General features: G+C 31.8%; 2 protein-coding genes across 7 annotated transcripts; one reads left to right on the top strand and one right to left on the bottom strand.

The window, feature by feature from the left end:
* The first annotated feature begins 14151 nt into the window (after window positions 1–14151).
* LOC134251492 (acetylcholine receptor subunit alpha-like) lies at window positions 14152–20733 on the top strand. Of its 3 annotated transcripts, XM_062733911.1 has the most exons (7): window positions 14152–14211; window positions 14457–14605; window positions 15538–15582; window positions 15788–15897; window positions 16070–16594; window positions 17278–17480; window positions 20400–20733. In XM_062733911.1, the coding sequence occupies exons 5-7, from the start codon at window positions 16432–16434 to the stop codon at window positions 20712–20714; spliced, it is 681 nt and encodes a 226-aa protein (XP_062589895.1). In that variant the 5' UTR covers window positions 14152–14211; window positions 14457–14605; window positions 15538–15582; window positions 15788–15897; window positions 16070–16431; the 3' UTR covers window positions 20715–20733. The 3 variants fall into 3 exon arrangements, with proteins under 3 accessions (XP_062589895.1, XP_062589897.1, XP_062589896.1); XM_062733913.1 differs by lacking the exon at window positions 20400–20733 and having other exon boundaries at window positions 14158–14211; window positions 17278–17402; XM_062733912.1 differs by lacking the exon at window positions 14457–14605 and having other exon boundaries at window positions 14170–14211.
* A 9570-nt stretch (window positions 20734–30303) lies between these two features.
* On the bottom strand, window positions 30304–54931 carry LOC134251491 (uncharacterized). Of its 4 annotated transcripts, none has more exons than XM_062733908.1 (13): window positions 54835–54931; window positions 51288–51704; window positions 50860–50993; window positions 47369–47594; window positions 46249–46665; window positions 45816–45949; window positions 43394–43619; window positions 40081–40491; window positions 39308–39441; window positions 38467–38522; window positions 37463–37688; window positions 32174–32209; window positions 31914–32005 (listed from the first exon to the last, which is right to left on the bottom strand). In XM_062733908.1, coding segments are annotated over exons 1-11 (2232 nt in total). In that variant the 5' UTR covers window positions 54911–54931; the 3' UTR covers window positions 31914–32005; window positions 32174–32209; window positions 37463–37687. The 4 variants fall into 4 exon arrangements, with proteins under 4 accessions (XP_062589894.1, XP_062589892.1, XP_062589891.1 ...); XM_062733907.1 differs by having other exon boundaries at window positions 31917–32005; window positions 32174–32218; XM_062733909.1 differs by lacking the exon at window positions 38467–38522 and having other exon boundaries at window positions 31988–32005; window positions 32168–32218.
* Between the last annotated feature and the right edge of the window lie 17158 nt (window positions 54932–72089).

Raw genomic sequence — 72089 nt, 5'->3', positions numbered from 1 at the left:
TTGAAAATACGCTGATGTCTATACGATTTATTGCTATGCTTATCAATCAGTGCAATGCTGTACATTTGGAATGTTACAGCATCTGGAACAGTGTCAAACACAAATGAGACGTCTTTTTTCCCCGGAAAGAAAGCGACAGCTATCGTGGACTTCCATAAATATGGATGATACACTGAAATAAATAAAATATATATTTTTAGAGGAAAACAAGACCTGTTGACGAGAATCGTTGACGAGAATTCTTCAAATGATCAACTGCTCCCTACTTTTTTAGATCCCAGTTGTTTGTTTATCATACGATTTTACATCCTTGTATTTTTTACAAGATTTTTGCAATCAAATGCTGTCCTTTCTGATTGACTATATATTTTTTTATACATGTTCCACATAATTTGTTTTCTAACTACTTTCTCTATGATAATGGTTTGGCATTAAAATGTGAATTTCGCCAAGTGAGTGGTCAGGTTCTTTATGTTAATCTCTAACTGTCACTGTGTATATAACGTTATGTACCAGGGACTTTGAAAGTTTACCTGTTCTTCTGTATATCAAATTTTCGTATAAATTTCGAAACAACATTTTAGGTGAAAGGACTGCATTTTTACTTACTTGATAAGAGAATTTTTAGAGCACAAAGCAACAGATCTTGTACAGTGGTAAAACGCCATTCTTGAGAAGTTTTGTAGCTATAATGCAATCAAAGTGATGATTTTCTCCTAAGCCTTACTCAATTTAATATCACCACCGGAAAGATAAATACAGGACCCAAAATGTTTAACTTGTTTCAAGATCTGAGGATTCAATTCATTCTTTGGTGTTTGGTTTCAAAATTAGAGTATTGTACATTGTACATCCTTGAAATACTTATTCACGAAAAGGGTGATGTCTTAGAAACGGTGTTTGAAAGACTTCAAGTAAGGGTTTTGGAAAGATAATTATTTAAAAATCACCGATTTTATAATAAAGAGAATTCAATTTAACTTTACTTATGTTTATTCAATTGAGTCGCCCGCGATGCGCAGTGGTTAGAGCGTCTGCTCTAGAGTCGCGAAGTAAGGAGTCAATCCTTACGTCGCGGGTTCGAATCCCACTGCGGGACGTGGAGACTGGTCCTTCGGATGAGACCGCATAAACCGAGGCCCCGTGTCGCAGTAGGTGCTGGCACGAAAAAGATCCCTCACTGCACAAAGGCCCTGAGTGCCGAGCATAGGACAAAATTTGTAGCCCTCCACCGGCAAGTGGTGGCGTCTCCATATGAGTGAAAAATTCTCCAGAGGTACGTTAAACAACATTCAATCAGTCAATCAATCAATCAAATAGATATACATACCATAAAAGTTATATACTGTGATATTGTAAGTAAGTTCTGAAAACGCTGTTTCTTGCAGATTTGTCTTAATATTGGAAAAGGATTTGATGGAAACAGAGTACACTTTGTATTCTTCAGACTGGCACGGTTCATGTTGGAATCCAATTAAACACGGGAAAGTCAAATTTCTCTGTAAAGGACATGAATAATCCTGGTAAAGTTGTTCTCATCAATTTTAAAAGGAAACTGGGAATTTTTTACCGTTTGTACACTGTTTGCCATCTTAGACTGAAGTGACATTATACATGGATCTTAATTGGAGAACCATGCAAAACACTTCTTCCTAGAGCTCACAACAATGAAATGTTGCGAAAAATGCTAACCCAGCGGATTGAAGAAACAATGAATAGGCGGGAAAATATCCCTTTAACAAAAATCAGAATTGAATAAATTGGGCAAAGCTTGATATAAATATCTGTCAACAAAAAAGCATGACTAAAGAAATAAAACATTAACAATAATTTACCTGATTATTTTCATCACTATCAGGACTGGAATAAATGTACTTAGAAAAGTCAAACAGTCTATAACGTGTTTCAAACTCATAATCATCGGCCATCGATTGGTTGTTACTGCTAAACGTCAAGGAAATTCCACCTGGATCTGAAAATGGAATTGTATACCATGAAGGTTAATCATCTTTTCCCTTTCCTTGCATAAATAATGACTTTTTATATTATTTATTACAGATGAGTTGAGGATTACATAATCATGTAAATCTTTCTTTTTTTCGGAAATGAAGGCTATAATTCTACTGACAGATTTTTCGTCTTTGATCTGTGTTCAAGAGTAGAGAAAAACAAAGTACTAGTATCGCGGGTATGTTAAGGAAGCATATAAGTAATTTCTCGGGAAATTTAGACTTTTTGAAGAAAATTTAGTTTAATAAATTACCAAAACCACTGATAAATGTAAACTTGTTTACTATTGTATTCAGCTAAAAGCTGTCTAATGCAAAGACGTGCATCACCGACACGGCATCACGCGACTTCTATTAATAGCGAAATTTTCCTTGATAAAAAGGCTTACAGAACAACAATATCCCAGAGTTTGATAATTTCTTTGAGTATGTAATATAGCTGAAAAACATCTATTTTGTCTAAAAAGTACTGCTAGAATCCCACTATCTTTTCCATAAAATATTTATTCCACACATTCGCACGAAACCTTACCCTTTGTTTTAAATTTTTATACATATGAATCGAGATTTTTCGTACAACCATGCTTAACTCGGGATTCTAGCAGCACTTTCCAAGTTTGTCAAAACGCAAACTTTAAATCTGTACAAATCTTATGTTTTGAAATATCCAGCTTATTGTTGTTCTGTTGCATTTTTTGGTCAAGAATGACTGACCGGGATACGTAATATAGCTGACTGTCTTCGAAATCATAAATATAATCGATGAAAATAAATTAGCATACCTGTTAAATTAATTAAACTCCATATGAATTTAACACAATATTTCCGATATTTCCTCTTAAACTCCATTTTACGTATCTTTGAACATGCCGTCTTAGCCAATTATCTTTACACGACATGATCAAATTCCAAGTTACTTGATGTACACATATGACGTCATCGGTGGTAGATTTCAATCATAATGACTGTTACAGCATAACAAAATAAAAACATTTTATTTTTGTTAATGTTTACATGTTTCTAATCATTTTCAAGAGTTAAATTGCATCGCTAAATACCAATATTACGAAAACCTTGATTTCTAAAATTGGCGTCATCTTGCCAACTATGACGTCATAATGCAGCACTGATTTAGCCAAGGTAGAATATTTTGTATGCTTCCTTATTCCCCCTCCGATCTCATGATACAAAATAATACATTAAATAAGTTTATACGCAAAACTAGCAAAATCTAATTGTATACGTACAAAATGATCTGCTAGGTGAAGGCTTTGGTACTGTAAAGTTAAGCTGGATGGTTGGATACGAGTATTTCTCATCAAGGTAGTCCCTCTGGGATATTCTGACAACTCGTAATGACGTCAGCTTAGAGGGTTCACACGTAGAGCAGTGTACAGGATTCAGAATTGTTTTCATGTACTCTTCCCAACCTGCAGTACAATGGTTTGTCTATCACTTTTTTCAGTTAAAAAAAACTAAGGTAAGATTGGAAATAAAGGTACATGTACATTTGTAAATGAGAAGACTTGTTCAAAAGTCTAGTAAAGAAGATAGAAAATTGATCTTCTTAATAAATTATACTATACTAGTGTACAAGTTTTTTTTTTCAGAATACTACCAACACCGCAGATGATTTTTTTTAAAAAGTGTATTAATGATTTTTTTCTTTGTTTCTTTTTTTCATGTTCTGGATATTGTGTTTCCATCTTTCTTCATTTTCTCATTGTTTACAGTCTTCATTAGGAAGGTCTGGATGATTTCCAAATATGGAAGTCAAGAACGATAATTCCGTCATCAACCTTTATATTTTAATCACAATAAAGAATTTAAAATATATCACTCCATTTAGAAATGTAACTGTGTAACAATTAAAATATCACAAACAAAAAATTATTTTTAAAAATGACTGTAGTTAACGATAGTTTACTATAGTTAACGTTAGTGAAAACTTTGATACATTTACTTTGAAACTTTCCTCGATCACTTTTTTTTTTAAAATTTCCAAGTTTTTAATTGTTTGAATTCAATAAAAGTGAAATAAAATTATATATGAATATACAACTACTACATCCAATTAATATAAAAATGTACATGTATTAATCGACAAAAAATATAACAATTAGAAATTTTAAAAAAAAAGTTGTCAATAACATTTTTACAAATATTGCAAGTTTTAAAAAATAGCCTTATAGCATAACTATATTATTACGGGGTTTTTAAATATGTAACATGTACCTTAGTTATTGAAATGTAAAAAAAATATCGATAAGGTACACATAATCCATAAACCAAGACCCAAGTACCTGAGGACAAGCAAAAAAAAAAAAACAAAACAAAAAAAAAAAAAAAAAAAAAAAAAAAAAAACAAAAAAAAAAAAAAAAAAAAAAAAAAAACAACAGGGAAACATAAAGGACAACAGATAAATTACGATCATATTTTGACCAGAAATTGTTATTGAAATATCGTTATTGCCTGGGTATGGGGGCAATATATGATTTGGTGAACTTGCTTATTAATTGCCTATGTAAACTGACTAAGGTCGATGGATACTTTACCTCTCTGTCTTTTGATTTTGCATTCAAGTGTAGTATCTCCCTCTATATGTTTCCTCGGCTAAAAAAGAAAAAAGTTAATTTTAAATTGCCGTAGATTTTTGTATGTTTATTTTTTTTTTCATTTTTCTAGTAGGAGAATTAAGGTCAAGATCTATTAAATGAAAGGTACCTGCAGATATATCAATTTAAAAACATAAATTACTTCAATGATGCTTTATAACTTTAGCCTGGTCAAATGATGTGTTTATAGGCACAATATTTAGGTAAACAAGATGAAAAAAAATATTTTAAACTGTTATTTCCAATGAAAAATTAAGAAACCAGTTATGATTATGGGAGTTTCCATATTATAAATGGAAAATGTATCAAGATTGCCTACAGTCTTTCAGAAAACGGCAATATTTATGTTTTTGTGATAATTACTTCATAATGGACCTAGAACAAAAAAAGTCCAAAGACATTTACTATATCTAGACCTTAATATTATTTTTAAGACATAAAAAATTGACGTAAGATACTTATTGTTCAATAGTTATGAACGTGGGTAAAAACATTTAAAAAATAGACTAACTAGACAGCCCAAGCATGTTTGTACCCAAAAGAAATTTGCTATAAGAAAAACTCAATTGAATTCTGAAAGCTTCCACAAATTAAAGTTTTGGGTAAGGTTAAAGTTTTTTTCCCTTACAAACAGAATATCAGACAGAGAGAAATACATGGCAAAAATATACATGAATGCCCCCAAAGTTTCAATTATGGGGCCATAAAATATGTCGATAAAATGCAAGACCCAAGAAAGGACATTTATCATGTTTTTGGACCTGTGAATTTCTGAAAAAATCAGAAATGCTCAGTGTTGGTTGACAATCCAGTATTTATCACTTGGTTACTTGGTGACTGTGTATCTATTCAACATGACGTAATTTTCTCTCCAGACAATGTATTATGACGTCATGAAATGCGTCAAAGTTTTCACATATCCGGTAAATTTCTGGCCAAAAGATGATGTTTTGTTTCAATATTTCATATAGTACTCAACCTCTTATCCAAAATATGCAATTTCATAAAGAAAAAATAGAAATGATAGAAATCATAAATTTTCAATATGTTTTTATTTTGGAATATATGGCTGTGCTCATACATATTTTATTTCATTGCTGAAGGTTGTCAAATACACCTGTTTTCTGCAAAATTCGAGACCATTGCATTTTCACAAAATACATGCATTCCAAAAAAGAAATTTTGCCATAGGAAAAGGGAATGAAAAATCCGAGTCTCTTTTATTTATTTTATTTTGATATATGCATTTGGACAGGTGATGATAGTCAATTAATTGATATAAGAAAAGGGTTATTCTAGACATCGTGTAAACATAGCTGATATATATATATATATATATATATATATATATATATATATATATATATATATATATATATATATATATATATATATATATATATATATATATACTTACGCCAACGCTGCAGTTGAAATTGTGCAAAGTTTTCTCACAGTAGTCGCCCAGTCCTTCTCCGCCAAACACCGGAAGGGTGTGCATATTTTTACAGACTCCCTCAGACAGGTTTGTCAAGGTCATAAGTTGTAAAATAAAACATAGGTAACATCTCCAGGCAGTTCTATGCATCATTTGATATCTATAAAACGCAATTTACAGCAAGTTCTGTTAACAACCATTTCCTTAAAGATAAATAACCTAAATATTTCATTTGCTCAAATCACACAGATAAGAGTATTGATCTCATATACCTTCCGAAAAACATATTTAAAAAATAAAATTTCTTCAGATAAAACTTATTTAACATGAAATATGAAATAAAATCGTAAAATCAGCTTTAAAAAATAAAGTGAGTCTCTTTGATCAACTCGTGCAGATCGCCTGACTGGTGATCTTTGTGTAACGATCAAAAGGTGTAATAAATCGTTGTAATGAAACAAATCTATACTTTAAATTAAATTAAAATGCATTTTTAACCTTGTGATTGAAAAAGATAAGAACAAATATTACCTTATAAAACATTAGTTTTTGTTTTTATTTTTCATATGCTTTTCACCAAATGAACCCCTCCACCTCTTTGTGCAGTTCAAGTAACACAATGCAAACAATCTTTTTAAAAGGTTTTGTTCAAGATTTATTGCACATTTATTACACGGCTTGCTTTAGTTAAGAAAAAGGCTACACCCAACGACATTCACTTGCAGCAAATATGCAATGATTACTACATACTGAAAGTAAACTGAAAATTATATGAATATTAAATAAAGTTATTTAACAACACCGTATAATTGACATTAAATAATTGCATTTCTTACCTGTACTTTCTTTTCTTGAATTTGGTAACATATCTTATAATCTGATTTATTTTTAGATCCTTGTCATATTTTGTCCAGATTTAAATGGCTGTACTCGGGTATGCAGGGTCCACCTTGTACACCCAAATAATCGTCTGCTTGGTCGACCTGTTGAAAATACATGTGACTAAAATAGTGTTGTGAAACATTCGTCAAAGGACCACAATGCTGTTTTTTTATTAATACAAAGCATTTACATACCATGATACTAAATGAATAAATGTCTATCTCTATTTTAGTATAATTCAAAGTGGATAACATTTTTATGTTATCATGCATATTTTGGTTGCGTTGGAATACGAAACAGTATTGATACTCTAATGCAGTAAATAAAATGAATAAAATTAAAAAAAAATATCTATTTTAAAGAATGGAAAGGATAAGATTCATTTGACAATTTAAATACCATCTGAAAGTTTCAATAGTCAATTTAAAGTGTGAGAGGTGACACATGCAAAGAGAGGTACGAAATCCTAATACCCACGTATTCATTGCTATAAAAAGTTTGATCGGTTATGGTTTAAAAAATGGTTTTGAAAATTTAAAGAAAACCACAGTTGAATACGTTATTATGAAACTTTTAGAAAAGATAACCTTGGAAGGTAATAAGGTTGATTTGTTCGAAATTAAATGTTAAGCTTTTTTATACTAGATTTGCCTCTGCAATGTGTCCTTGATAATTCAGAGGGGTCACGGCGAGTGAGGTCACAAGGGATGCTAAATCCTCGTAGGTATTAGGCCCTCCTCTGGAATTTCTAAGGACCCATTTTTTCTCTCTTCAAAGATTTGTATTGATTTATAGCTTTTCTTTTTTAATAATCAATGCCTTTTTCATGTTCATGACCATCTTTATTAAATCAAAACTAGTTTGTTCGAATATTCTTTTAAAAATGAATCTAAGAGGGAAGACACAAAAGTAGAAATATAGTTTTTTAATTAACATTAATCATCATAATTATAAACATATAGAAAATTATTTCGTGTTCTAGAATGCAATAAAAAAAAATCCAGTAATATTTACATTTCCAATAAATTTCCCCTATGATTAATGCAGTTTATTTTCTCATGAGCTATATCACAAACATGTATACCTGTACCACAAATAAGCATAAATATCTTCATTGTTACGTCATAATGCCGCACTTGGCGTCAAAAATATAGTGCACACTGTTTTGCTTAAAAAATGACAGTTGAATGGCGTAAATTTATGACAAGGCATCAGAAAAATAATGTAAATGAAGGATATGGAATACGAACACTATTCAATCTCAAAGTCCATTAAACAATATACAAAATTAGAGCAGAGCAAACACGGACCTCCGAAACAACAGAGGTGGGATCAGGTGCCATGGAGGAGTGAGCATCCCCTGCCGACCGGTCACACCCGCCGTGTGCTCGTTGTCATGATCAGGAAATAACGGAAAAATCCGTCGTCAATTCAGTGTATAAATAATGGACTTACAAGTGGTATAAGAAACGCCAGTCAGCATTTGACTCAATGATAAATTGTATTTGCTGACAAGATCACTGTATCGACCATAGAACTTACAAAATGATGACTTTAAACGAGACTGCTGATACTCTTGTAAATATAAGAAATGAATTTAATTTTAGAAGATTCATGAGGTATATGAACTACAACGCTTCACGAAGGCATATTTATCATGAAGCGCTAAATATGCCGGCGAGAAGCGTCGTAGTTCATAACCTCATGAATCTTCAAAAATTTTATTCATTTCTTTATATATATTTGACTTTCTTTTTTCATGACTGACAATAATATATATCTAAGTTGGTAGTTTTTATATATTTATGATAACGCTTAATGTTTTTCATTTAAAAATAATTTGGAGTTGAAAAACTTTCCAATAGTTTGCTCCAATGGTTCCAGCTCCTTGACAGATTCTTTAATGATATAAAACGAAGTGAATTTTTTTGTCATTATTAACGAGTTTTATTGCTTGTTTACGAGAAACTTGCCTCTCCAGAATTTTTCACTCATAGTGAGACCCCATCACTTGCCGATGGAGAGCTGCAAGTTTTGTCCTATACTAGACACTGATAACCATTGTTTGTATTTCTTTCAATACGAGAGAATTTTTTTTGTGCTAATGTTATCTATTTAACCAAAAAGACGTTGCCATCAACAAGGCTTTATAACATTATATGTATCTACTCATTTTTATGTAATGCACAATAAATTTTGATGTGAAACTGAATTTTTTAGACAATAAATACGTTCATTTGTTCAGCTGTAACATATTCAATTGTTGTTTACATAGCAAATTCCAGGTATCGACAGTAGTAATATTTTAATAACGTTAGATCTTACTCATCAACTGTGTGCTAGACTTTGCAAAAATTCCTCTGCTAAGGGTAAGTACAGCCATTTCATAAAGTTACGAATTTCTTTATATATGTCGCCTTTATCATTTAAATTCATGTATATGTTATTTAAACGTTATGACAAAATTGAATGTTATTCCTTTTAATATCACGTGCAATATTGATTGAAAGATTTTTGCCTTTGAGAAAATTTGAAAGATAAAATTCAGTATCCGAAATATATGCGGTAATAAAATATCTAATAATCAAATAAAAGGCATCATAGGATAATAATGATTTTAACTTTTATAAACATGTTTTATGATATCTGCTGGCATTATATATATGTCAGTTAAAATCTGGTGAGTGCTCAACATATGTCTAAGGACGATAAATTAAAGTCCTATATCATTGTATAATTATACAGAATAGCAGTATATATTAAAAAAAAAAACTATTGCAAACTTTTGTTGATTGCGTTTTGAGGCATGCTCCAACTTAAATCGCTTTGATTAAAAACAACTATGAATGAACTAATTAGATAAGGAACGGTAATCATGCCCCAAAAATATACAAATCAAACACTTTTGTATGACAACGCGATCATTTCTTCTGAAAAATGATCGAACGAGGTGCCATGGAGGAATAATCATCCCCTGTTGACCGGTTGCACTCATTGTGTGCCCCTATATGACTGGTTACACAAACAATATTGGATGGTACATTTTAAAGATTGATTGAATGTTGTTTTACGTCACATTCTAGAATTTTTGTTCATATAGAGAAGTCACCTTATACCGGTGAAGGGCTTCTCGGCTGATACATTCTCATCCAAAGGACCGGTCTCCACGTCGCATAATATGACTCGAACCCGCGACTTAAGGGTCAACCCCTTACTTCGCGACGACTCTAAATCAGACGCTTTAACCACTGTGTCGGCATTATATAAATGGTGCCTGTTTTGGAGGGTAACAGTATACTTTTATCCACTGGTTGTGAGTGGGATAGATCTTTTATCAAACCCGCGACAGGGAATAGTTCCTGTCAAGGGTTTGATAAAAGAGCTATCCCACTCACAACCAGTGGATAAGCGTTTTATTATACTGATGTATAATATAATTTCTGAGGTATGAATTTTTTTGGAGTAAGATAATACTGCAAGAATAATCTGAAATTCTGATGACGTCACAATGCTACTGAAGTCATCATGACATCATCAGTCTATAGATTCATCGCTGGGAATCAAAATTGGCGGCAAAAATTGCATGAAAATTTTCCGAGAGTGGATAGCAAAAAACTATACCCCGGGGTATAGCTTTGCTATGCGTGGACTATGAAAGATAGTCATTTTACCTTCTGAACTTTGACGTATAGGAAACATTTTAACAGAAGTATAATAAATGAAATTGACACCCCAATGAAAATCATTGTCAACCGACGCGTCAGCTGAGGTTGACAATGGTTTTCCGAGGGGTGTCAATTTTAACTGTTACCCTCTAAAACAGGCACCATTTATTTTATCATACCGAACGTCTTCTTGATTTACTATGTCAGCAATACAAATCGTCGATCGCCTTTTCGTTCATGTTTAGAAAGCTTTCAAACTCCCCGCTACTTCGAAAAAGATTTACTGAGGCCAAAATAAAAAAAAAACCTTTGTTTCCCCTAACGCGACCGACCCAATTAAATTCCGCCAACTGAAACGATTTTTTTAATACGATGATTCAATTTTTTTTATTGTCAACCAAGTTTTAAAAAATACAATTTCACCAAAATAAGTTTTTATTAGAACGGCCAACATTGTTCTACTGTGATTTTCAAGCATTTTATGGAAACAAAACAGTGCCCACATGTGATTACATAGAAGAAGTTCTTCATAAAACAACGGCGATGTCTCAATCTTATGCTTTTAGCTAACTGGAATTCTTCACTTAAAAAACATTTCGATTATAAAATTTACCATGACTACTTAAGAGTGTTTCGGACGTATCTTGGCGTCTCCATGTGAGTGAATAAATTTTCGAAAGGGACGGTAAACAACAAACAAACAAACAAGCCTATCTTTGAATATAAGGTACGTAATACGTGGAAAGGCCAGCCTCATGAGCAGATGAGGGGCCCGCCTATTGAACACATCATTCAATTTCACTGCATTTTATTTAATTTGACTTTTGATCTAATAAACAATTCATCTACGGTATGTTCCTATGTTTACTATATGCCATTATGAAATCGTAGAAGTTGTTGTAAATATGTCTGTCTATTCATCCTGATAAATATAATTCAATTGTATTTTTTTAACTTCGTGACTATGACATCGTTTTATATCTAGCATTTTTTCATTTGTAGATTCGGTTTGGTTCATTTAAATAATAAATACTCTTTCCAAATGGTTTTGAAATCATAATTCAGCTTCCTGAGACGTCCAGTGTAGTTTTCTTTAATAAGACCCTTAAAGATTGGTTGTTTCTTTGCTTTTAATCCCTTCGAGATTTGTTGGGACATTTGAACAATTCCCTATTGCTCCAAATTTAGACATACTACGCACTTTTTTGCCATTAAGCAGTGGGGATCTTTTTTAAGACAGCATCTTCGGCGACACTGGACATAAGTTTTTATGGTCCCTTTTGAAGGACCGTTTTCAACGTTCCTCATTGGTATTTGAACCTGTGACTTAAAATTAGACTCTTACTTCTTAACTCCAAAGCAAAATGCTCTAGAATCACTGCAAATCTCATGGCCCTCAAAAAAGTACATTGACTGTCTATGTCCAGTCTTTGCGTATTTCAGAATCTTGTCTTTTTTTATTCGATTTATATAAATGTTCTCCGGTGTGAGATATTACACAAATTCATCTAAATTACAGTTGTGAATTAATTAATCAGGAATTTTACTTTTAAACGGCATATGTATGATACTTAGCATTTTGTTCACAAATCAATTTCTTTTGTACTTTTCTTATTTATAAATGTAATTTTCCATTAAATTTTAGAATGAGTTTTCAAAGCTGCTGTCAGAAAATAAAATTGTTAACCTACCTACCAACCCAACTTGAAAATTTAGGGGCGGGTTAGGGGAAACAAAGATGTTTTTAATTCCGGCCTGACCTCTTTATTGTTTATTTGATGCTCTACGAGTCCTGTATCATCTAAAGTTTCGTTATTTCTGCACTCGCAAGCATGTTTCGTCTGTCGTTTGTTGTTTTCAAGTAAGCTACATCAGACAGAAGCTTTTATTGACGTCAAGCTTATTCCGGTTCTTTCAAACATCTAAACCAATCAGATTTTAGTATTTAACATGAAAGTATAATAATATTAATTAATTGTTAATAGAATTGTAACAGACTTGTGACTTGTAATGGTGTCAGATTTTATAAGAACAACAAGGCTGTTGGTTCGAGTTTTGACAAGACGAATCTCTTTTTTACGATAGAGTACTAAGATCAAAACCCTATAATGAAATAACAAATTATAAATGTTTAGCATAGAAACTATAAGCTATTAATCAATATGCATGTACAATCAATATATTATATAGCTTTATCAAAATCAAGGGAGATAATCCAATTACATGTATATGAAAATTACACAATAAAATCGCCCACTGCTTTAATCAATGTATAATAAAACCTTTACAATAATGATCATTTCAATGTATATGCACTTTATAAATTATTGTTTGGTACTGTATAAGTGGAAACTTTAGCGAGACGCAAATTTAGCGTTTTGTCCTTAAAAACTGGTAATTTATTTTTAGCGAGATGTTATTTTAGCGATTTTAAAATGCATATTAAAGAAGCTTTTACAAATAAAACGCAACTAGTTTTTAGCGATATTCAATTTTAGCGATCACGGCACCCTTGCTATTATTGCCAAAATTAAATCCTCTCCAAAAAATCTACTTATACGGTATAAAAACAATGAACATGCATAACATTCAATGGGAATGGGTCATTTACTAAACATCAAATAGATGCATACACATTACAGCTATACATGTAGGACAATATCTAAAAATCAACAATAAACAACTTTGTAGTTATCTAGACTAATCATAAAATAAAGTTTACGCTAAAAAATATGAAAAAGTGAGACAGCAATGTATTTACTAATTTACATGTAATTTTATATACCTAAGGTCTCACTCTCACTATATGTTTACTCTAGAAAACGTGGTTTAAGAAATTAAGTGCAAAAATTACAGATTTCACATTTAATATAATTAGAATCTTATTACTCATTAGTATGAAAGAATTACCTACAATGTAATAGGAAATTTTGGTCTCTATATCAAATATCTGATAATAAAAAGTAGAAAACTCAATGACAAAACACTTCCGTCTCATATGGCAACCAAGCAAGAACTGACCAAAATCACAAAAAAAATTGGAGGAAAACACAAAAACCAATCAAAAAGCATAAGACAATATTAAAAAACCAATGAAACTAAAAGATACAAAATGACAATGGACGAAAATAATTAGAGCTCTGGGGCTAACTCTGGACATCTCTGGAAAAGAATAATTTAAAAATCAATACACTTAATTACAGGTTAATAAGAGGGTTTAAACCAATACAATACTTGAAAAAAACTTGTGATTGCCCTTCAGATGAGATTGTCTAAACCAAGGTTTAGACAGCACATACATTTGTATATTAAAAAATTAATTATTTTGGATCAATAGTTTGATACAAAGTCTTTCGTCTAGGGTAATCTTTTTTCAATTTAGATCAATTACTGTTTATTATTTTTACCTTATCAAAAGGTGTGGATTTCTTTTATTCAAAGCAAAGATTTTCTCAGAGAGTGATACTTTTCATTTAAGACCTGGCATCAAACAATTCCTTTTTTGTTCCAAAGGTCACACTCTAGGATTTTTAGTGATTATTGTCTTTTTCTCTTTTTAAGGGGAACATGCTGTTTCTTCATATCTTCTTTTCCACCATAAGTAAGTCAAACTTTTGGATTTTTGGCTACATAATCTAGTATATCTTGATTTTGGCTTCATTACCTAGCATAATTTCATACGTGCAACATTCTTCTAGCATACTTTCATAAGTGCAACATTCTGTTAGGAATATAAAGGAAAGAAAAGATCATATTGCGACTAAAAATATATTCCTTATCCATACAATTATAATATCATCTTAGATATATAAATAATTATGTTATCACATCAATTTTCATGTACAGTTGTCACATTTGTTTCTTGTGATGAAAATGAAATACGGTTAGAGCAAGATCTAATGAGAAACTACAGCAAAAGCATCCGACCGTCCCAAAACCATAGAGATCGTCTAGACGTTTTGCTGGCAGTGTATTTAGTCGGTATTGTTCACGTGGTAAGTTAAATACATAATAAGGATACTACAGAAATACGGTAACTTACTAATTGAAAAAAGCTAACACAGAATTAAGGTAAATACAGCATTTAGGTAACTGCAGAGCTACAATGGTTACTACATGACCTATGGACAATGTAACTGTAGAATTAAAGTAACAGCAAAATACATATACTATACTGTTGTTCATAAATCGGAGAAGTTGTATCTTTTTAGGGCCATTTTAGAGATGGATTAATGTTTCAAGCATCAAATACAGATATTTTTTAGCATTACATTTTTTTTTCAAGAGAAGAAATATTTCGAAGAAAAATAACTCCTCTTCATAGATGTAGTTTTTTTTCTTACAACCACATACAACGTATTATTAATCTATACATCTAATAATTTAAATCTTATGTTGTGATAATTAATTGTTATTTTTTCTGTTCTCTGTGTTCAATTTCCCCATATAATGATTTGGCATAAAAATCATTTGAAAAAAAAATAAGCAACACTGCATACTTCAAACTATTTTCCATGTGACACTAATGTTAGTGTTGTTCATAAAATACAAGTTTAGAAATTTTAAATTTTTTAGTGAAATTTATAGCAGAGGTTCGGGACCTTTTGAATGACTAAAATCATACATTTTTCCTCTGTTTTTTTATTTCCATTCAAATCAAGCTTCGATACAGACTGATCTTCAATTCCTTATATTTTTTGTTATTTCTATATACCTTTTTTGTAGACTTTGAGATCTATTATATACTTTATTGAGCGAGAGACTGTAAGCTAAATTAGAGAGAAAGCTAGACAAATAAACATGCAAGCAAGTGGGAACAATCATGCACTTTACCGGTTTATACTCCCAATAATAAAATTCAATAAAAATAGAAATTCGATCACTTCATCTATATGTAACCTTATTATCTTTTTTTATTTTCACATAGGACGAACGTGATCAGGTGCTAACGTTCAGCTGCTGGTTTCAGATGGTAAGTACTACATGCGTTATCAGGAATGTGTTTAGTTATACTGTGCACATAAAGTATATGTAGGTTGTAGTAAGACATGGGGTAAAATTATTTGCATTTACCTTTTTCTTTCACAGTCTACACCATAGAATTTTTTTTTTAAAAGTTGTGCTACACATCAATGGTTGTTATAATTTGAAATTAACATTCGTTTGTTTTTTAACAGAAGTGGACAGATATTAATCTAAGTTGGAATCCCGAAGAATACGATGACGTAAAAGTTATCCATTTTAATCATGATCAGATCTGGAAGCCGGATATCATTATGTATAACTCGTAAGTCTACAACAACCATATTCTGTTACGGATATTTTAATGAAGACTCAACATGCAAGCCATTGTTTAAACATTTAGTGTTTCAATTTTTTTTTTACATTTTATGTTTTTGTAATGATTTTTTTATGCATAAACTTCAATGCAAAACACACGAAAACCTATATTTTTTCAGGATTGAATCAAGCACGGGATCTTCAAGCAGTACAAATATTCCGGTTGATTATAAGGGACAAGCAATATGGTGGTCACGGTGGATATTTAAAAGCACGTGTTTGATGGATATTCGATATTTTCCTTTCGATGTACAAGAATGTTTCCTAGTTTTCGGATCTTGGTCATTTGACAATACTGACATATATGTTATTCCTGACAACCCAGACACGGGCCTAAGTCAATATCACCCAAATTCGGAGTTTGATCTCATAAAATATACTTTTGATAATTACACATGCCGAATGGACGAATCCGTTTCTTTACATAAAATACACGATAGTTTTAAAGCGTAAACCTCTTTACTATTTGTTCAATATTTTGATGCCGACAGTTTTACTTATTATCATATCGCTTATTGGGTTCTTCGTCCACGGATCGGATGAGAAAATATCAACTGGACTAACTACGTTATTGTCTATGGTTGTTTTACAAATGGTTGTGGCCAATAGCCTCCCTCCAGTGTCAGATGCAATTCCTCTCATAAGTAAGTATGAACAGGGAATATTTGCTCTTTTCTATTAGATTGAAGTAAGTCAACTCAATTTTTGTCAAAACATTTTTTGCTTTGAAGATACCTCTTTGGATTGTGAACACATGTAGTGTATGTTATGTTGAAGATTAAGAATCTACTATCTCTCTATCTTTCTCTCTCTTTCTCTCTCTCTCAATTTTTATGCGCCAGGATTGATAGATCCAGGGCGTATATTGTCCTGTCTGTCTGTTTGTTTGTTTGTCCCGAACTTTAACCTTCACTATAACTTTTCAACCATGAAAGATAGAGACTTCATATTTGATATGCATACTCCACTAATTACGCTCTTTCAAATCACACCAAGGTCAATGACCTTGTGATCTTGACTGTGGCCTATATGCTTAAAATAGCTTTTTTCTGCAAACTTTAACCTTCGCCATAATTTTGAACCATGAAAGATAGAGACTTCAAATTTAGTATGCCATCTCCACTAATCAGGTTCTTCCAAATGACACCAAGGTCAAAGACCTTGTGACTTTGACTGTGGTCTTAATGCTAAAAATAGCGGGGCGCATAGTGTTTCACAAACATATCTTGTTTTGCAATGACCCACCCCCGACATTATTAAACAGGCTTTATTTAAAAAAAAGAACTTTATAAACATCTTTTGAACAGTCTTACAATTCCACTTTTAGGTTTATATTATGGGATATCAACCTTGCTTATCTCCCTTTCTATAAGTATCAATGCAGTAACTCTGAACGTCTATCACTATGGAGACAATGGTAGTCAAGTTCCAAACATTCTTAAAAGAATCTGCTTTGGATTCCTGTCCCGAATTCTCTGCGTCTCCATCTCTGTAAAAGAAAAACCAGAACAAAAGGATCCAGATATTCAGGTACAATATTCGTATAAATTTGCATTTTAGAAAATATTTATCATTTATTCCACGAATATTATGATTAAATACTTAGTGGAAAAATTATTTACGTAGAATCAGAGTGTTTCATGAAATGTGTTGGAAAAATACACGACCTTTACCATTTTCTCCATTGTCTAAACTTCATGGAAAAATTTTTTTGTTAGAGTAAAACGCTATCGGAAAAGTCTTTATCACAGAATTATCAAACTTTTAAAATTAAGTAATTAGCACTCGTTTTTTTGTTCAATTTCTAGTAAATGTATGTTGCAAGTTTATGAAACGTAGTTTAGTTCGAGAAACTAGGAAATATAATTAAGCACTGCGACTTAAATTTCCAGCTATTTTAGGGGTCCATACTCGTTTAATGGCCATAAGGAAATATCCCAAAAATACTTGTTGATACAACTTTGTTTAATAATTTAATTAACTGGTCAATTAATATTTTTAAGAATATTATGCAATATTAAATTGCTTTTCTTCAGTTGACATAAAGATTAAATTCAAATTTCAACAAGTAGGCAAATACACTCAAAATGTTTAAAGTATTTTTAAGGAGGCTGGAGGGTCAACAAATTAATCCCAAATTAACCACTAGATTTAAATTATTTTTTTACACACGGTAAAGCTGTCAACTAATTTGACAAAGAAAAAATTCATATATCAAGAATTTCATCATTTTGTAATCTTTATATGGAAAATGTTTAAAGTATTTTCGTTAAAGAAACCCATGACCCTGAATTTGTAAACATTTACCAAAAGTATTTGCGAGAGTGTTTTCAATCTTAAAATGATGTTGAACAAATCCAAAATGATTTCAAAAAGAGATTAAAATAGTGACCTTTCCCCGCAAATGAACGAGAGAGTTATTTTTTATCGATACTACTAGTGATTCCCTTGACCTTTTTGCACATACACAGACTTTAATCATTACATAAATGTCTGAAATTACATTAAAAAATGTTAATTTCTATGTTAAAAGTTAATATTTTACCAAACTATTGTTAATATACACAAACTAAATATTTCGTTAAAGATATACATGTATATAAAAAAAACCTTTAGTTAATAGATGCATTACCTTTTGTCAAGATCTTCTCAACTGAATATTTCCCGGCATCTTATGGTTATCCGATCCTCAGCTAGGAAGGATAACCCCAAAAATTAATATTTAATTTGAAATGCATCAAAATAAAGCTTTTTTCATCTTTTTTTCATCTTTATTCATATTTATAAGATTCAAAGTTTTAGGAAATCAGAGAAAATGTCTTATAAAAGTTGACGTTTGTACCCTATAAAAGGAAAAAATTAATACAGTTTTAGAAAAATAAGATTTTCTTGAATCCAGCCGTAGATACCAAGGCCTATTAGCATGATATAAAATAAGAAATTATTTGTGGTGTCTTGTAATGATAGCAAAAGCCTTTTACTTTATGTATTATAGAATACATGATGGAAATAGAACACAAAAATACCAAATAAGTATAAAACTCATGACAATTTCTCTGAATGCCTGGATACCATATCATTTTTTAACCTTAAATATATTTGTTGATCAATTTGCAATTAGAAAATGCATTGCTGATATTCCAATTCGCTTTTTCTGCAAAAATATTGGAGATTTGACAAACTTCCCTATATACTATGATTAACTGTAATCTTTAACTTTCAAGAAATATTGTGGATAAATTTACATAACTTTGTGGATTCAGAGATACTTTTATGAGTATATTTGATTACTTAACTGCTAATATTATAAACCTGAGGATCGGACTACCTTAAATTGATTTCATTCTCCTATCATTAACGGCGTTCGCTTCGTGATCGGGAGGCCCGGGTTCGATTCTCGTTCGCGGCGCCGCGTCATACCTAAGACGTAAACAAAGGTAGTGACTGTTCCTTCGCCAAGCGCTTGTCACTAGAAGTGAAAGTCACGGGTCTTTCGGATATGACCTTAAAAACGTAGGTCCCCTGTCACGGTAGGCGCTGGCACGATAAAGAACCCTCACTGCTCAATGGCCCTGAGTGCCGAGTATAGGTCTTAATTTAAAGCCCTTCACCGGCATACGGTGACGTCTCCATATGAGTGAAAAATTTTCTAGAGGGACGTTAAAAAATATACAATCAATCAATCTATCAATAACGACATTTGACACAGGATCTACGTTTAAATAGTAATTGGTTTTTCACACAGGAACTCCTAACAAACGGTTAAATGTTACCAATTGTTTCCATTACATAAACATACCATGCTTCTTAAATTAAATCAACTCAAAAATAATTTCTTTAATACGTTATATTTCTATTAGTGAACTCTTCATAATTAGAGGTGCGTTTGGTCGTCTAACTGGGACAGCATGGCATTGCGGATAATACAAAACATGTCACTATCAATCAATTTTAAATGTTAAGTGCATTTATCATTCTAACTAAAGAATAGAACTAAAAGACATGAAAAAGAGCGAAAACCCTAACTTTATTTATAAAGATACGACATTTCCGAGGTAATGTGTATTGACTTTAAATGTACAATTACTATAAATTATAGATACATACGATCACCAATAGATGTAAATTAATATCCCTCTTGATTTAAATAGAGTCCACAAAAATAAAATGTTTCAAATGCATTTTGTTAGGATTCGTTCAGAGACATTCAATGTGTTGTTTGCATGTTTATGTAACGTTTGTCCCAGAAATCCCGCGAGATTTGTACTTTCTCCGACTTTTTCACAAAAGAGCGCACTAAGAAGTATAACTCTTCAATAGTGGAAATAGAACGTATTGCAGGAGATAAATTCTTGTCCTTTAAACATATTGCATTCTTAATTTGTGACTGTCCATGATTTTATGCTTTGTGCAATGAGAAAGTATGACATTTATTGGAATTATTTTTAGAAAGGACAAGACTACAGGCCAGAGGAAACAGAGGGTCATTTTCTCGGGCATCGTGTCAATGAAACACAAAATATCAGAGCAGAACAACACTTCCCTAATGGAAAAATTGACACATCCATTCTTGAAGAAAAATTGCAGTTGATTCTAAAAAATATTATCCTGGAAAACTATAAGCTAGAAGGTCCCGAGGCCCTGAAACGAGAATGGCAAGGGCTAGCCTGCGTCCTCGATAGACTGTTTCTTGTTATTTTCTTAATTATTTATGCTTGTTTGACAACGTCTTTATTTTACATCAAAGTTGATGCCCCAATATAAGCAAAAATTATGCTTACAAAACTGCTCAAGTATTTTTTTCCGGTTTGACTAGTACCTTAGAGCAATTTTTATGCTTCATCTTCTCCTGTTTACCTTAACTTAACGAATTTATCCGATTTTCTATCAGAGATTATATTTTTTAAGCTCCGTAATAGGTCAGCTGTCTCGTACATAGATATTTACATGTATGTTGCTGAAGTGTTATACTTCTATGTTTATATTTTGGACATTTTATTACATTGTAAAAGTTTGCATCTTTTTGTTTCTTTTCCTAATGTTTCAATTTGTAATCAAACATAGTGTTAAGTAGGGAATCAAACATCAAATGGTTTAAGAAGCAATTAAAGTACAGCAGGGCAATGGTCAGCATGTGAAACGCTCTGCCAAGATAGTTATCGCCAGGGTTGGGGTTAGGGTAATACGCGCCCATTAAGGATACACCAAAGGATTTTTTAAAGATTTTTGTCAATTTTGAGATTGGCTAAGAAAATAATACTAATCACTGCTCTATAATGCATGAAAAATTCTTGCTGATTATTAAATGGTTTTCTAATTATTTAACAATAATCAAACATAAACACTAACACATGTGAATGTGCAATTATTGAATCTTCTGATTTGGTCTGTGCCTGCTTCTGAAAGGAGCAATAAATCACTGTGACCACTTGGGGAATTTTTTACTAGCCACACTGAGGCTATCAGTAATTAAACTACAAGGACTGTAGATTTAGGGAAGGAGATCTAACAGGTCACTAATGACCATGAAATAGGAGGTGGAGCTTACAGAGTGTAGCTCTTGCCATTTTGCCGGGAAATCTTTCTGATCCCTATTTTACCATTAAAAGCTGATGTTTGGTGTGAATATGCATGGAAATATTGATAAGTGACAGGTATCCAAAGCTGAATCTCTTTATATTGTATTGTTTTATGGGTTTTTGTCCTTTGAATACTGTTATTATTTCAATATTTATATTTCAATTTCTCTGAAAACTGGCCAAATGTGTCTCAAGTGTGTTCATTTGTTTTGCATCTTGTTTCTTGAATTAGAAATGTAGTAGATGGTAACATTGAAAGACAAATGAATGAAACTTTTGAATGTTTTTCAAAATGGTAAATGTTTTCATCTTTAAGCTACATTGAGGCAAAATTTTGACTTTGAGAGGTGGAATACAAAGAAGTTGACTTATAAAATATAAATGCACTAATGGAGTTTTATGAAGAGACTTACTTTTACAATTGACGACTGACTTTTACAATTTAAACATAGACAAACTCAAATCACTAAAATGTAAAAGTCAGCTCTTAAATGTAAAAGTAAGTCTCTTCATAAAACTCCAATATTTACATTAAAATATGAATAATGTTTCAATAAGATAAAAATGAAAATTTAAATTAAGATCCAATGATATATATACTTTTAGTATGTTATCTTTGTTAATGAAAGAATTACAAACAAATTAAATGTTGCCCTGTGGAAACCTTTGGTGTATCCTTAAGTGATCAAAGATCTTCCCATTGATTTCGTCATTTAAAATTTTATTCTGTTTGTTGAATAAAAGTTGATATAAAACATTACTGAAAATGGAGAGGTACTTGAGCCTAAGTCGACAAAAAAAATAAAATGTTGTAAGTCAAAAGAGTTAGGGTTAGGGATATTTTTAACATTGTTTTACAAGATTTGTTAACAAATGATTTATTTAATAAATATTTTATCAGAGATTAAAAATTTCACCTTAGTATTTGTTTCATGATCCTGGGGCCATTTTCAAAGTTCTTTGTACATTATTGTATCTTTAATTATTGTTCTATTATATATAATATATTATTTCTTTTCGAAATTTAAGCAAACCACTGACCTGATATTTTTAGAAGCTAATAACAGAAATATAGTTTATTACCAAAAAATACATAGCCATCCTGCAAGGCACACAAGTTTGTTTCGTGAAAACGACTGTGAAAATGCAGTTCAGGGCCTAATCACTCCCCACACTTGACAGTATGTAGAAAAATCCACACTAATTTTTAATAAATAAATTTTGTTGTTTAATCTCACAGAAAAAATTCAGCTCAAGTCATAAAAATGCCAAAATATGCAGGATTATTTTGCGTCAGCCATGATTTACTGTTACGACACCTGCAGGCCCTTACCATGCACATATTTCATATTTCGTATTTCGTATTTTAGTTTCAGTTTTCTACAAAAACAAAATTAATATATAAGAGAAACGGAATTTATATATATTATTAGACCGTAATTATTAAATAAAGGAAAGTTAAAATGGAGGAAACTTAATGTATAAAGAAAAACGAAATTAATATATAAAGATAAACGAACTGATTTATTTAATAATTTCGTTTTTCTTTATTTAATAATTTCGTTTTTCTTTACGTATTAATTTCGTTTTTCTTTTTTTTTTTTAAAATAATTTTGTTTCCGTTTATATAATAATTTCACCATATATTAATTTCAAATATTAATTTCGTTTTTCTATTTATTTTTGCTATATCTTATAAATACCAGGACCTCTCGTCACAAGCGTAACACAGTGGCTTAATGTTTGCTCTAAAGTCGCAGAGTAAATAATATTTCTGATGTCGCTATCCTTTTTAATAGATTTTTAAAATTGTTTTTCTTGAAACATTTTTTTAAATGTTTATGTGTTTTTGTTGAAGTTTTTAAGATAGATTAGATAATAAATATTGCTAGACATGTAAGCAAAGTTGACGAAAAAAATATCAATTTATTATAACACTTTCGAAAGCTCAATTTGATTTTCAATTTTCTAAATATATGTGTGTGACGTCAAAGGTTTTACTGCTCCGTGACTTAATGATATGTCATTTTTCGACTGTAAAAAAAATTCAAGACCATTAATTCAACGAACACACATTGAAAACAATTTATAACATTTTGATATGTGTCTCCTTTTGCAATTAGAGGGGGTATATAAGTTCTTTCCAACATATATTTGATTGCATTCTTATATTATATTTAGGTTTGGTAAAAAACAACTTGAGTTTATTCAAATTATAAAATGAGCCAGTTTTTTTTTTCAAAATGTGCAAAAATAATACCTGGCAGTGGAATTTATGTGCATTTTGCGTGCAGAACATAGGTAACTGCAGAACTAAGGTAGCGAAATAAAGTAACTATGGTAAAGTGAAAAGGGGATCTAGTCAACAGTAATTTTAAAATTAAAAAAGGCTATTTATCAAAAAATAATTCTTATATTGGCTATCTATGCACGTAAAATGGTACCAATTGCTCAGCATATAATTTTACTTGTGTAGTTTGATATATGCATTTTATTTTACATTAATTACGTTTCTGCACAAAAGATTGAACAAAACGATTGAACAATTGCATACTAAATGTTTTAGTGTGTACAGAAAGATTGAACATTTACATACTGGATGTATGTACAGAACGATTGAACATTTACATACTGGATGTATGTACAGAACGATTGAACATTTACATACTGGATGTATGTACAGAACGAAAACATTTAATACTGAATTTATGCACCATTTACATACTGAATGTTTTTAACGTTAATTAAAGAATCTTAAGTTATTATTATTATTGAATTCAAACCATTCAAAACCAAAATACTGATCAGATGATCAGTTCAAGTACTGTACTTCTCTGATGTTTTGGAGGCACATGCATGTTTGCTCTGCTCCTATTTTGTATTGTTTATTGGATTTTGATCTTGAATACTGTTCGTTATCTCCCTATGTTTAATATAAAGTGTATCATTTCTTAAATAAGTATAAGATATCGACATCTGCTGATATGAATATCATGGTTACTCACTGTTAGACAGGTTAAAAATTGCTACAATTGCTAATTCTGCTTATACTCATATTTCCTTTTCTAAGGAAGAAAATCTTCAAAATCATATGTCAATTTTTTAATATTCCACAGATTTTCACGATATATATTGGATACCAAAACTCATAAAATCATTACAAACAAAGATACATTGCGGGTTCCAGTAAATGTTCAAACAAGCCTCTTTCGTTACTCCTCACTAAGATATTAACAAGGCGAAGGAAAAACGTCAAGAGTACCGTGCAACAATATATTCAAGAAGTGGTGTGAATCAGATGTGGATACTTAAAAATTCCAAAGAGCTTTTGGACAATTTGAAATCAAAAATTTTTTTTTAAAAATCAACAGCTTAAAACATTACGACTTTTAAACTTTATACACTACCATTCCCCACGATAAATTAAAGTCCATGCTTTTTGATATCATTGACAGCTGATTTTTCAATGAAAATGTATCTCGTAAATTCGTATTATTAGCAGACCTATTTTAATATTCACATGAAGATGAATTTGTCCAAAATATTATGCATGAAGAGAAAAAAAAACACTTCCTGTGTGCAACTCCACATTTAGGTTGACACTATGCCAATATATATCGCTTATATTTCAAGACAGTAACCATGTATTTTATATATCTTAGTTGATTCGGTACGCAAGAGCATGCTCTACGTATGAACAATTTCTAAAACAAGGTAAATTATTTACGAGTAAGTTGATGAAACAAGAATATCAGCAATTTCGTTTCAAGTCATCATTTCGTAAGTTCTGTGATCGACACATTGACCTTGTCAGCAAATACAATTTATCATTGAGTCAAATGCTGACTGACGTTTTTCATACTAATTGTAAATCCATTAGATATACACTGAATTGACGACGACGGATTTTTCCGTTATTTCCCGATCATGACAAGGAGCATAGTTACGGCAGGTGTGACTGGTTAGCAGAGGATGCTCACTCCTCCATGGCACCTGATCCCACCTATGATGTTTCTGAGGTCCTTGTTTGCTCTGCCCCTATTTTATATTATTTTGTGGACTTTGTTATTGAATACTTTTTGTTATCTCTATAACCTTCTTCCTAAAGAACGTACAATCAGCACCAAAACATTAAATTTGTTATTGAGCGCATACAGATGAGCTTGCCATTATTTTTCTTGCATAAATCTTTATCAATAAATACGACAAAAAATGCCTGAAAATGAAAAAAAAATGCGAGTTCCCGAAGATCACATATCTGAATTACATTAACCCATTTCTATTCTCAATGACCGTGTAGTGTAGGACGGCGCCAAGAGAATTCCATCATCATCGAAATCAAGTTTTTTGACTTGCCTAGATAGCCGAGCGGTCTAGCGCGCTGTTTCTGCACTTCTAAGGTTGAGAGTTCAGATTATCCATGTAAAAGTCGTGCTTTAGTTATGTATATTTTAGTTATGTTAAACGACAGTTTGCGAAGAGAGAGTTGTAATGTAAAAATGTGCTTTATAATATATAATTTTATATACACACTAAACATTGATTCATTACAACATTTTAAAACCGTATTATAGGATAGCTTTTAAAAAATAGAGCAAGTTTTCCTTTATGTTAAAACTAATAATTTAATATTATAGTGGAAAAAGTAACTGTTTTAAAGTGTGGGGGGGGGGGGGCTCACTTCTATTCTCAACTATCAGACTGTTTTTTTCATGTAAAGAATTATATGCGGTATACTGCATATATTTGCCAAAAGTCAAATTTTGAAAACTTCCAAATGTGCTGTAACATAAATTGTATTAGAAATAAAAATTAACAAAAAATATTATAGAAAGCAATTTTATTTTTGTTTTTGTGACGTCACATAGCCGATTTTATGTTCTTTTTTCAAAAATAGCGCGCTTTCCTTTTAGCTTTAAAATTTATAGAGCGCTTTGTTCAGGAACAATATTGACATATTTTATTGATATTATCATTCTACACATCATATCAAAATATTGATCCTGAACACACATGCCCTCGTTGACTTTTACTCAAAATATCGTATATGTACATTTTTCTGTAAATGTGAATTTACTTTGTGCTTTCTATATTATTATATGAAAATATTCTTTGAAGTAAGCATATACTTCTTTAGGATTAAATATATCTCAGTTATTTTATTTTATTAGAGTTGTTGTAAAATGTGTCTATATATATATATATATATATATATATATATATATATATATATATATATATATATATATATATATATATATATATATATATATATATATATTTCTTCACTTAGGGCAGTTATATTAGTTTAAGAGTTGTTGTAAAATGTGCTTTATATATATATATTTACATTTTTTGAAATGTAAATTATTAAACAGAATATTATTTACAGACTCTATATGGGCTATTACATGTAATACCAGTTTAAAACCTTTGTTTAGTAGGATGATTCAATGATTATCGAAAAAACGTATCCAACATCGAGGTGGCTTATTAAATTGCCTTTCGCAAGGGCATACACTTAACGAGGCTATGGAGTGGCAGCCATTTTTATACTATTTCAATCTCCTTTAAAAGGAGAGCTCCATATAAAGATATAAAAAATGATAAAATTTGAAAACTAAAATAAATGAATTCTTTCTTTGCCAAATGATAGTTGACAGCTAAATATACCATATCTAAAAAAATGAGTTAAATCTAGTGGTTAATTTGGGATTAAATTGTTGACCCGCCAGCCTCCTTAATAGATGTTAGCCATTTCTTAATAGAAATAAAGGATTTTTTCCTTAACTTGAAAAAATGCTGCTTTAAATCTAGAGTGTGACTAAATCAGGATATAAAATACTTGGTAAAGGTTAAACATATTTTGACATGGGCATATGTACTTGAAATTTTAACTATTAAAATGCGAGTTTTGTTTAAAGCAGCAGCCATTTCCAGAAAGAACAAAGTATGCAAAAATAAATAGTGACTTAAATTTTTAATTTCAACTAGGATATGCCCTTGCGATATTGAAATTTAGTTATGACCTCCATTCAGTACACATACTATGCATTTTTCACGTGACTGTCCATTGATTGGACCAAACTTAGTTCAGTACAGAGTAGGGGTATACTATGTTAATTCAACAAATATTTAAGTTATGTTATATTTTGCACGTCTATATTCCATTGATTTCTTTATAGTAAGTCTTAACAGTGCTGCAATATTTAAAACAATTAAAAGCTGAATTTCAACGTTTAAACATTCCTCTTTTCCTAGCATGCATTAAATCAAATATATACTTCTATTTTGCAGCGGCATGGGAGTTTTAGTATTTCATCGGGGGGGGGGGGGGGGTTACTGATCAATGATCACTCTCAACTTGGCATAAATGAGATTCAAAGTTTAATTTTTATTGTGACGCTTTTTAAATACTTGTGGGATATACGTGAACAACAATAATAATTATATAAGGGATCTGTGGTCATAGATTTGTATGTTCACTGTATATATAAGAGATAAAATAGAATTTCAAAAACAGTAAATTTGTTAGTGAATTAGACTACTAGTATGTTGACTGGAAGGCAACAAAGAGAAAAAAATGAGATTAAACGGAGAACGCAACAAATGCGGATTAGGGAATAGGGAGTTCAATGCGGTCAGAGAGAGAGAGAGAGAGAGAGAGAGAGAGAGAGAGAGAGAGAGAGGACTATAACTGTTGATAATTTTGTGATAGGCGAAAAGCTATTTATGTATTCTTATGCTTATAGGCAAGCTCATTGCAGCTTGTTTTTTGCTAATTTTGTATAAGTCAAATAAAACACTTTCACAGAGATGAATAAAGTCATTTATTAAAATGACGGTATAAATGGGAACAATTTAACAAACAAGAAGGAGATCAGATTCACAAGCTTTGATTAGCAGCTACGTAAAATATGATAATGTTTGATCCCCAAAACTGACTAGAAAAAGTATCTGTAAGACAAGACAATCAAAACATTCTATGAAAAAGTTAGCAAAAGGATGGCACATAAAAAAGGACCTATTGTTTTCGATACTTGAATGATAAGTAAACAAGTACATGTATATCATACATTCTTCAGTCTTGACCTGTTGACATCCACTGATACGTGGGACTCACAATGTTCCTATTATTTTGTACTTTTTTATCAGAGTTTCAATTTCAAGTTAATGTAAATAGATGTTCAGTTTTCGTCCCAATATTGTCTTCAAGAATGCCAACGCGACTGAACATTTCTCAAACAAAAGATTTTACAACAAAAGATCACTGAACATTGCAGCCTCGAGTGATATAACAAAATTCATGCAAATACAATTAAACACTAGCCACGTTGTGAACGTGTTATGATTTAGATTTTATTTTTTAATATTAATAATAATTTTCAAAAGAATTTAATTCGAAAAATATGGCCTGGAGATAAAAACATTTACGAAAAGACGTCGATTCTGTAATATATAATAAAAAGTATGACTGAATACTTATTATCATGCAAGTATATAAATTGAAAAACTAGCTCAATTCATAAGAAAAATTGTGAACTTAAGTTTGACTTAACTAAGACCTCGCTAAGTTCGATTTATGTTACGGTTTAAGACATACTTAAATAGTACTAAGACAGGTCCTAAGATTGTGCCTAAAACATATCTAAGACCCTACATAACTCGAAAACATAGCAAGTTTAAACATAAAAATATCAATAAAAACACATCTAGAACTGATGAGTCAAGTTGATTACGATTAATTTTCAGCTAAAAACGTTTACTAGCGTGCAAAATTATGATCTGCGCAGGTATGTTAAGGCAGCACATGGATCAGAATTCGGCGAATTAACACTTTTTTAAAATTATGTAACACTAATAAATCGGAAAAGTCAAGGATAAAACTTTTACTATAATTATGCATTCTATAGACTTCAATGGGACTTATACTACAGGAGGCACTTCACCACGACGTCACCATGTGACGTCTATAATTCGAAAATATGCCTTAATGAAAAAGTGAAAAGTTTAACACTACCCCGGGGACAATTAGTTTCAATTTATATTATTAGTTATGTAAAAACATCTCTGTACCATGAAAAGTGCTGTTAGAATCCTACTGTCCTTTTATAGAAATAATTGTTCAACAATTCCGGACGAAACCTTTACATTTTGTTCATAATATCGAAAAAAAATGCATCAATTCCCGTAAACCATACGATTCTAGCAGCACTTTCCAAAAACAAAAGAATAAGAACTTAAGAGAGAAACAAAAAAAAAGTTTCAAGGTATGCGGCGTAGTATTGAACTTTTGCATCTTTTTTGTTACGAACGACAGAGAAAAGGCTGATCGGCAAGTAAACACCCTCCCTGCTTTAATTTTACGAAGAAATTGCAGAATAATATTACCATACCTTATTCATACGCGTTATTCCCACAAGAATCACACATGATATTCATTCTAAATGCTTTTAAACTCCGATTTCTTGTGTTTGTTTACATCAATTCTCGTTACTTTTCACTTTCACTCTGCTACTGCATGATCAACAGTTATGACGTCAGGGTTTGGTATGTAACCCCTGTGATAACTACAGAGGCCCAGGAATGACAAAATTCCATTGATATTATTCCTATGCATATTTTGGGTTCATTTTTACGATTTCAAATCAATCTTAGATATAGATTTTAAGAAATTGTTATCTCTAAATCTCACGTCATATAGCTTATTATGACGTCATATCATATAGGCAAGTAGAATATATGATTGTAACCTTAACCTACCTGCGTGCACTGTACAATGTTGAGAAAAAAACTTATTAGTTTAACTTTTAACTCTCAATCATAAAATGAATAAGCATGCAGAGAATTCAACAAAGCAAAGAGCATTCAAGAAAAAAGATTAATGTGACTCGTTTTCCATGGCACTAAATACATATCAATGGTGTTTAAGAAATGTGGAGCTGACAATAACAGCCCAGTATATTGTTGTCTGGAAACAGCTTACATGTTTTAGTATTGTATTATGTTTATGCATTATACCAAGATATAAGGGCTACATGTGCAGTGCATGCCGGGTGTATAGTTCTTTGTCTTATAGAGTCAAATAGACATTTGAATACCTTTTATACAGTTTCATTTTCCGTTTTTAATATTGAACATTATTTTTTCGTTTTAAATATTATGACACCTTCTAATAATATCCATGTATTTACAAAATATTTTTCCTTAGTTTGTGTTTCTGGGTTGTCCACAATATTTACAGAATTTTCCCATTCTTTAGTACGGCCTCTTTGCAATCCTTTTATTTAATCCTTCCCAAATATTTTGATTTCATCTGTAAAAAAAAAACCTTGATCATGTTTAGATGCATACTTCCATATACTTCCATATACTTTGGGACAGGAAGGTTTAATTGTAAGCTAATCAATGTAATAGTATCTTGATTTCTCATGATCAAATATTGCCTACTTAATCAAATGTCTTACGAAAAATAAGAACCGATATGCCGATGAGATTTTCTGGCCCATCTTATGCATCAATCTATCACTAAGTTTAATAATTAATGTTGACAGCCTTTACAAACGGAACATAATTCCTGAAAACAAGGATTGTTAGCTTATTAAAAATAAGACTCGGGTAATTTCAAGCAGTAGATAAGTACTTTTAATTATTTTTGATTAAGTTCTTAAAATAGATATTGATATACATTTTCTAGGATCAGCTTTATCGGCCTTTTTGTATACATGTATACGGTTGTAACTTATGCTTGATTTAGATGTGAATGAAATACATGTATGTCATTAGTGATTCTTGTCAATGATTTGATAAGTTTCCTTATAATGTTTTTGGAATTCCTATATGTACAAAAAGTGCCTGTTATTAATTAAAAGTTAGTTTTGTTTCATAAGAAACAGATTTTATTTTAAATTTACAAATGCAAAGGGATAGAAGTAATTTCCTTCTTTTTTGTGGTTTTCCAGTCGACATCTACATAACATAAATAATTTGACGTATCCAAATAAACTCCAAATAAAAGCTACGAAGAACATAATCTTATATATATATTTGACTCAAGTAAACTAAAGTCGTCACTTTTCAAAAAATCCAATCTTAAATGACTGAATAATTGTTTATTATCATCAATCTGTATTGTATTCTGCGTAAAATAATTTTCAGTCCATTAGTCCATTAAAAATTACAAAATATGTGGTGCTGATATCTTTTAAAATGCTGAAATTTGAATAAACATTGTTTATGAATACTATGCTCTTTGGTAGAGTCTCGATATCAGCAATTATCTAAATTAAAGATATATAATTATGGCAATGAATACATTTTAAAACGAATTATGAGTGAATATTACCCCTGGTATATGGGTTTCTGGAATAAGCATATTTCATACCTTTTTAATCAAATTGACTCCGATCTAATTCCTGAACTTGAGAAACATTACCAGTCCGGAACAGGTAACAAATAACACTGAGAAGATATAGCCTGGTACGAGAATAAATTAAAAATTTAATATCAATACACTTCATTATTATTTTGATATGTATTTTTATTTTCACGTGGATTCTTTTTATCACATGTAACGATTTTATAAACTTTGAAATGAATGACACCTTTAGCATTCCATTTATAGATATAAATAAATACATGTACCTGTTGAACATGCCCTGGATGCACCCTTTTGTGACTCTGAGCTCTCTGTAAAATATTAAACAAAAGAGGATTAAAATATTGCAATTTTCGGAGAAAAAATTAAATCCACTCTTATTAATTTTCTTTATTCTATTTTTCATTATTTTGCATTTATTTTATGCAATTGTGAGGAGTTTTGCTAGTGGAAGCCTTGCAGTCAACACCATCTTTAAGTGTCAGGAATGAATTTCACATTATTCATGTGATAACTTTAATAATTTAAAAGTAATTCCCAGAAAATTTGGACGACCTATTTTTGTATTCATATGAAGCAGATTTTGTGCAAAATCTTCAGCGTGAAAAGAAGAAAATACTTGCTTGGCCTTTAACTCAACATTTAGATATATCAACGAGGTACTGTTAATTAACAATGGTAATTTCTATATTCCTATATCGATACGATATATCCCGGGGAGCTTGAGATAAAAAATACCACTGAGTCTGACACACCTGTTTTATACTTGGATATTTTACTTGAAAAATACATTAATGCTAATCTAACAACCAATCTTATATCTCTATGATGAACAAAATGACTTTAACTTTTCTATAGTCAACTTCCCTTACTTATGCAGTAATATAACTTGTCACCTGCAGACGGAGTTTATATATCTCAGTTAATTCGTTACACAAGAGCATGCTCTACATATGAACAATTTCTTAAACGATGTAAATTATTGACAAACAAGTTGATGAAACAAGACTATCAGCAGTCTCGTTTAAAGTCATCATTTCGTAAGTACTTTGGTCGATACAATGACCTTGTCAGCAAATACAATTTATCATTGAGTCAAATGCTGACTGACGTTTTTCATACTAATTGTTAGTCCATTATTTATACACTGAATTGACGACGTATTTTCTTGTTATTTCCTGGTCATTACAAGGAGCACAAAGCGATGTGACCGATCGGCAGGAGATGTTAACTCCTTTAAGGCACCTGATCCCACCTCTGATGGTTCGGAGGTCCGTGTTTGCTCTGCTCCTGTTTTGAATTGTTTTATGGACTTTTGATTTAGAATACCATTTGTTATCTCCATATGCTTTACGAGAAAGACGTCAAATAATATATGTTTTTGATATTTAAATAATAATTACGTTCGTTATTGTATGCCCACCTTCTATTAGTATTCTTCTATTTTTCAATTTATCATTTACACTGTATTTCAATTTAAGGGGGGGGGAGATTTATGTAAATTGCTTTTTGTTTTCTGTTGATTTTTGTCTATTGTGAGAAACACAAGGTTTATCAAAATTTTAGAATTATCTCTCTTTGTTTTTTTTTTCTAAATGAAGAATTTTGATGGATGTCACATTTAAATCAAATCAAATAATAAAAATCTTTAAAATATGTTAACTTCTTACAAATGACTTAAGGTTCCGAATACTACATGTAAAAGTGAATTAGTGTAGCGACTATATGCTTATTTTTAATTATACTTAAAATAAAAAAGAAAACACGGAAAACTTCAGTAAAGCTTTAGGCCTTTCATTCTATCTTCAGAAGCTTAAAAGAATTATTTATATATATATTCCTAAAAAAGCTTATTTATATATATATTCCTAAAATTATATATGAATATGGGGAAAATATATCGAGAGTAGTGATTGCAAACCTTTTTAGCTCACCTGAGCCAAAGGCTCAAGTGAGCTTTTCTGATCAAAATTTATCCGTCGTCTGTTGTCGTTGTCGTAAACTTTTCACATTTTCATCTTCTTCTCAAGAACCACTAAGCCAATTTCAACCAAACTTGGCACAAAGTATCCTTGGGTAAAGGGGATTCAAGTTTGTTCAAAGGAAGGGCCATGCCCTTTTCCAAGGGGAGATAATCATGATTTAGAGAAAAATTATTGGCATTTTTAAAAAGTCCTCTCCTCAAGAACCACTGGGCCAGGAAAGATGAAACTCATGTGGAATCATCCTCAGGTAGTGTAGATTCCATTTTGTTCAAGTCATGACCCCCGGGGGTAGGGCAGGGCCAAAATGGCCGATCAAAGTTTTACATAGGAATATATAGGAAAAATCTTCAAAAATCTTCTTCTCAAGAACCACTGGGCCAGGAAAGATGAAACTCATGTGGAATCATCCTCAGGTAGTGTAGATTCAAGTTTGTTCAAGTCATGACCCCCGGGGGTAGGGCGGGGCCAAAATGGCCGATCAAAGTTTTACATAGGAATATATAGGAAAAATCTTTAAAAATCTTCTTCTCAAGAACCATTGAAACAGGAAAAATGAAACTCATGTGAAATCATCCTCAGGTAGAGTAGATTCAAGTTTGTTCAAGTCATGACCCCCGGGGGTAGGGCGGGGCCAAAATGGCCGATCAAAGTTTTACATAGAAATATATAGGAAAAATCTTCAAAAATCTTCTTCTCAAGAACCACTGGGCCAGGAAAGATGAAACTCATGTGGAATCATCCTCAGGTAGTGTAGATTCAAGTTTGTTCAAGTCATGACCCCCGGGGGTAGGGCGGGGCCAAAATGGCCGATCAAAGTTTTACATAGGAATATATAGGAAAAATCTTTAAAAATCTTCTTCTCAAGAACCATTGAAACAGGAAAGATGAAACTCATGTGAAATTATCCTCAGGTAGTGTAGATTCAAGTTTGTTCAAGTCATGACCCCGGGGTAAGGGTGTGGCCAAAATGGCCGACCAAAGTTTTACATAGAAATATATAGGAAAACATTTTTAAATCTTCTTTTCAAGTACTTTAAAGCCAGGATTAGTAATATTTGTATGGAATCATCCTCAGGTAATGTAGATTCTACTTCGTTCAAATTATGATACCCTTGGGGGTTTAAATTCAAGCCCCCCCCCCAACTTAAATTAACTTTCAGTTCTGATCTGATATGTGTTTTTTCCTAGCTGATGTGCTCAGGTGAGCGCTGTGGCCCACGGGCCTCTTGTTTTAATTAGAATCATATTATACTTTAATGCAATCTAAATAACCTTTAGGGAAATTTTTGAAATGAAAGATGATTAATCACTGCTTATATTAAAACAAGAAGCCCATGGGCCACATCGCTCACCTGAGCACTAAGGGTAGGAAAAAGTAGAAAATGGCTTTTTATTGTGAAGTTTAAATCCAAAAGTAGTTCCATGACCAATCATGGATTTGCTATTTGTTAGAAAATAATTTTTAAAGAATTTTCCTATATAATCTTTAAAAACTTTAGTCGGCCATTTTGACCAAGCCCTACCCCTGGGGGTCATGATTTGAAAAAATTTGAATCTACACTACTTAAGCATGCTTCCATATAAATATGATGAATTATGGCTTTGTCATTCTTGAGAAGAAGATATTTAAAGAATTTTCCTATATATTTCTATGTAAAACTTTAGTCGGCCATTTTGGCCCCGAGCTACCCCCGGGGGTCATGATTTGAACAAACTTGAAACTACACTACCTTAGCATACTTCCAAATAAATATGATGAATTACGGCTTTTTCATTCTTCAGAAGAAGATTTTTAAAGAATTTTCATATATATTTTTATATAAAACTTTGGTCGGCCATTTTGGCCCCGCACTTCCCCCGGGGGTAATGATTTGAACAAATTTAAATTTACACTACTTGAGCATGCTTCCATATAAATATGATGAATTATGGCTTTGTCATTCTTGAGAAGAAGATTTTTAAAGAATTTTCCTATATATTTCTATGTAAAACTTTGGTCGGCCATTTTGGCCCCGCCCTTCCCCCGGGGGTCTTGATTTGAACAAACTTGAATCTACACTACCTGAGCATGCTTCCATATAAATATGATGAATTATGGCTTTGTCATTCTTGAAAAGAAGATTTTTAAAGAATTTTCCTATATATTTCTATGTAAAACTTTGGTCGGCCATTTTGGCCCCGCCCTTCCCCCGGGGGTCATGATTTGAACAAATTTGAATCTACACTACTTGAGCATGCTTCCATATAAATATGATGAATCATTGCTTGGTCATTCTTGAGAAGAAGATTTTTAAAGAATTTTCCTATATATTTCTATGTAAAACTTTGGTCGGCCATTTTGGCCCCGCCCTTCCCCCGGGGGTCATGATTTGAACAAACTTGAATCTACACTACCTGAGCATGCTTCCATATAAATATGATGAATTATGGCTTTGTCATTCTTGAAAAGAAGATTTTTAAAGAATTTTCCTATATATTTCTATGTAAAACTTTGGTCGGCCATTTTGGCCCCGCCCTTCCCCCAGGGGTCATGATTTGAAGAAATTTGAATCTACACTACCTGAGCATGCTTCCATATAAATATGATGAATTATGGCTTGGGCATTCTTGAGAAGAAGATTTTTAAAGAATTTTCCTATATATTTCTATGTAAAATTTTGGTCGGCCATTTTGGCCCCGCCCTTCCCCCGGGGGTCATGATTTGAACAAACTTGAATCTACACTACCTGAGCATGCTTCCATATAAATATGATGAATTATGGCTTTGTCATTCTTGAGAAGAAGATGTTTAAAGAATTTTCCTATATATTTCTATGTAAAACTTTGGTCGGCGATTTTGGCCCCGCCCTTCCCCCGGGGGTCATGAATTCAACAAATTTGAATCTACACTACTTGAGCATGCTTCCATATAAATATGATGAATTATGGCTTTGTCATTCTTGAAAAGAAGATTTTTAAAGAATTTCCTATATATTTCTATGTAAAACTTTGGTCGGCCATTTTGGCCCCGCCCTACCCCCGGGGGTCATGATTTGAACAAACTTGAATCTACACTACCTGAGCATGCTTCCATATAAATATGATGAATTATGGCTTTGTCATTCTTGAGAAGAAGATTTTTAAAGAATTTTCCTATATATTTCTTTGTAAAACTTTGGTCGGCCATTTTGGCCCCGCCCTACCCCCGGGGGTCATGAATTGAACAAACTTGAATTTACACTACCTGAGGATGTTTCCCCATAAGTTTCATCTTTTCTGGCACAGTGGTTCTTGAGAAGAAGATTTTTAAAATATGCCACCAAATTTTCATTAATTCCCAATTATCTCCCCATGGTTGAGGGCGTGGCCCTTCATTTGAACAAACTTGAATTCCCTTCACCCAAGGATACTTTGTGGCAAGTTTGGTTGAAATTGGCCCAGCGGTTCTTGAGAAGAAGTCGAAAATGTGAAAAGTTTACAGACAGACAGACGGACAGAAAGACGGACGCCGGACAAAATGTGATCAGAAAAGCTCACTTGAGCTTTCAGCTCAGGTGAGCTAAAAAGGGAGAGAAAAGTTTGTTTACTCACTCAGGGTAATGTTAAGATACTGTATGGCTGTTCCTGTTCCACAGAGACCAAAGTATCCAGACTCACACAGAAACTGTGTATAGGTGTCACTGCTTGTGAGGTTGTAGGTGATAGTACTAGAACGAATGTACTGACAGCCAGATGGTGAGGGCTGGGAGTGGACTGGTGTCATTGGTTACCCTGTGAAGGACTGTGCTCCAGCAGTCTTAGCACACCACCGTATTGTCTGGAATTGACCCAAATAACATTTTTATGAACTAAAACATGTTTTAGTCATGAAGTATATATTGTTGGAACTTCGCATGCATGTAATTTTTTTAGATTTTCGAACACAAATTAGAATACCGTTATTGTTATTTTAAATGTGAAAGAAAGCAATGCAAACGATTCAAATTGCACGATATGAAAACAAAGTTTTATCAATATGAATTGAATGGCAATTAAATCCGAGAATAGTTTTTCTTCTCAAAAAATTTATATTTTTTGGCTTTTTCCCGTGCACATAAACATTTACGCTATTGTGTTTGTAATGTACTTTCTTTTATAACTGTTTCCCTTTCATTGTATCAAGTAAGATTTGGCTACTACTTAGTCAGTCTCAGGTCTAGGTATTTTGTCAATCAAATTAATGTTACAGTCATCTAATTTTAAACTTAAAAACTTATTTTTTTTAAATAAATGAATAGAAAAATAGATAACTTCGAGGTGTGAAATTTTAACATTTATTTCTTGTGATTGTGAATGATGAAAGAATCTCTTTTTCATTTTCCCGAGGGAGAAAAAGTATTTTGACACAACTGAATTTCAGATATGATGAACAATCTAGTAATTACACTAAAGTCAATCTCCAATAAATGTTGGACTTTGAGCTAAGGATAGTCAAGAAAATGATCTTTGTTAGACATAGCCATTCATGAAAGCAAAAGATCATTGCGTCTGTAGGAGAGAAAGATCAACATCCACAAAGCGGCCATGCTAAAGGATATCTCAATGGTAAAAGTTACCAATGTCTCCTGCTATATTGGTGATCTCTGTAAACATCCTGACTGAGAGAAGGTTGCTAGCACATAAAAAAAATCATTCAATATCTTAAAATAAATAATAAAAATCCAGAAACAAATCGGAAGAAGAGCCAAAGACTAGCAACACAATATTATGTATTTCTTTAATAGCAATTCTAATTTCAAGCTAGAAACTCCTGATTTAATCGTGTTATATCAAAAATCGAATATAATATTTTCAAAGACAAACATTTTTTTCGGAAACTAAAATTACAACTTTCACGCCTTCACGTCATTGAAGAAAGAATTCTGTCCGAAAATAGCTTATATTTCTAAACTTACTTGACAGATACGTTCCCATACATTTTACCACATTATTGAAGCTTCGCTTAAGATTTTCGAACAGAAAGAAGGACCAGCAACTTTTTTTTTTTTCATTTTTGAATAAAAAGCGTGCATTGCAGTCCAGGACACAATAAAAGGTAGAATTATGTTGGTAAGAAATTATTCCGAATTGATATTTTTCAAAAAGTAACAATATAACAATGAGTTCCACAAAGACAGAAAACTATTGTGCCGAGTAAATCGTCTTGACCTATAAACCCCTGTATGTTTGTACAATTAAATGAAGGAAAAAATGTGCAATTGCAGATAAAGCAATCTTTTAACACACCTGCAAACTTGAAAACATTTGAATACAGCGTGTGGACATTTTAAGAGCACATTATTTAAAAACAATTTTATATACACAGCAGAAAAATTACAACCTTTCTGTCTTCTAAACGAAAATCATGATAATCGTATTTCCTTTTCAACTTCAAACCATCTGTATTAAAATACATACCGCACTAGAATCACTGACTATCTGTCCTGTACAAGTTAACTGCAAATTTGTTCCTACTTCAAACTGTCTTTCATTTGTGTCAAACTGTTCTCTTAGTATCCTCACTTTTGGTGTTTCAATAAACACTGGCCTAACTGTAACAAATAAATAAATCTTACATTGCAAGTCCCGTGAATTGTAGGTGTTTTTTTTTATTCTTTAACAGTGTGACATGTAATATTTTTCATGCTATTTAATGGGTTTGCTATGATCATAATAAAAAAAAACTGAAGAGAATAATAAGGAATTCTGCACCGATATACGTTCATTAATGCAATACTGCATACAGGGAAATGTTTGCCCCTGTTTTTTTCTCCCCTTCCGCCCTAGCCTCATTTGGGCGAAATTAAAAGGGAGCGAATTAACAGAATACAGTATAATTTCTTAAACAAAACTATGACCAAGCGAATTCAAAACAAGGCATAATTGTTTGTAAGTGTGAAAGGGCGAAAATAAGACGGGGCGAAAATAACCCTCTATACAGTATATCATATGTGGAAAGAGGAAAACTAATTTTTGACATGGCAATGTTGACAAAAATTGTCGTTTTATTCATATCTTATTTTCCACGATGTATAAACCAACACAAAACATCTCTTCATAAGTGTGAATAGTAAAATCAAAAAAAAAAAAAAAAAAAAAAAAGAAGAAAAGAAAATAGGATAATCATCTTCCTTTACAGCTCATGATACAAACAAGCATACAATGGTTCCTCCATCTCTGCATGCACTTACCTTTATAAGAAACTTGCAATGGATTTGTTTCGGTAATTTTCTCAGAAATCATATTTGAATTACTGTCTAGCCCACTCATTTTACATCTGTACTCTTTAAAATCATCTGGACATCTGATATTGGACTTTGGAAAGGTAACTCTTAGCTGCTCTTCTGAATCAAGATTTAGGGAGCCCGTGGCTGTTGTCAAGTTATTCAATGTTAAATCTTCATACGTTATCACTTCTCGTTGATCTTTCAAGGTAAGAGCTACAACTGTCTCAAAACCGTTCGAAGTGTTTCTCTGCAGGTGTATATTATATAACACGCTGACATGTGATGCGCTTTGTATGGAACAAACAATGACCAATTCATCCTTTCCCAACTCTACGACTTGTGGTTGAACCTGGATCTGCAGATTCGGAGATAATGCTATAAGAAACCATAAATATACAAATAATTTTCACATATCATTAAGCCATCCCTGCATCTGACATTGAAGTCTTTTTAAAAGTAATGGATTATTTTAAAGATAGATGCATATATTACTAATTAATATGTAGATGATAAAAAAGAAAAATCATTTTAAAAACCTTAAAAATAAAGATGCATAATCTGTTGAAATTTTGTCGTGGTAACGCTATCTAAGCACTTTATATTTTTATTTAACGCTTATTTTTTTAAAATTGTATCCTTCGACTTTATCAAGGGTTACGAAATCATTTCGTATTTTACACTGAGGTTGTAAAACATATAGTTACTTAACTTCATACATGGAATCGATAGATCCCACTTCTATATGAAGGATATGGAGATAACGAACAGTATTCAATCTCAAAGTTCATAAAACAATATACAAAATAAGAGCAGAAAAAACACGGCCCTCCGAACCATCAGAGGTGGGATCAGGTGCCATGGAGGAGTGAGCATCCCCTGCCGACTGGTCACAACCGCCGTGTGCTCGTTGTCATGATCAGGAAATAACGGGAAAAAATCCGTCGTCAATTCAGTGTATAAATGATGGACTAACAATTGGTATGAAAAACGTCAGTCAACATTTGACTTAATGATAAATTGTATTTGCTGACAAGGTCATTGTATCGACCATAGAACTTACGAAATGATGACTTTAAACGAGACTGCTGATATTCTTGTTTCATTAACTTGCTTAATTGTCAATAATTTACTTTGTTTAAGAAGTTGTTCATATGTAGAGCATGCTCTTGCTTATCGAATCAACTGAGATATATATATACTCCGTATGCAGGTGATGAAGGTATATTTCTGCATAAGTAAGGGAAGTTGACGATAGAAAAGATAAAGTCATCACGTTTATCATATAGCGTGGTTGTTAGATTACCATTTGTGTTTTTTTCAAGTTAAATATCCATGTATGAAGCAGAAAAGTCTGACTCTGTGGTATCTTTTATCTCAAGCTCACCAGGATATATCGTATCGACGAAGGAATGGAAATTACCATTATTAAATGACAATACGTCGTCGTAAATCTTAATGTCGAATTGAAGGCCACAGTAAGTGTTTTCTTTTTTTCACGCATAAGATTTTGCATAAACTCTGCTTCATATGAATATAAAAATAATATATATGATACAAATTCGGAATGATTTACTGAAAAATGGCCATAAAACGAAAGATGCAAACTAACAACTCATTTGTATTATAAACGAGATGATGTCAACTTTAAGATTATCATTTTTTCTTAATTTTATAGTAATATTCTCCTTTTACCCGTACCTGCACATACATGTAATGTTCCAAATGTACAGTGATCTTGTTTGCAAATATAATCGAATATGGGCTGAGGTCTTTGAAACAATCTTTTTAAACTAAAATTATCACACTGATTTTTTTCTTCAGAATAACGTAAACTAACAACAAATATTAATGATAAAAGTGATAAAGCAAAGTTATTCGTAAGCTTATGTACAACAGCTATTTTATGATAAACATTATGATCACAGCTTTTTTTAATTGTCCAATTGCCTTACTTATGTAGCAATAAACCATCATTGGACTTTTGCAAGAAGCATTGACTTTAACACCCGTCAGTTTACTTTGACATATTTAAAAATGTGTTATGTACGCAGGTACGAAATCATAAAAGGTAAGAACAGTACCACTGGTCAAAGGTCTAGCTTACATGAGATACAGATATGAAATGAACACAAGAGATGATGGGAGGTAGAATAACAAAACTTCGAATTTCTTATTATAGTGAGGAATAGTATTTTCATTCAATCTCATTTTATATGAAGAAATCAAACAAGGAAGAAGAAAAAGCACCCCGGTAGAAATACTTGGCAAGAGTTTGTGTCAGTTGGAAGGCAGGGGGTTAATTACATAAAGTATATGGTTTATGTTCTCCTTCCTAGACAACGTAATTTTTCTTTGAAATACCTATTTTTATCGTTTGATAAACTGTTAGGCTAAATATCTATATCGCAAAAGAGCTGTCATATATTGTCCCAGTGTAAAAGTAAGTCGTTAATTGTAAAGTCAGCACTCGTCGCAAAAGTCCAATACAACTGTATCTACATTTCAAGTTTAAGACTATTTGTTGATGGGATCACGCTCTTCGTATGAAAAATTTCTCAAACGAGACAAGCAATGAAAAAAGGGGAATCACACCCCTCCATGGCATCTGATCCCATTTTACGTTTTTAAAGGTGAGTATTTGCTCTGCTCCCAGATTTATTTTGTTGAAATTGACTTTGAGCATTTTAGGTTAAAATGGCTTTAATCTCCACTTTCCTTTGCTTAATCTGGAGAGTTAATTCATGCCTGTTTTATGTAATTAAAGGAAAAATTCTTTGAGGTTTTAACACGTTATATATTTATCATTTTCTAAGTGGCTACAAATTCTCGTTTCGAAACAGAAACAGGATAATGAACAGTAATAGCGTCTCTTTTTGGAAAGATAAATGCCACTTTGCCATACATTTTAAGAATTACATGATTTTGTATATAAATTATTATCAATCATAGACCATTTGTCAAAAGCATCGCCCTATCGTCTCTTCATCAAGGCAACAATCATTTAAAGGGTTATTGTTCTAAGAATTAATTATTTTGATTATAACATCTTTTTCTACAGACAAAATAGTATTATTTACGAAGAAGCTTTCACTAGATATAGAAACATTTAAAAAAAAAACAACAAATAATTAGACGTTAATCGCAGCTACGCCCAGTCTTTTAAGTCATATTAGATATATACTCTATCAAACAAGGCGTCATATCATATAAATGTACATTTTGAAAAACAGTTGTTAAAAAATATAAATATGTAACCCATTATAGAAATATAACTTACTCAGGGTAATGTTAAAATACTGTATGGCTGTTCCTGTTCCACAGAGACCAGAGGATCCAGACTCACACAGAAACTGTGTATAGGTGTCACTGCTTGTAAGGTTGTAGGTGATAGTACTGGTTCGTGTGTACTGACAGCCTGATGTTGAGGCCTGGGAGTGGATTGGTGTCTGTGGTAACCCTGTGAAGGACTGTGCTCCAGCAGTCTTAGCACACCAACGAATCGTCTGCAAGTCATTCAAAGAAAAGAATAAACCATTACACCTATATTATAAACTTGATCGGAGAAAAAAACTTTATTTGTTTTACCTATGCAGTTCGTACAATAGTATATTTATTAATTCTTATCTCTACCATGAATCTGTTTGCGGAGGTAAGTATTCGTAAAAGAAAATTCCCCCAATTTTATTACTATAAATTCCATGTATCAGTGCAAGATAATATATTCTGTATGTAAACACTTAACAGTAAATTCTATAAAATACTCCAAATGAAACATTTACAAAATTTTGTCAAAACTTAGATTGTTAAATCGTCTGAGAGCTTATGTTTTTTTTATAAATTGATTTTTTAAATTACATTCTGCATTCTCCTACGTTCAACCCTGAGATTTTTCAGCAATTTTTTTCAAGACCTAATAATTATAATGAACTGCAGATTCAACCTTTTGGAAGTTGTTGTGATTAATATGTTTTTTTAAATATTTAATTTATTTACTTATCTAAAGTATTTAACATATCTTTGGATTATCAATAGATAGAAAAGGAAATTAATCTTGAATAATCTATTTAAGATCTAAATTCATCCAGAAAACGTTAAAATTTCATTAAACAATATTTTTTTTTTATATATATTGCAACTTATTTCATATACATGTATTTCCATGCATGCAGCTTGGTGGTTTTCATTCTTATGATAAAACCTAACTACAATGACTACATAGTGTGAAAACATTTTTTCTTCATATTATGTACCTATATATAAAATATTGTAATATTACAGGCTTAGTACTTAACTATGTTATGTATGAGGGTGGATTTCAGCTTAGTATTATTGTTATATTATAGTGATTAGTCACCACATAATATGTATGGGGGTGGACTTCAGAATATAGCATAATACTCACAGGCCTGTGAAGTATATTTTAGTGATGTAAAGTATCATCCAGTTGTAAATTATTAGGAAACTGTTATTGTTCCTGTTAATTTATTTTCTTATCGTTTACATAAATTATTGATGCAATACACATTGTACTTCAACATTGTTATGTAAACAAATGTTTTTGTGTTACTAGACGATCTAGTGAGATATTGTTGAACAGACAGTAAGGGACAGTGATACTAAGATGTTATATGTCAGTTTTTCATAATTATCTACCATATTACGGCTGTTATTTACTTACTTTTCCCAGCATTATCGCATTATCACATGCATTGTAATAGGGCGCTTAGCTGCCATCTTTCTTACGAAGAAAATAAACATTGTTGTTTTACAATGATAAGATCAAAATAACACGTTCGGTGTCCTTAAATGCTAATAAATGATACTTAAATGTTATTTTATTGCAGTCTTGTCATTTAATTATGTTTTATTTGAGGAAATGTTTTGGCACTTGAATGTGTAGCCTAATACTTATGTGTGCTCTTTATTGTTCCGTATAACTATGCCGTGGATTGTGTGTGTCCGTTTTATTACAGATTGTTTGTTGAACTAATCTTATTAGATAGAACTTATAGCTCCCACCTTCGTATAGAAAGAACATTTTCAGCGACATTATTTTCTTTGTACATGTATTACACAAAATGTATGTAAAGTAGTTCTGAGGTGTTCCAGAAAGGAAAATGATTCATTGGTTAGTTTTGATCATATGACAATTACAGACTGAAGATTATATATATATGAGCAGCGAACATCAGTTTCACCATCATAACACGTCATCAACATCACTGACTGTATAGCTGTACATTACTAGAACTATTAGAGAGCGACTTAGGTATGAGAAAATAATGTAATCTTTAGTACAAAGTAGCCTTTAATTTCTCCACCGCACGGACACCGCAAGCCACTGTATTTTATTAGGCCAGAGATGTTAAATTTATTATAACAAATTATACCTACAAAATGGGCGTTTTCTACACTACAGCTAGGACTTAAACTCATTAATATTCTGACTAGTTTTGTTATATTTCATTGAAATCTTTATTAAATGAATATTTGAAATGATTTTTAAATTTTCAAAGATCTGAAGTACAATGTTAAGAGTGTTTAAATACTGCATGCTCTGCTTTTTATATGTACTGGATGGATGTCAAGAGTAGTCCTGATAAAAAAAAATCACTGAATTTACACGGGATTGATCACAGTTTGTTGACAAAGTGCAAAGGAAACTAATAATATGTTAGCTTTAAATGTTTAACACATACCGCACTAGGATCACTGCCTATCTGTCCTATGCAAGTTAACTGTAAAGCTGTTCCTACATCAAACTGTCTTTCATTTGTGTCAAACTGTTCTCCCAGTATCCTCACTCTGGGCATCTCAATTACAGTTGGCTGAACTGTAACACAGAAATAACATCGAATTATTGCAATTGATGTCATTCAAAAGCCTATATTTTTTAGCTATATTCATATCCCTGTATGTTTTTGAATTTGTCTTGATGTAGGAAAAATAAAAATAGTAAAGTAAATGTCACAGATTTCCGAAATCGACATTATTCACAAGTGCAGTATTACTGAAAATGTTGCGGATTCAGCAATTATAATTCTTGTTTGAAGTCAGTTTCACTTCTTGTGTTATTAACATCCATTTAATACCAGATTAGGTATAAAGTGGCTTAATTGTCTATTTACAAACCTCTATAATAAACCTGTACAGGAACTGATTCAGCATCTTGTTCAGGGATCATATTTAAATTATTATCCAATCCACTCAGTTTACACCTGCATTCTTTGAAATCATCTGGACATCTCACGTTTTCTTTTGTAAAAGTTAATCTAAGTTCCGATGTAGAAGGTGGTTCAAGAGACCCTGTTGCAGTTGTTCTGGCTTGTAAAGTTGAATCGCGATATCTTATCTCTTCTTGATAATTATCTATATTTATTAAAATAGAAACCACATTTTCAAAAGAGTTGGATGTGTTCCTCTGCAGTTCCATAAAATACAATGCCTTGACCTGAGATGGATTGTTTAAGGAGCAGATAATAGTCATTGTATCCTCTCCCATATCAACTGTCTGTGGTATAGCTTGGATCTGTAGGTTCTGCGACCATGCTTAAATAAATATGCATTTACACAATAGAACAATGACCTTAAATGGGACATGGACACAGTTTCAACTTAAATTTTGAAAATAAATTTTTATGTTTATAATTCCTAACTAAGGCATCATCTAATAATCAGCCAAAATTTGAACATCATTTGTTGGTTACCAAACAAGGTACATAACTTAAAGTTCTTCATAATTTAAAAAAGGCTCATGCCTTGTTTTTGTTTACATATAGAAAATATTATATTTAAAACAACATGAAATTAAGCAAATCACTAGAAACTGTCTAACCGTATTCAGAATAAACTTCTTTATTGAAATTATCTTCTTTTAACGGACATTTATTAGTATATTTACCTACGTAAATAAAAACATGACACGGCCCTTGTTTAAGTACAAAGGTTTGAAGCTCTAAATATGTCGTGTATCTCGACAAACGAAGTTTAAATTTTTAATGATCATTAGAAAGACCTTAGTTTAATATTTGTAAAATTATAAAAATAAGTTAAAAATAGTTTGGGGTGAAACTGTGTCCATGCCCCTTTAAGGGTCATCTAAGTACGATTTTTATCTGATGCAAAATCTCAAATTAAACTAAAAATCTATTCTCATATTTAAATATATTTGACATTTGAAAATACAAGATAATTTGAAAACGCAGTTGTTAAAAAATATAAATATGTAAACCATTACAGAAATATTACTAACTCAGGGTAATGTTAAGAAACTGTATGGCTGTTCCTGTTCCACAGAGACCAGAGGATCCAGACTCACACAGAAACTGTTTATAGGTGTCGACGCTTGTAAGGTTGTAGGTGATAGAACTAGAACGAGTGTACTGACAGCCAGATGGTGAGGCCTGGGAGTGGACTGGTGTCATTGGTAACCCTGTGAAGGACTGTGCTCCAGCAGTCTTAGCACACCACCGTATTATCTGCAAATCAATTAAAGAAAAAAGAAAAAAAAACTATAAGACAAGTATCATAAACTTGATCTGAGAAAAATAAAGTTTGTTTAACCCATGCATTACCCTTCTTAAAGCTGAACACGATTCGTAAGAGTAATGTGTCTGCCATTTTTGTTCCCGAGTCTCGCTACCCTGCAGACCCCTATAAATAGGGCAAGAATTAGAGACTGTTCAGTGTAATCAGTCGACACCTGTGTAGTCGGACCTATGCTATTCAGGCCTTGGGAGCGAGAATAATAACGGTAATACTTCGTCAAATGCAGGAAAGTAAGATAGGAAATAAAGGATGACTGCACTTAAGGAAACTTAGAAATTGCGACATAATTAATTTTAAAAATGGGCATATTTCTTTTAATAGTAGAAATGGCCAATGTCTAAACTGCAACTTTGTGTATTTACGTTAATTAAAAGTTCGTCTTAACGAAGTTCGAAGTCGTTTTTATTGGGAGGGGTCATCGCATATTCTGGAATCTCCATAGGATAATAATTACGCCCACTTCTACCGGTCGATATTATTTGTTATTAGTTATATACTTTATTTGAAAACTTAAAAAATAATAGTGACAAACATATGCCGAGAGAGAGAGAGAGGGGGGATGCACCAAATATAAATACACAGTAACTACTCTAATAGACTACTCTTCACAATATTAGCTCCGCCTCTTGTGCATATTTATAAATCTTATCTACAATCAAGGGCAGATAAGTCTAATTTCCCGATATTTGCAGAGAGGTGGGGTAAGAAAACAACAAATTATTTTATTGCAACGCAGTTTATAAGCTTTTTGACATTGCCTTTCATTTGGAAATAAACCAAACTCTATAACAAATGACTTATGGCAAAAAATAAAATCAAAAATAAATGTGACAACAGAGATTGAAAAAGACCCAAAAACCGGCGTTAAGTGCAGTCATCCTTTACAATTATAGTTGTATAAGTCAGTGCATTATACAAACAACACAGATAAACGTAACTGCAATAAAATATAAACAAAGGTAATGCAAGATAACCAGCACTAACACGGGTCGCCATTCCACGCCAATACCTGTGACAATAAAGCAGTCAGGTGTAACGAATGGGACGAGTATACCTATGTATTGATGTATCGTCGATAATGCTATCGAAAATGGGGTATGCCTATTTACGAGTCGTGTTCAGCTTTAATGTGTATTTATTCTTATCCCTACCCTAAATCTGTTTGCGGAGATAAGTGTTCGTAAAAGAAAAATCCACCAAGGTTTAAAATATAAATTCCATGTATCAGTGCAAGATAATATATTCCGCTTGTAAACACTAAACAATAATATGTATATAGAACACTACAAATGAGAATTGTTACAGAATTTTGTCAAACATTAGATTGTCAGATCTTCTCACTGCTTCTGATTCTGTTTAAATGGACATTTTAAATTACATTCTGCATGAAACAAGTTTTTCTTCTACGTTCAACCCTGATATTTTACAGCAATATTTTCAAGATCTAAAAATCAACTGCAGAGATTCCACCTTTTAGAAGTTGTTGTGATAAGTAATCATATCTTCTTTATATTTAAATTATTTACTTATCTGAAGCACTTAACATATCCAAACATATCCTAGGATTTACAAAAAGACAAACAAGAGACCCATGAGCCACATCCCTCACCTGAGCACATTGGTTTGGAAAGAAAAAAAAAACTTCAGCATTGAGAATTTTACATTGGGTGGGGACTTGAATTTTAAATTACCTGACGGGGCTTACATATTAATATAACAAATTTGAGCAGATGATTTTTCCCTATTTATTCATTTGCCCCCCCCCCCCATTGTGGTCCTGTCCTACAACTGGGAGCCTCATTTCCTACAACTGGGAGCCTCATTTGACCCTGTATGACTTTGTACTACCCGAGGATGCCTCCATATCAATATGATTAAACATGGATTTTCTGTTCTTAGGGAACAATTTTCCTTGATATTTTTAGGTAAAACTTTGATCCCCTAATGTGGCTTACCTTACCCAACCTCCTACTCCCGCAGTCATGACTTGAACAAACTTGAATCTATACTAACTGAGGATGCTTCCATAAAGATTCGACGAATGAATGCCTTGTGATTCTTCAAATGAAAAGTTAAAAAAAAAATTGAAAAGTTTAATCGTCCATCGTGGCCCCGTCTAACCCCAGGGGTTAAGATTTGAACATATTTGAATCTATACTAGCAAAGGATTGTGTCACATAAGTTTCATCTTTCCTGGCCCAGTGGTTCTTGAAAACAAGATTTTCTAAGATTTTTGATAGTAAATTGTGGTCCCGCCCTTCCCCTGTGGTCATGATTTGAACAAACTTGAATTTACACTTCCTGGGGATGTATTCGCATAAGTTTCATCTTCCCCGGCCTAGTGGTTCTTGAGAACAAGATTTTAAAAGATTTTTTCCTCTATATTCCTTTGTAAAACTTTGATCATCTGTCGTGGCCCCACCCTTCCAACGGGGGTCATGATTTGAACAAAATTGAATCTGCAGTACGGTGTACCTGAGGATATTTCTTGATGAGTTTTATTTTTCCTGGGCCACTGGTTCTTGAGAGTAAGATTTTGAAAGATGTTTCCAATATATTCCTATGTAAAACTTTGATCGTCAATTGTGGCGTCACCTTACCACTGGGGGTCATGATTTGAACAGACGTGAATCTCCACTACCCGAAGATGTTTTCATCTTTCCTGGCCCAGTAGGTCTTGAGAAAAAGTTTTTATAAGATGCCATTAACTTTTCACTAATTTTGAATAATCTCCCCTTGGATTAGGATGTGGAATTTCATCTTTACAAAGTTGAAACCCCTTTACCATAGGATACTTTTTGGCAAGTTTGGTTTAAATTGGCACAGTGGTTTTTGAGAAGCAGTGGAAAATGTGAAAAGTTTACAGAAAGACGGACATAGAGACAGGCAGACAGCTAGATAAACGGACGCCGGGAAAAGCCTTCGGCTCAGGTGAGCTAAAAAACAAATTAATCTCGAATATTCTATTTTAGATCTAAATTCATTCAGGTAACTCGAAAAATTCATTAAACGATATTTTATATATTTCGATTTATTTCATATATTTCCATGCATGCGGCTGGAAGTTTGAGTTAATGGGTTTCATTTTTATTATCAGACATAACTAAAATAACTAAATAGTGTGAAAACATTTTTTTCTACATATTATGTATTTATATATAAAATATTTAAGCTTTTAAAATGTTTAACACATACAGCACTAGGATCACTGCCTATCTGTCCTATACAAGTTAACTGTAAAGCTGTTCCTACTTCAAACTGTCTTTCATTTGTGTCAAACTGTTCTCCTAGTATCCTCACTCTGGGCATCTCAATTACAATTGGCTGCACTGTAACACAGAAATAACATCTAATTATTGCAATCGATGTCATTCAAAAGCCCAAATTTTTTATCTACATTCATATCTCTGTATGTTTTTAAAATTTGTCTTGATGTAGAAAAAAAAGCAAAGTAAATGTCACAGATTTCCGAAATCGTCATTATTCACAAGTGCAGTATTACTGAAAATGTTGCAAATTCAGCAATTATAATTCTTGTTTGATGGCAGTTTCACTTCTTGTGTTATTAACATGCATTTAATACCAGATTAGGTATAAAGTGGCTTAATTGTCTATTTACAAACCTCTATAATAAACCTGTACAGGAACTGATTCAGCATCTTGTTCAGAGATAATATTTGAATTACTATCCAATCCACTCAGTTTACACCTGCATTCTTTGAAATCATCTGGACATCTCAAGTTTTCTTTTGTAAAAGTTAATCTAAGTTCCGATGTAGAAGGTGGTTCTAGAGACCCTGTTGCAATTGTTCTGGCTTGCAAAGTTGAGTCGTAATACCTTATCTCTTCTTGATAATTATTTGCATTCATTATAATAGAAACCACGTTTTCAAAAGAGTTGGAAGAGTTCCTCTGCAGTACCATAAGATACAATGCCTTGACCAGAGATGGATTGTTTAAGGAGCATATAATAGTCAGTGTATCTTCTCCCATATCTACTGTCTGTGGTATAGCTTGGATCTGTAGGTTCTGTGATGATCCTAAAAGAAAAAAACCTTTACATAAGAGAAACGTGTACCCATGTTTTACTCAATCATGGAAGCACAACTTTTGTAACATCTGGATCAGCTTGAAAACCATGGAAACAATTTGCCTGTTACATGTCCTTAAATAAAAGGCATAAGATGGTACTCACTCATCCCCTCTAGAGAGCATAAACAATCCGTTTAACCTCTTTAATAAAGAAATTATTATTAATTACAGGGGTTCAAGTAAATGTTTTACCACGCCTATCTTCGCTCCTCTGCATAATAATATATTTGAGAAATGGTTTATATAAATAACATATATTTGTAAGGTCATTATAAACAAACTGATTTTCGACGGATTTTCCATTATTTACCAATCATGACAACGGTCTCACGGCGGTGGTGACCAGACACAGGATGCTTACTACTCCATGGCACCTGATCACTGATGTTTTGGTATTATGGGTTTGCTCCTCTTCTATACTGCACTGTTTAATGGATTTTTGAGCCAGAATACTGTTCGTTACCTACATATATTTCATTTACTGATCTTTAAAATTCTGCGTAACTTGAAATTATTTTTTAATCATTCAATAACAACAAACATACGAGTTTTCGTTGATACAATCCTTCCTATGACAAATTAAATTCCGTGCTTTTTGAATCATATTCAGCTGTTTTTCAATAAAAGGGGAACTCGTATTTTATACGAAAGTTATTTTGTTAAAAAAATAGGTTTGAACATACAGAAACACTACAGATATTTTAAAAAGTTGCTTGATTTTCAGATTGACAATATCCATTTGGTTTGGTGGATCAGGTCTTCCAATAATCTGCCAGATCGAATTCCCATTGCATTCCGGTTGTTATGAGCTAGCAGATTTTTTCTGTATTCGTGAAATGTAGAAACAGCGAACAGTTGCAATTTCAAAAGCCTATTAAAGCAATACAAATTGGTAGCACAGAAAACACGGTTATCCAAAAACATAAAAAGGAACTAGTTACCATGGTCGAGTGAGCACACCCCTTTCATCAGTTAAAAGCCTACTAATAAACATCGTCTCAATGCAATAAAACAAAATTATGTGAGAGGAAGCGTTTTAAAACAGTCCCACTTAACTGTTTTAGTTTTGGCCTTTATACCGTATTTGTTTTTGAATTAACAAACAATGTACAAGTAGCTTGATTTGTATATCCTATTCCTTATTCTAAAAGTTGGCAAAATTTAGCAAACAAGAGGCCCACGGACCTTATAGGTCACCTTAGTATTCTGTAACAATTTTCAAAGAATTAAATTTGGTTCGTGGTTTTAAAACAGAGGCCATGAAATTCACAATTCACAATTTTGAAAGAGGCACCCTTGCTAATCATAATTATAAACTTAGCATGTTTACTCTGTTTACTTAATACCAAGAGGTAGATCAGAGTAACAAAGAGAAAATGCACTTCCACTTTTTACCCAGTTGTGCACCTCACTCCAAAGAAAACACTAACCCAGGGGCCACATATTTCAAAATTTTTCAAATTTTATCATAAAATGGTTCATTTATACCAAAGAGCAGATTGGAGCATTAATTTATTTTCAGACTATGTAACACCCCCCCCCCCACCACTCTGACCCAGGGGGCATATAAAAACCACTTTGCTAGATGCTTCATCATGAATATATATACTTGGATCATTGGCATAAAACCAAGAAGCAAAGGAAAATATTTTCAGAGAATTAATGTATTTTTACTATATAATCAACAGAGTCATGCCCTAATACCAGAAACCCTGACCCTGGGGCCATCAAATTCACAATTTTAAAAGAGGAACTCTTGCTCATCATAACGCTGTGCTTAGTTAGTTCATTTAATACGCAGAAGCAGAGAAGAAGATTTTCAAAGAATTAATGAATTTTCACTATATAATCAATAGAGCCCCGCCCTTTCACCAGACCCCTGACTCTGGGGCCATAAAATTCACAATTTTAAAAGATGCACTCTTGCTCATCATAACGATGTGCTTAGGTAGTTCATTTAATACCCAGAAGCAGAGAAGAAGATTTTTAAAGAATTAATGCATTTTCACTATATAATCAACAGAGCCCTGCCCTAACACCAGAACCCCTGACCCTGGGGCCATAAAATTCACACTTTTGGAAGAGGCACTCTTGCTTATCATAACTATGTGCTTAGTTAGTTTTTTTAATACCCAGAAGCAGAGAAGAAGATTTTCAAAGAAATAATGCATTTTCACTATATAAGCAATAGAGCCCCGTCCTATCACCAGAATCCCTGACCCTGGGGCTATAAAATTCACAATTTTAGAAGAGGGACTCTTGCTCATCATAACTATGTACTTAAATAGTTGATTTAATACCCAGGAGCAGAGAAGAAGATTTTCAAAGAAATAATGCATTTTCACTAAATAACTTATTTAGCCCCGCCCTAGCACTAAAACCCTGATCCTGGGGCCATGAATTTCATAATTTTAGTAGAAGACTCAATGCTCATTACATTCATGCCAACAGTTTGCCTGCTTGATGTCCAGGAGTAAAGAAGAAGGTTTTTAAAGATTGCAGTAATTTTAGTGGTTTTTGCCCCACCCCTCAGGCCCTAGGAGGGCGGGGACCATTAAATTCACAATTTTTCCCCTTTACCAATAGATGCTGTATATCAAATTTGGTCGAAATTGGTTCAGTGGTTTCAGAGAAGCTGAAAATTTTCAAATGTTTAACACACGACGGACGACGCACGACGACGGACGAAAACGGATAGCAATAGGTGTCCTGGGTTACTCAGGTGACCTTAAACAGAAGAAAAGCGTTTATAAGAAAAAAAAAATAGTATTACCATTTTCAAGAAAACACCTATGTTTAATCTAAATGGTGAAATAATTTACAATCCAAAGCATCTTTTGGTTTCCGGCACTCCTTGACATGAATTTAAATAACTACTAGTAATTATAAAATGCAAAGATTTGAAAAAAAAAAAAAACAACTTGCATTTCAATATTCGAGTATATTATCAAGTGTGTATATGACAGAAATGGTATATCATAAGATGTATCTTCATTGCAATTGAAGAAAGATTGACTTGCTAAAATATTATACTATACTATTATATCCTAAAATATAAACTTTTATAATTGTACGTACCAAAACGCAAGAAAGAAAATTGCAGCAAACATGAAAAACTGCAGGAAATAAAAAGCATGTTTCTTGTCCTTTCCATTTTGCTTTTATTATTTCCTTGTTTATATATGTATGGTGCGCATTGGATAACAAGTTGAAATAATATAAGGAAAAGAAAAAGAAAAAAATCAGGTAATAGGAGGTATAGGTGGCTTGGTTAAATGTTGAAGTTAAGCTGAATACATCTTGTCTTGATATAATTCAATATTATATCACTTTTGATCATATTAAAGAAGGCTAAAAAAAGAATAGTGAATATAAGAAATTGTTATCAATCTCAAAAATCTAGTTAAATAATATAAACTATATATGAAAACAATATATAAAAAATAATCCCTTTTATTATATGATTGAATAATTTCCATCTCTCTGATTGGCTGAGATCCAACTATGTTAGAAAAATACTACCTTGTATTGACCTGCACGTGACGTTCCAGGTCAATACAAGAATTTCTTTCCTCTACATTGATCTAAAAATAGATTTGGAAATTCCAAATTGATAAAAATTGTTTTGGAAAGCTATTGAAACAACTGTGATTTTTTTTCATATGAAAAAAACATAAGCGAATATATATTTTAGGGTGAGGGTGATAAGAGGGGATGCAGGGACCCTCCTCCAACACATTTACTGAACAACATGTTTTTTTTTACTTTTTGGCAGTCAGTTTTCCCTGATAATACTCCTTCCTTTCAAAATCTATCCTATAAAAAGACTGACATATTATTTTTTTCATGGCAACAACTAAATTGGTTAAAAAAAACATTTCAAATTGATACGACTGGTAAGGTTTATTCACATTTTAATTCTGTTTCTCTCTTGTATTTTGCTAGGACTTAATTAAATGCAAACAAGTAATGAGCAGTATTATTTTATCAGTGAATCATATAATAAAACAATTACTGCTGTTTTTTTTCTGTCAATACAATGATTTAGCCATCTTCGAAGTACAATATTCACCTTGCCCTTCGAGATCAGTGAATATTGTACTCCTCAGGTGGCTAAATCATTGTACTGACCTCAAAAAACAGCAATAATTGTATATTATGCTTACATGTAATACTTAACAAATGCTTATTCAGGTTTTTTTCTTTTCAAACAAGGTTTCTAGTCTTGATTTTTTCAGAATTATGCTTCTTAATCTAAAAGGAGAGAAATTTGTTATGTAAGATTAAAAAACGATTTTAACTAGACCTTATTTTTGTCGTTCAACAAAAACGGAGGGCTTTTCGACCCCTGAAAAGAAGAATCTTATATTACACATTTAACAAATTCAAATAATACAATATCGCAAAAGTTCTTTTGAAATCAATACTGAATTGAAAACATAACGATTCTCTTTGTCTAATAGTGTCTACTCAAAGAGAAATAACTCTTTCATCAATATTGAAAACATACGAAAATGTACTGTTTTTCAATCCACAAAAACTCCTATAAGGGGTCAAAAAATGACCCCACGGCCTGTAATTTTTAAACTGTACTCTTTATGCTTAATGCAAAACCAAAATTAGTTTGAAGATTGGTTGAAAAATAAAAAAGTAACAGAGAAAAAGTTGCTTTCTGTACTTACCCGTAAAGTCCCTTCTATTTAAGGGAATTTTATTTCCATGAACTTACAAACTGTTGACAATGATAGAGTCATTATTCATGTGAAATATCACGAGAATTGCTTACTTCCCTTTTGAGATATGGGACATTGTATGATTTCATATTTAACATAGAAATCTCCTTAGACAATTTTAAGGGACTTATAAAACCGGAAGTACACTTCATATACATACCAAAATTGAAACACAGAGGAAATATTAGGTTCCAGAAAGGTGGACAAAGAGAGATAACTGTTGCACAATTATTTTTTGATACTACTGAAAAATACAATATTTCAGATCTCTAAAAGTCCTATAAGGGATCAAAAAGTGCCCTTCTTATGCTTAACTCAAAACCGAAATAAGTTTGAAGATATGGGGTCAAATAGAATAGTTACAGTCAAAAAACTGTTTTTCTATTCTGGCCCCTAAAATCCTTTCTATTTTAGGGAACTTTGTTTTCATGACCAAACCTCTTAAAGACAGTACAACAATTATTATTCATGTGAAATTTCACAAGAATTGCTTGCTGTACTTTTGAGATAAAGAAACAAATGTGATTTCAAATTTAACATAGGAATCTCCATAGGCAATTTTAAGGATATTATAAAACCGGAAGTACTCTTCATATACATACCAAAATTGAAACATAGAGAGAATATTACACTTCAAACAGATTGACAAAGGGAGATAACTCTTACACTATCATTTTATGAAAAGACTAAAAAATACAATATTTAAGGTCTCTAAAACTCCTATAAGGGGTCAAAAAGTGACCCCACGGACCATAATTTTTAGACTGTCCTTTGTATGCTTAAGTCAAATCTGAAAACTGTTTGAAAATTCATTGAGAAATAAAAAAGTTACAGGGAATGGTCTGTTTTCAAAGTTGGCCCCTAGAAATCCCTTATTTTCCAAAATTTCAATTTCATACTTTAAGAAGTGTATCAGAGTCATTCTGTATACAAAATACAACAGGAAAATCTTGAATACTTTAGTAGAAAATGCGCCACGATTAATTTCATTTTAAAAGAAAACTTTTAAGGGTCATAAAACCGGAAGTTCTTTTCGGATTGACATGAAACTTTCAGTATATGATCTACTAATTAGTTCTAACATATTTCTATGCTCAAAATAATTTTGAAGACGCAATTGTGACTTTCAAAAATTTCAACCCCCTTTCTTCAATGTTTGAAGTCTTATATCTCGAAAAGTATTTGTGTTCAAAAATTACGTACGCGCACTTTTTTATTGGATAAGGTCTCTAGAATTCATATCTTAAATTTGGGAGTCTAGACCCGAAAATTAAAAATGTTTTTGGCTTCTTTGGAATATTCAGTTTTCCTTTAGTAGAAACCGGAAGTGACTATACCGGAAGTTGTTCTTGTTTCACGCACGAGAGAATTTAATTTGCTATATAGTGGTAACAATATAAAATACCTATTCTTAAAGGTACTCCCTAAATGCTGAACGATAGAAGTGTTCAGTATAATAATAATAATAATAATAAACAAGACGAAAACAATAGGTCTTTTCGACAAAAGTCGAAAAGCCCTAATTAATCGAATAAAAACAAATTAACTTTAATAAGACAGATAAATATGATTTGCAAATTTTGCAATACCTATCGATTTTGCTGTATGTTTCAATCTGCTCAAGGTTAATATCCAAAGTCTAAGGATTTTTCTATTTTGCGGAAGGGGAACCAAAATGTATGAAAGCAGCCAAGTGCATCATCACTTTGAATTTAATTCTACGACTTTGTTATGTAAATGATATCTTGCACATAATATCATCTCTCAAGGTATTTCAGCTGGTTCTATTCAGGTTACGTTCTACAAAGCACGAATAGCCGCTTTTTGTCATTAAAGACGCAATACCTTAAGAAATAGAAAGAAGAATCCTTAAAGTGTTAAGTTTTTTAACTTTTTTTTAATTTTAAAAAGATGGGACTATTGAGAGTCAATGAGGATGAAAATTATACATACAGTACCTGGCCATAAGTAAGTCATAATTTTATTTTTAGGGCTGGGTATTGGCCCGAGATTTCGTATTGCGATATATTGCGATATTTTAAACTGTATTGCGATATGTATTGCAATATTTTCAATGTAATTTAAATGGCATTTTCTTACTATATTTACTCTAATTTACATGCAGAATGTACATAACTATGATAAGTAACCAACACAGAAAAAAATCTTGTTGATTTCATTTAAGTTATGCTCGGAAATGTTCCCAAAAAACAACTTCTGTCTTACTATTTGGCTTAATAACAAACTTTCATAAGTCCATTTTTATATTTAATGACATAATTCCTTAATCTAAGCATATTGCCAATATATCGATATTACAAAATCGTATTGCGATACGATATTTTTTATCATTGTATCGCAATATATTGAAATATCGATATTATTGCCCAGCCCTATTTATTTTTACACTATATATTTCATTGAAAAATGTATTTTTATAAAAACTTGTTGTGAAGTCAATTTTAGCTCAATTTTCATGATTTTTTTTCACTGAAACATGCAGAATTATTCAAATTTTCTTATCTTAGATGACAAACAAAATGATTCTTAAATTATTGAGAATAAATTATAAAGTATTGTCAAGACAAAATTTTCTAACCTCAAATTGCTATGATTTCTTAACAAATTGAAATCTTAAAATTTTTGTTTTGCACTTGACCTGTGATTTCAAAGTAATGCATAAAGATAAAACTATTTTGAAAAAATGTGAAGAAACTACAACAAATTCTGCATTTTATGGTGTTTTAGACATTAAAAAGAAACAACAAATGACACTGCAATAACATTTTAGAAAAATATGTTTTTCAATGAAATATATAGTGGAAAAATAAAATTATGACTCATTTATGGCCAAGTACTGTGTATTACCAATATGAATACGGCAAGAAAAATTCAAATCATCCCTCAAGAATAGATTTAAATAACGAAAGTACAACAGATATTTTAATGTGACTACATTAATCACCTCGTATAGAGAAAATTCATACAAATTCTGTTTAATACAAATAATGGGTTCTTTGCTGAAAATGACTTGCATTAAATATGTTCGAGGTTATACATTTTAGAGTGTGCAACTCTTAATTAATCTTAAAAGTAAAATGTGTTTTAAACCAGCTGGACACTTTTGTATTCGCATAAGAGGGCTGTTCGGATTTTATAGAGACATTTTTTTCATTCCATTAATTTTTGAAAGGAACATATAAATATACACTAAATAGAAACAGTCTTTATAGAAAATAAGAAATATTCACGAAATGCATGTATTTGCACTGTTTTTAAGGCCTATTATTGTCGACGGCAAGGGTAACAAGCGTAGTCTCAAAATCACGAACTAGTTTTGGAATTATGTAAACACTACATACATGTACAATGTCCTTGATGATCAAAAGAATGATATATATGGAGATAAGAACAGTATTCAACATCAAAGCCATGAAAAAATATAAAATAGCAACAGAGCAAACACTAAAACATTAGAGGTGGGACCAGGTGCCATGAACGATTGAACGTCACCTGTCGACCGGTCACACCCGCTATGTACCCTTGTCATCGTTGGAAAATTATAGAATAGACCGTTGATAATTCAGTACATGTATGTGAATAATGGGCCGAAAACGTCAGTCAGCATTTGACTCAATGATACATTGTATTTGCTGACAAGGTGTTAAAAATTTTTCATACGTAGAGCATGCTTTTGCGTATTGAATCAACTGAGATAGATAAAATTCGAATGAAGGCGGTGAAGGTATCTTTTATTTCAAGCTCCCCAGGATATATCGTATAGACATAGGAATGGAAATCACCATTGTTAATTGACAGTACATCGTCGATATATCTTAATGTCAAATTGAAGGCCACAGAATTTTTTTTCTTTTTTTTCATGCATAAGATTTTGCACAAATTCTGCTTCATATGAAAACAAAAATAGGTCTGTTGATAATGGAGCACAATTTGTACCCATAGGGATAGTTTGTTGGAAGACCTGATCTCCAAAAACCACATAAATACCGGTAGTTTGTACTTCCAGAATATGTTTTAATTAAGAGTTCTTAACACAAACAAAAAAAAAATGATGCATGGATTGATATATATATTTAGAATGATCTTATTTTCATCATTTTGATTTGAAAAAAACATAATTAGATACTAGAACGATCTCGTTGCTAGCAACGAGAGGTCTTCCGTCCGATTCTGAAAAAAGCGATACATTATCTCACGCAAAACGTCACCAGTAATTCTTAGTGCTTTTCCTTTTGAATGTATGTTCTATTGAATAGATGTGTTAGCTTCAATGAAATTTAGAATGTTTGTTCTTTTAACCGAATTTCAAACTTCAGAAAGTATATTTATCACATCGTACAAATTCAAGATCATATCGTATATGAGCAAGTAAAACTAAAGCAGTGAATTCAGGTGGATTTTCCAAATTTTATTTTCCTGTTTACCCCTAAAATGGACTATCCCATGTTATACATACATAAAAAGACTGGAATGTGTCGCTGAAAACAGTCAAGGAGTCTGATATAATTTATTTTCAATAACGTGCATCTATTTGAAAATTATATTCATATCAACTTTATTAAAAATCTTTATAAAAGATTGTTTTCTTATTTTTTTCTTTTCTACTCATTCTACAGTATGGAAAATAAAGTCCAGCCACGTAACAGTTACCGTACTAAAAATAGATTGCTTAAGTTTTGCCAGTCTCCTGAAAGCTATTAATTATAACCTTGGTTTAGGAACAGTTTTTCCATGTTTCAAAACAAAAGGTTATAGCAATCATGATTCCACTTGTTGTCATGTTGTACTCTACAATTATATGTTTACAAAAGCAATTACAGAGGATATTTGAGGAAAACACGGAATAAAACTCTAATTCAAATCAGAATTGCAACGTTATTGCGACGTGGAAATACAAGAATTCCTTCGTTTTTTTTATCCTTACAATACATACTTTTCGTTCAACAAAACGCTCATCTGACCCCGTTAACTCCGATTTGCTCATTGGAGAAGCCGCCATTTTGGTTTCGATACACAATTAACACAAAAAAAATATCCAAAGTGAGGATCAATCAATTTTAAAATAAACTATACATTAGGCAGGGTTAGAGGGGGCTCTTTTAGCCATTTTAATCACACATTGTGACAGGAAAATATATTTAAAAAAAGATCATATTGTTTTGGTCCCAGTTCACTAGAATATCTTAACCCTTTGTGTGCGGGAACCCAATATATTGGGTCTGACGTCATAAACGCTACCGTGCGGGAACCCAATATATTGGGTCTGAGTTTGGAATTAGCACTTCGTAACATAAAACTTTGTATAAAACGTATAAATGAGTTGTGAATTACTAAAAATCTATCAATATGTATTATAAAATTACAATATATTGAATAATATGTAATTAAGATGTGAAAATATGCGAATTATTTGTGAAATTGTGATTTGAAGTGAAGGTGTTGGCGTTTGTTACGATGCAAGTCAGTCCGCTATTTTTGGAAACAGGGAAAAAACGCGCATGTAATAAATATCTACTAAATTGCTCTAATGTAAAGGAAAATAAAGAAATAAACCTCAAAAATTGTTAGATATCAATAATTCTAATAAATTTGTGCTAGTAGACATAAAATTACTGAGAAATTGTCGATATTTTAGCAGAAAAAACTCTGGTTAACTTGACTTGACCTTAACCTTGCAAAGTTCTTCCTGTTAAAACGAAAGTAGGGTGCACATGCTACTGAACTTCAGTCTGAAGCATATCCAGAGCTTATATGGTCGGCAAAGTTTTCTATTTTGGACATAATGTGGTTATTATTTGTTTATTTGGCGTTTTGTAAGTAGACATGGACATTACATCGTCTAAATGAAAACAATAATGCATGAGATTGAACCTGGCACGTTTTTATTTTCCTCAGTCAGTCAGTGGCTGTGCATGTTGTTTACATACGTAATTCAAGCTTTGCTTTGAAATAAAGGTTGGAAAATTGAAGCATCTTGTCAATTAAGAGTATTTGTTTTTTAACAATAAATAAACAAATAAATAAGTAAACAATTTTTTTTTTTTAATCTAAAGACCCATTTAAAAAATGTTGAAAAATAAAAAAAAAAAAAGTCACCTAATTAAAAAAAATAAACGTGGAGGACCTTGAACACTGTAGGAAATTTTCCAATGAGTTATTGCATTAATAAGTAAGTGCAAAAGAGATATATAGAGAATATATATCCATCAACATATATTTGTGATCAAGCAAAATTAATTCATGATGCATGCAGGTATTCGAAATATACTCAATATGAATTTTAAAAAACTGACAATTATGGAGGTAATTAAGTGGCCCTAATTACATCTTAAATTTCTGGTTTAAAGCTGCTTGATGTTCTAACTATTTGGGAAAACTTTCAAATATTTTTTATAACAGTATAATAATATATTGTAAAATTTTTAGCACAATTGAAAATTAAAAACTTTCAAATATTATAACAGTATAATAATATAGTGTAAAATTTTTAGCACAATTAAAACTTAAAAATAAACTTGATATTTTCTAGTGTATTCAAATGTAAGCTAGTTCTCCACACTAAAACTGAAGTTTACTTTAAAAAAATCCAAACAGAATTGAGAAGAAATGAAAAACATTAACGTATCAGAAAAGATGCATTGATGCATTCAAGCATGTGCATATACATGAAAATGGTAATTTAAAGTAATGAACAAATTTTGAAGTGCTGATTTTCCCTGAAATGACTGTCATTTGTTTAAACTGTGGTATTTGTTTTATTTCAGTAAGTATTAAAAATACCATTTTATAACCTTGATGAGGATTATAATATAGACTCAAAAATTTCAAAACCAAAATATGTTCCGGGATCTTTGGTATCTTAGAGTTAGATTTCTTCAAGGCATTTACATACTCTAGTTTGCATGGAACCTAATTACTAAGTGAAAATAATTGGTACTTGTATCAGAATTTTTTTTTCTTAACCAAGTAGAAGTATAAGTTTAAGTATCAGGGAGACATTTTCTTTTTCTTTAAAATAGACTTTTGCCAGAATAAAGCATGTGGATTAAATTGCACATTTCCCCCACTTTTTATTTCTATTTTATTAAAACCAAAAACAGTGAGACTGCCCCAACCTATACATGCACACATAAAATTATAAAATTCACTGGTTAAATAAATGGTAACTATACAGTTTAAAATTAAGATGAATTGTCATTTTTGTAGGCATAAGAAGGAGATCAGTCTTTAAAATGAGTAATTTGTGAATTGTATGGACTTGCATGTACATTTGTTCAATAAATTACAATAAAAACTGGGTGATAGGAATTGTACTTCTCAAACTCAAAAGTACACACTGTGCATGTTTTTACCTAATATATTAATTTGTAATATGTCCTCTAGTTTACAAGTTTATAAGGCCCAAGAAGCTTCTACATTTCATCCCTTCTAAATATGTAAGATAGGTACATTTGATCATGTTGATATAAGAGATAATCATATATGCCTGAATTAATACAGTAAAAAAGCTAAGATACTGTGAGAATTTTTTTTAATGATGGTCCAGAAAATTTTTCAAAAAATGCAAATTCCTATACAGTTATTAATCAACAAAGATTACATTTTGGTCTCCAAAGATATGATTCTTTTTAAATATAAAAATGTGAATAGTTACTTAGAATACAAGGAAACCCCATGGTAGAAATAAAATATATTTTATCATTAGGAATAATTTTTGTGTTGAAGTAAAATTCAGGCACATTTAAAACTTGTAACAGGTAAGGAGAAAATGTGTGGTTGGACCAGGAATTGAACCCAGGAACCCAGCTTCAATAGTCAGGTGCTCTAGCGAATGAGCTACCCAGGTTGATACCCATAGCATAACCATTACATATCCTTCCTTAAAATTATCTTCATCCTTGCAGACACAAACCAAATAATAGTTTATATTAATTAGCCCCTGAAAGTACTTTCACTTGCAAATCCAGAGGGGTCAATAGCATCAAATCTGTAACAAGGAAGGAGAAAATGCATGGCTGGACCGTGAATCGAAGAAGGGACCCCTGCATCACCGGTCAGATGCTCTACTCACTGAGCTTACTTGGCCTATATCCATGACCCATACCATTACACTTGCATAAACTTAAAAGTATTTCATAATATATTGATTGATATTACGATACATATCTGTCAACTATCATTAACTAAAATCAATTGAAAAAAAATCAAAACACCAGTGACCACAATGAAGTAATTCTTAAAAACCATTATTAAATGACTGTTAATGGTGCTTATAAATTTCTAAAATTTAAAATTCTAGTTTTCCTGCTGGCAATTATTGTTGCCAGCTAGGAATAAAACTTCTAAAATAAATGCCGCATTTCTTACAGAGTGAGAAGTATTGTGGGAGGAAAGTTGATGAATATGTTAACTTTACAAATAACATGGTGAATTGCATTTTCTTCAATAAAAGCACAATAAAAAAAACTTAAAGTGATATGAGAATTACTAGAGTATATTTAGGGGTGTTAGATACAAGTCATTAGAAAATAAGACCTCAATAACTTAGTTTAATTAATATGTTATTTTATTTTTTTAAATTTATTTAACATATTGACTGCTTTATTTGAAAATGAATACTAGTAACAGCAAATAGTTCATTGTTGTGCTAATTTGCTTCAAGATTTCCCGACCTCGAAAACTGCATATTCTTTGAGGATCATACTTTCTTATATGATTGCCAATTTTTCTTAAAATAATCACTGGTTTTATATTTACAGGCTAATTGAATCTTCAATTTATTCTCTTTTAAGTAAAAATCTGGAAAAAAAATTCCATTAACTTAAATCAGAATTCACTTAAACCTACATGAATATATCCCTTACTCAGATAAGTATACAATGATTTTTCACAACATAACGGTATATAAAACAATAAAACATTGACTTTATAACTGAGTTATTGTTTAAATTAATTTTTTTTTTTACATAATATTAAATCTAAAATTGAATTTTAAAGCAATTGGTTAATTTTTTTCATCAAAGTGCAATATTTTCTTTGAAAAATATAGTTAAAAAGCTAAAAAATCATTTTAAAATATATTTTTTGAAAATTTGGTTTCCATGGCAACATAAAAGAAAAGATTTTTTTTAAAAAATTTATCAATTAATAAAACACAACATTTGCTATATATTTGCCAAATTTTAAGCAAATTGGTTGTCAACAATTTTAGATATTTGCATTTTAGTACACCATTGTGATAATTTTGTTGATATTACAAAACAACTCAGTCCTGAAGTAACAGCGTGCGTAAAACAAGTCAGCACACAAAGGGTTAAAACCTGTGAATTAAAAACACAGATCTTGTTTGAAGTGACAAGACTATCTTTCTGTTTATTAGCATTTCAGTAATAGTTTTTCGTTCATCTCGCGCCAGAGTTTTACGATACACAAGGGATCCTTGACTCACAATGCCAATGCAATTTACAGATTTCAGAGACGTGGTCCTGAGTAAATCTACTTAGTTTTAAAAATTAATATTAAAATCTTTTTCAAATAACGGGAACTGTGAAAAATTGCTTTGTTTTTGGGCATTCATAAATGCTTATTATGTGTATCGAGGCCTAGACGATAATTACTATAAACCAACTTTTATTCGCGAAGACTTTATTTCGCGATTTACCGGTGGTTAACTCTTTTGCGACGATTAAATTTCGCGATAAAGCCTATTTAGGTTTCTTTTTAATAGTCACAAAGACTTTAATAACTGTTTCGCGGCAAGAAATATTCGCGATGACGAGGCTCTCGCAAATTTCGCAAAAATTTCTCGCACACGAATAAAAGTTGGTTTACAGTAATTGAATTCGCATGCCAAATATTGAGCCATTATTAAAACAAAAATGGTTAAGGTTCAACTCTTTGCTCACTCATATAAAACGTTTCTTTAACTCTTATGATTTTCCTGGTCCCTGCTGACAAAGCAAGTAACGACATTGTCTTCGTTTTTTAGGCTCATCATATAAATTGTATTTTAGAAGAACTTGGATTTAATTCTACAATTGTTAAGCTTATACTCATACCCTTCTTCCAAATAACGAAATTCTTCAAAATCATATATCAGTTTTGAAAAAAAAAATGTATTCCGATGATCCAAAATGATTTAGAACAGTTACTACCTTATATATATTGGATTCCTAAACTTCATAAAAATCCTTACAAAGATCCATTGCGGGTTCCAGTAAATGTTCAACCAAGCCTCTTTCTTTACTTCTCAGTAAGATATTCACAGAAGTGAAGAAAAAACGTCAAGAGTAATGTGAAACAATATGTGACGCGCCAAGCAAAAACCTCCCTTAACGAAGAATTTTGACATTTTCAGTTTTTTATTGATTCTTATAGAGTTTTTCTTTCTCTTTCATTTGATGTATAACATGACATATATTTCTGTATATAAATATATAAAAGATCGCATGACAAAGACGGAATATTTACTTTGACGTACAGTGTAGGCGTGCGTAACTGCATGAATTTTCATAACGTAAAATCGTAAAATGACGTAAAGCAATATAATAATTTGATGATACTTATTATTAAACTTTTTATTTGATTTCCTTAAAAGTATCAACAATTAAGATTTTTTTCATTGTAATAATAGAAAATAAACATTCTAAAGTATATCTTTGAGAAACAAAAGACGGGGAGGGGGGTGGGGGGTGATGGACCGAAATGATCGTCAAGGGAAAAAAAACAAAACTCAAGACAAAATCAAAAATCTTCTCTTCCTCTGGGAGGTCTTCCAATTTATGGCTTTTTAATGCAGTAAAATCGCAGAAATCTACATCACTGCAATAGTAAAAGAAAATAAGCAACATTTGGATTTAAAAAATCCTATTGTGGTAGTACAGACGACACACGTACGGCTTCCTACTAGCTTAGGCTAGTTGGATAACCTTAAGCTTATTCGGTAAAGCACAGAGGCCTCGGGTTCGTTCCCAATTAAGCAGAGGCACGTAATTTTCTCTGTTACGCTTTCAAAGTATTGTCTTAAAAAAAGTTCGAGACAGCCCTTAACCCCCCCCCACCTACCCATCCCCCACCCCGGGCATTAAAAGTCTATACAATACAGAATAGATAGAAAGTATTGTCATAGTGCCTGAAATTTTAAAGAGTGCGACAGGTTGTTTTTCTATCTAAAGGAAAAATAACATTTCTTTTACCACAAGTTAACTATTTACATGTTTTAGTTTCGAATGTTTTAATACTGAAGACTTTTTGGCTTATTGAAAAGATATTCTGCACCCAAGAATAAATTGTATTTGTCTGTTGTAGTAGAGTTTGGTCCTTTTCTTCTTCGGGTGTCGTTATGAAATCAGTCTTTCATTCACAAGAAGAACTTAAAAGTTGTCAAACTTGTTTCCAATGCGTTTGTATAATTCAATAAATGCATATTTAAATCAAATCAATAAAGATTAGGTGCATCAAAGTTTAAAGTGTCCAATCATTATTTCTTAGTAATTTTTTAACATTTGATTCATTTTCCTGGCCTTCCGTTTCCTATTTTATATTTATGTTTAAATTATTGAAAATAAATATATTTAGAATTATTTTTGCAACTAAATGCATCTGCATACTTTTCAGTGAATCAGAATGTAACACCAATCCCCACCTAATAAAATATATGTATTTTTAAATCTTGTCAAATAAAAAAAATCTGCAATTTATATGTATGAAGTTAATCATGAATTAATTTTGAACCGATCATTGTATATAAGCCGAATAACAAACCACAATACCAGAATATATATGAATCCCACAAGTGACACGTACACTCCACAACTTCATTTCTAGGAAGAGAATGTAAGGCTTATACTGAGCTTCACTGTTACCTTCCTGAGAAAGTACATGCACACATTATGATTTATTTTAATCATATTAAATGCTAGTTGCATTTTAGTATTGCTTAAAATATGCATGTTAAAAATAGCAACAGAAAGTACGAGAACGGGTAAAACATTCTTATCGATCATCGTAAACTGGAGGGGGCATGTCTCAGCTATGGACATTCACGCTTAATTGATTACCTGAACTAAACAAGAACAAGGCACACATGTACAATCTTAAGCTGTAACTTTTTTAAATTTTTTTTTAAATAATTAATTGTTGTAATTTATACATTTTTTTATACACGAGAAGCTGAACATGTATGAATGTGTTAGTTGATCAAGCACGCAATATTCAAGCCGACCAACATGTATCTTTTTATGTTCGATAAATCCTTTATCTTAGAATATATAGCGATTTGATCATTGACTTAAGTAAAATATACATTGTATTCAGATATTTATATCCCCCAACTTCCATATATCTTGAACAAATATAGGCATATTACCACGGATTAATATATTTTGCATAGGCGTCGGAACCGGGAGAGGGGGGCTAGGAGGGGCTTCCCCCCTCACCTTTTTCCCAAAGATAGACTTAGTATAGACATTTTGGACATTGCTGCGTAGGCTTAGCCCCCCCCCCCCCCCCACCACCACTTTCCATAGACATGTTGCAGTATAGGTTTAAAATGGGGAAAGTGGTGGCGTTTGGAAAAAAAATTGGTACTGGAATTCGAACCTAACCCCCCTCCTCCCCTTATAGGATTTTCGTGTGTAACCAATGCACATTTCCTTTTTTTCTTGCTTGTCAGGTCTTTTTGAAGGTATAAAAATTTCTTATACCTAGCCCCCCCCCCACTTTCAACTTGCTTCCGACGCCAATGTTTTGTGCAGATTTGTACCGTACTAATTTCGAATTAAACTGCCCATACATGTACATGTTCAATGCAACTTTTGCAGGAAAAATTTATTGACATTGTTAAAGTTTGTTACATGTATACATTTAATAAATTACGTGTAATTGGTAGCAAATTTTCATAATTTGAAACGCATATACATATTCATTTAATTGCGATTCAACAGAAGGAAACAAGATTATTATTTTCCAAGGTAGATGTTAAATCATGAAATGTTGGTAGTAAAGTCTTTGTCGGGAAAATAATTACTGCAGGTTAAATAATCCTTAATACTAAAGGTTAAAATAAAATCATTAAAAAGAAAGTCTTTAACCTCTAAAACGTTTAATGTATACTTTCATACTGCATTGATGTTTTAAGTTAAGAAGGCTGAATGAGCACCGGAGACGTTACTACATGTACATGCAACAGCCTGATTCAGCGATTTTATAAATGACCGAAATTATGTTGTTTTCAGAAATCCAGAATCTTCGTTAGTACATGTAGATAAACCATGCACAAAATAATAATAGGTGGGAATGTTTTGAAAGTGTTCATTGACAAACAAATTGTATGAATTTGTAACAATTTGTATGAATTATAACATTTTAGCGATGTATCATGTTTGCCATTTTTACATTCGGTGTATTGGGTATAACCTCATCAAACAGATTATGAAAAGGTTGATAAACATATGTTCAATCTGTTTAATTCTCAATCATGAAATATTTTAGATAGTGGAACTGTAACTTACAATGTATGCGAGCATCCGTAAATTCAAGACGAAATTTGCACGAAGTATCGAAAGAAATAGAGCAGACACGCGACACAGGAGAAAGGGGGGGGGCGAATTTTTTCTACATTTTTTGTACAACATGAGAAGGTGTTCAACAATAAAATAAATTGAGAAGCTCGAAAGGTCTTTCTTCAAAAAATTCATTTTAAATCGACAGCTAAAACTAATTCCGGAAGAAGCGTCCAAATAAAATACTCTTTGTCGTATCTATAGAGAATACTTTTTTTAAGAGTAAACTTAACTATTTATCAATAACAGTTCACGTTTTATTTATGTAAACGGTAGCGTTAACTGTCCCAACCCAGTTTATACCGTATAAATTGGGTAGCTGTTAAATTCATTCCACAAATAAAAGAGAAGTAATTCAGGTCAATTTTCATTGCATCGCTATTTAAATAAAAATACCCTAGTTTAATGCTCCTGTTAAATTGCATGTGCATCACGATGAAACAGCTGGCCATTAAATTTAAAAAACTATCTTTAAAAACTTGTTTGTTTGACCTTTTAAAATGAACCGACTAAAATCTTTTTAAAACTTCCAAATTATTAATTCCGGAATTTTCTCATCCTATCAACAACTTTTTTTTATTTCAGAAAGTATGCCTTCAGTCTTTTTCAACACTGAAAATTTCCTACAAAAAAAATCGACCTACTTACCGATGTAATTTTTTTTTTTAACCCGAATAGGGGGAGGGCAAACAGACTTCATTTTAAAAACGGCCTTACGGGAATTTTTCAGCCACCACTGGAAATCTTTAAAAAATACACACTTAATTGTGAAAAAGAAAGATCAAACAGACACTTGACGGAGACTAAGTTTTTAATGAATAAACTACATCAAATTACACCCAAGAATCTGTCTTAGCATATAAATAAAACAACATCCCCTTGTTTTACTGGGGAGAGTTTCTCTCAAGGAGACGTTTTTACGTCGCATTTACCTTGTTGACTTTAGACGCGTCTTTTGACGTTACGTCATAATAGACATAAGGGAGGTTTTTGCTTGGCGCGTCACATATATTAAAAAAGTGGTGTGAATCAGATGTGGATACTCAAAAATTCTAAAGATCTTTTGGACAGTTTGAAATTTAAAGATTTCACCAAAATCAACAGCTTAAAAACATGACTTTTCAACTTTATACACACAACCATTCCCCACGATAAATCAAAACCCAGGCTTTTTGATATCATTAAGCTGCTTTTTCAATGAAAATGGAACTCGTAAATTTACTTTTTTGGTCAATTTGCAAAATTATTTTGTTAAAACACATTCTGATTGCACACAGAAGTATTCTGAAGCTGACATCAAACAGATGCTTGAGTTTCTGATTGACAGTATGCATGTGGTTTTTGGAAACCTGGTCTTCCAGCAATTTATTGGAATTCCCATGGGTACAAATTGCGCTCCGTTATGAGCAGACCTATTTTTGTATTCTTATGAAGCAGAATTTGTGCAAAATCTTATGCATGAAAAGAAGAAAACACTTGCTGTGGCCTTGAACTCGACATTTAATCGGTTTGAACATATTTTATTGTTTTGATGTTATAACAAAAGGATTGGACACAAGTTCTTAAAAACTTAGGACGTCCTCTCCTTTAAAACAATTTGTAACACAAAGTACATTGTTCAAAATTAATTTACACAGGAACCAAAGGTCAATAAGATTATCTAACATAGGCAATGCATATACAGAATTGAATTAATGTAGTATGGACTTACAAATCTAAAAGCATTACTCAAAAACGACCAGATCTCGTAATAAACAATTGCACATTTAAAAATAAACTTTTATTTTCAGAAATACTGATCGAATTATCTCCCAATAATAGAACATGAGTGTCTACAATACGTAAATTTATCATTCTAAAAATAGCATTGAACAAATCGTTTCTTGGGGCAGTGTAGTTCACACAAGAAAAAAAGAAAAAAATTAGTTAAATCGACGACGATTGTCAATTAACAATCATAATGGTAATTTCCATTCCTACGTCGATACGATATATCCTGGTGATCTTGTGGTGGAAG

This window comes from Saccostrea cucullata, unplaced genomic scaffold (assembly GCF_032062105.1).
Source record: "Saccostrea cucullata isolate Sc308-1 unplaced genomic scaffold, CSIRO_AGI_Scuc_v1 ctg6479, whole genome shotgun sequence".
Lineage (NCBI taxonomy): Eukaryota > Metazoa > Mollusca > Bivalvia > Ostreida > Ostreidae > Saccostrea > Saccostrea cuccullata.
This window is presented reverse-complemented; position numbering and strand designations above follow the sequence as displayed.

Excerpts from the sequence above, each read along its gene's own strand:
- LOC134251492 (XM_062733911.1), top strand. The coding sequence starts at position 16,432 with ATGCCGACAGTTTTACTTATTATCATATCGCTTATTGGGTTCTTCGTC. Across the intron at positions 16,595-17,277 it reads AGATGCAATTCCTCTCATAA|GTTTATATTATGGGATATCA; the intron begins GTAAGTATGAAC and ends TTCCACTTTTAG. Across the intron at positions 17,481-20,399 it reads AAAAGGATCCAGATATTCAG|AAAGGACAAGACTACAGGCC; the intron begins GTACAATATTCG and ends AATTATTTTTAG.
- LOC134251491 (XM_062733908.1), bottom strand. The coding sequence starts at position 54,910 with ATGGAAAGGACAAGAAACATGCTTTTTATTTCCTGCAGTTTTTCATGT. Across the intron at positions 47,595-50,859 it reads TAGGCAGTGATCCTAGTGCT|ATAATACGGTGGTGTGCTAA; the intron begins GTATGTGTTAAA and ends ATTGATTTGCAG. Across the intron at positions 38,523-39,307 it reads TAGTCAGTGATTCTAGTGCG|CAACCTTCTCTCAGTCAGGA; the intron begins GTATGTATTTTA and ends TTTATGTGCTAG.